The 72,089-nt window shown below is 36.6% G+C and overlaps 1 protein-coding gene across 1 annotated transcript; it reads left to right on the top strand.

Moving 5' to 3' along the window:
* The first annotated feature begins 20,325 nt into the window (after window positions 1-20,325).
* LOC135083755 (muscle segmentation homeobox-like) lies at window positions 20,326-53,655 on the top strand. Its single transcript, XM_063978496.1, has 3 exons — window positions 20,326-20,970; window positions 49,820-50,004; window positions 52,967-53,655. Exons 1-3 carry the CDS (start codon window positions 20,397-20,399, stop codon window positions 53,225-53,227), a joined length of 1,020 nt encoding a protein of 339 aa, XP_063834566.1. The 5' UTR covers window positions 20,326-20,396; the 3' UTR covers window positions 53,228-53,655.
* The last annotated feature ends 18,434 nt before the right edge of the window (window positions 53,656-72,089 follow it).

The raw sequence follows: 72,089 nt of genomic DNA, 5'->3' as shown, positions 1-72,089 counted from the left end.
CCTAAAGTAAAAGCGCTTTTAACATCAAAATCTATTTAGATCAAAGTGAAAGGTCACTGACTGACTCATTCATCACGAAATCTGAGAAACTACAATGTGCTAGGTCAAATTTTCTCTCAAATTTTGCATGGGGGTTCCTTTTAGAACTTAGGTGGTCACTAAGACGGAATTTTGCAAAATTCAACCCCTAAGGGGGTAAAACGGGGATTGGAAGTTTCCACGCGTACGAAGTCGCGGGCGGCCGCTAGTAACGTAAAAAATTCATTTGAACTTTTTGCGTCGGGACCTACACTGAACGTGTATTCTTGTCTTTACACAACGGATTTAAATTCAGTTTTCAGCAGTAAGTAGAGTGATTCAAGAGGAAGGTGACTGACTCACTCATCGCGAAATTTCAGAAACTACATGTGCTAGGCTCTCAAATTTTGCATGGGGGCTCCTTTTATAACGTAGGTGCTCACTAAGACGAGATTTTGCAAAATTCAACGCCTAAGACTTTTTTGTATCAGTTTCTTTAGATTTGACAGTATCAACTTATTACCGAATAATTTTGTGTTTTTCTACTTCCAAAATATCTACGTCCTCAACACGTTAAAATAACCCTTTCTTCTATTTCGTAATGATTCTATAACTTCTATAGCTCTACGACAGCTTTTGTGTTTTATCATTTACCTCTACAGCTCATCTAACGCGATAAGCTTTAATGTAGGCAATTTTAGGGCTATAACGGCTGTATACAAACGTACAGCTTCTAGAATAAAAACGGTCCGTAATACAGCCCGTATACAGCTTAGAGGTGGTAGCAACCAGTATTATAATTTATTAGAAGCGACGCGACTAGGTAAATTATTGCCTAATTGATTGCGAAGTGCGTGTTCATTAGGTGAAATCACATTAGAGGGCGGCCACGCACACTGTGAACTAAAGCTACTAAAATAAATTAGTGTGTCGAAAAAAAACATACATTACATAGGTACAAGTGTGCTATGTTGGTCTTATACAACAAACTAGCTTTTGCCCGCGGCTTCACTCAATTTAGTTTGTCACATATCGTCATAAATTTTATTATAGCCTATAATATGTTATTCCGGGTTATAAACAATAATAGGTACTGTAAAGTTTCATCAAAATCCGATTTTGCGTGAAAGAGTAACAAAATCCACACCAACTTTCGCATTTATATTAATTAGTATGATGATTTTTCATAAAATTCATTTAATTTTTGCAAGTAGGCTTATAAAAAGCATTTTTACACGTCCCCGTATTACTATAATTCTACTAATGCTTTGAGATTATAAATGGGCCAGTGCTGAGAAGAAGCAGCGCAAGAAACTCAGTCACTGCTGTCACCCTCTATTAAATGCACAGACAAAATAACTTAAAAATCTAAGGGTGAGTTGCACCATCTTACTTTAACTTTGACAAACGTCAAAAATCTGTCAAACTCCATACAAAAACACCGGTTATCGTTATAGTTACCGTTAAAGTTAGGTAGTGCGTATCATCCTAAGTCTATGCTAAATCCATGGAAAATAGACCTTTTCGTGAAGTCTTTATGTGGCAAACCGAACCACTTTGTGTTTTATACTTTTTATTTTATTTTTTTAAGAATAATTCTGTTTTGACTGCTGTCTTGTGTAAGCAACGTTACAAAATAAATGCGAAGTTTACTTGGATATTTTCTGATATTTTTCACTCTTTTGCACTCTGATCCCTCACTGTCCTCAACACTTTAGTTAGGCTACGTATGAGGCCGACTGTACCGGGCTTCTCGCCGGGCGCGGGTCAAGCTGTCCCCGGGAACTAATTGCCGTGACTGTGTCAATATTGTAGGTGATCGTAAGAGGCACAGTTAAAATAGAACAGACAGATCAAACTTTAAAATTAATTTAAGAGAAAATCGTAAGGCTAATTGACGATTTCTCAGATTTCTTCCTCGTCATCAAGATAATTTAATTATACCAGTGTAAATGTCCACTGAACTTTTTAACTGCTGTATCGATAATCTGTGTGAGTTGTGAATTTATGAAACTGTTCAAACTGGCTAAATTATCTAGTGCCAGCCAGAGGTAAGCCATCTTCTTAACGGTAGTAAGTAGTACAGTTTTTCTATAATTGTAGCTCTTTTTAATAAAAAGTACTTGAGCTTGAAAGCTTGCTAAAAATGAAAATGCCATTTTGTGGAAGGCCCCAGATTTCACAAGTACAAATAATTTTATTGTTAAATATTAACATTTAATTTTACACTTATAACAAATAAGAATCCAGGAAAATTTTTCACTTCAAAAACTTGTTTCTTCTCGCCAGTTCTGTTATGGAGAAAGAAAAGTGTTCTGGTTGTTGTTTTCTGACTATGTCCAGAACATCAACCGCTGGCCGCCCAAATCCCTTGTATTCCACACACACAATCGGTCCTTTGTCTTTCCGAGTGTCTGCTTCTGGTTTTAAAAATGTAATTGATTATTTGTCTTTCTAATTGACGAATAGCTTATTTCTTGTGACTTGGAATTAAGGAAAATTCTTATGCACAGTTAGGTAGTTAATCTTAGCAGAAATTATAAATAAAATTTATAAACCCTTTGGTAATGAAAAATGTGTTAGTAAATCTCCAATATCACCCTGATATTTATTTTTGGGTCAATGTTGCATCGTTTGGGTCGATAATTAAAAACGAAAAATATCCAAACCCAAATATCTAACTAAACCATAGAGAGGCAAAGTTTGAAGGTAATCTTTAGAACGCAGATTAGTACTCACTGGCGCATCTGCATAGCAAGTCTGCGGTCTATGTCATGACATACGGGGGGAATTGTCTTTCAATCATGGAATCGGTAGGTAACCCCAAAATCGTGGGGGGTACAGGGGGTGCCTTAGGACTTGATCGCCCCGGGTGCCAACCCATGCTACGCCGCCACTGCTTGAACTTATATTCTTTCAGCAGTAGATAGCTAACACAGACTCCAAAATCCACCCGAGTAAAACCGTGGGCGAAAGCTAGTATACCATATTAATAAACTATTTACCTTTATGCTCACCTGGTGGTAACTGGTATCCTGCTTAAGTTTGACAATAATAATTTTGATTTAGGTACTCGGCGTTAGACTTTAACTGACAATGTAAGTGAGGAATGTTTTTGTGTAAATATTGTCTTAAGTCCGCAGTGTGGCCAGTGGCCGTCTGGGTCGGCTAATTACCGTGACCGGGTCAATATTAGATGTCAATTAGAAGATTTAATTAAGTGCCCAACTGGCCACCCCGGCGCTTACTCGTTGTTTGGTAAATTAACGCACTTTCTAATTGTGATTTTAAACTTTACATATTACTACATACGAAAGCATGTATCTACGTGAAAAGAATTAAAAAGATTGTTTCCAAATGGTGGAACATTGATTGAAACAAGATCGTCTAAAAAAACTGCTACATGTTGCCTACAGTAAAAAAATCGGCAAAGTGTCAGTCCATCTCTCAATCGCAAGTGAAGGTGTACGACCACCATCTCACAAGATTAAACTCTATCTATCAATATAAGTTGGTATTTAAGTAACATTCGTAATGCGAATAAGATAGGGTCCTAATTTTTCATAGAATGTTTAGTAGGTAATTAATTGTTGTTATATTTAGTAAAAAAAAATGTACCAAACCTGAATAAATGCATCACACATGACCAGTAGGTAGTGTTAGTTCGAGTTCACCACACTTATGTTAAAACAGTGCTGACCGGCCATATGTTTGCCCGGGCGGGATTAGAGTGCGCGAGCGCCACCGTCCGCAAACATAGTGGTCGGCAATCTTCGGTAGTTTACTTACACCCGTTTTGAAATGAATTTTGTGTATAAAATATAATGGACTTGACAACAGATTTACACTTGCGATCAGAAAATTCTTAATCCTTTTATTTTCGGTAAGTAGGCTTAATTGTAAAGGGCACTTTTATCAAACCCACCACTGCTTTGGGACAATAATGTAGGCAATTTAAGTACTGCTAGAAGCAGTGCAAGAAACTCAAACACTATCAAATCAATCAAAATAAAAAAATAATGGCCGGTAAGAATCTACAATAATTCCTCTCGTATCTATCTGTGCTTGAGTTTCAAGCTTTCAAGCGTATCAGTCCAAAGGTTGACCATCCCTGACCAGTGTAGACGCCGAAATTTGTCAAAGGCGGCGTTTTTGTCGGCGATGACGCCGTGTGAGTCATTTGACGAGCCGGAATCCAATTACCTTGTTTAGAGGCTGCAGTGACCTCCAAGGTCAGGGGCGTTCAGTGTACAGAACAGTGCATATTTAGGCAGGAGCAGGGAAGCACCTGGGTCCTGGATGCGGGCAGTGCAGGACCAGACATGGTGGAAATCTTTAGGGGAGGCCTTTGTCCAGCAAAAGACGTCCGTTTGTCATTTCTTTTTAGATTGCTACTATTAACGTACGTACCTAGTATAGTACCTACATAATATTGCTTGGTAAGTATATAAAATAAGTATAAGCGGCGCACTGTAGCGGACGAGGCAAAGAAGATCGGCAAGACCTGGAGCGAGATCAAGCGAGAAGCTCAAGACCGAACGAGATGGAGGACTGTTGTGGACGCCCTCTGCCCCATCTAGGGGACATAGGACCATAAGTCAAGTAAGTCAAGTATATGAACAATGGATTTGCTTTTTACAGACAGTCAGGTTTTACAGACACTTAGCGTAGTCAGGATCTACAACTGACCGCCAAAGTCAAGGGGGAAAGTTAGACTATTATTGGTCCCACAGCGAAATTCATATTGAACAAAACTAAAAATTAGTAAGAAAACATCAACAATGAACAACAGAACGGTGGTCCAAGACGTCACTACCTTATTTATTGCCTCAGCTTCATTTTATGATCATTACATTCTATAGAAATTAAAAAAATAATGACCCGTGCCCACTTCTTAACAAAACCGACACCTGGCGGGGACAAAAGGCACTAATTTGCCTTTTATTGCATAGATTCTTTGTTGAAGACCACCTTGGAAGTACCTACCACCAAAATATCAGCTATTGTGGTCGCACAATGGAGCTTCAAGATGCTAGCCGTAAATTTTGCGTAAAATACCTTCAAATTGAACTTAATGTTTTGGGTCAATTAAAAGCACCTTTGGTGTGGAAGAAAAAATTGTAAAGGAGCAGTTGCACTTACAATAAGAATAGTTATAGTAATAAGTGTGACATTTTACAAGGTTTGCTGGCAACGTGACGCAAAACTGTAGATTACTTACCTTTAAAATATTCTTCTTCTTTTCGTGTCGACAACAAACCTACACAGTGTCAGCCCAAAACTCCGCCACAAGAGTGGCGTTGTCAACAGCACTCATCAAATCCTCCTGAGTGCAGTTGCTTGGGCACTCAGGGCACGACATCAGGTGCATCATCGACTGGGGAACAAAACCGCACCTGCACTCCATGTTTAAGCCATCCAAGAATCCCCACCTGACCAGATTGTCCTTACTACGGCCAACCTGCGTCCGAAGTCTATTTAAAATACTGTAAGTAGGTAGGTAGTTTTGATTTAAGTATTTATTGTGACATGGTAATCAGAAAAATAGTAATATTTACGAAAATTGCATCTTTTATAAAGTTTTTCGTATCTATTATAATATGAAAACTTTTTCTGCAGTAACTACTTACTACTAGTAAACGGGACTATTTCTACCCTCTCGATCCTACCACTGCAAGTCCTGTGTAGTCAGAGTCTAAAATTTGACCGCCAATAAAAACCCAACCAGTGAAGGTCAAGTTTGTCCCGGGAGAAAGTTAAACTGTACTTATTATAGTAGCCTTATATTATTCTGAACAGAAAATTGTATGTCATACAAAGAACAGCAATTCTTCATCCATTAGCAATAGAAATGAGCGAATAGATCACTGTCATAGTATAAGTGAAAACAGATTCAAGGGCACATTCGGGGCATAATGGGGCATAATGGGGCATTGGGCGTATAATCGGGCCATCTGCGGGGCGTGACGGCCGTTACTCGGCAGGCGCCGTGTGGAGTTTGTCTTGAGCTCTTGACTCTTTAATTTGACCGCTGCTATGTAGAATATGTATGGAGGAGACATAAAACAGTATCTTAGTTTCTTGCACAGCTTCTTTTCAGCAATAGCCCTTGTCCCGAAGCAGTTTAATTTGCAGAATTTTTAATTTTTTTAGGTCATTGAGCTTGTTTTTCGTCATTCATTTCGCATCACAAAGCTGGCAACTACGATAATTGGACGAAAACCAGCGAAATGACCCTACCTAAGTGGGTACTGTAGAGTTCACTTAGAGAAAACTCGGCTACGTGCGAAATTTTTCTCGACTTTTGCGACTCTACGTTTAACTTCAAATTATAGTTTATTGATTACTTTATGAATCGCTCCATCTCCATCGCTCTTGTTCATAGAACGTTTTTTCTCCGTTTTGATTATTTTGTAAATGCCTAGTTTTATCTCATCTACTCGCATATACTACCACTAGCCAACTTTCAAACGTCGAGGTCCGGCGAGACTGAGCGGCGTTTGCGAACTTCAAACGACCGCAAACAAACGTGGGCCCACACAATGGCCGAATTTGTTCTAATGAACTGGCACACGCCCCGCACTTTTTAAATTCGAATTCAGAACAACCGTGGAACATTAGTGAATGAAGTTTCGATTGGTTTTAAATGTTTAAAAAAATTGGACGCACGATTTCTGGCCAGTATAATAGAGCGTTCCAAAAAGTTCTGAATATTCGCTCTGCAGGACTTGCAAATCTGTCTTTCGTAGAGGTCGTGTAGGTAGTATCTTTGAATTTAAACGAGCGTGGAACATTTTTTATAGAATGAAGTTTCGATTGGTTTTTAAATGTGACGCATGAACTGGCCAGTACAATAGAGCGGTCCAAAAAGTTTTGACAGACTTGCAGGTTGTAATAAACCTGACTCTTTGACCACAGACAGCTTACCTGCTGTTACATAAGATGCCATAGTGTTTGATTATGATACTACAGACTCTGTACAGTAAAAAGCGAACGTAAAAGACTAATAGGGAGGTAAACTGAAGGATTTCTTTTGTGTAGCAAAACTTTCTCAATTCGATAAAAGCTGCTGTATGTAAGGGAACAACTTTGATCTTTAAATGTTTATCTTGGAAGGAGGAGTTTGGCCTTCTTTAGTACCAGCTTTTGTAGTAAACTCTAAAATAAGGTCCTATGTGGTGTTGTTAGGTAAAGCGCTCTCATGTGATATTTTACTGTACTACTACTGTACTGTAGGTAGGCTACAGTCGATATGGCAAAGTAGCAAAAAAGAATTCAGTTTTTTTTCGGACACTCAAAGACAAGTTGAATCAGTTCCAAATATGTATAACGCACCTTAAAAATGTTACAGAATCTAAACTTTCAAGCTTAACTTCATCAGAGCTATTTAAACCAATAAAATTAAGTGGCGTGATTATAAAACAATGTAACAACGTTTCTCTCTCTCTCTCGCGTATTAATATTATAACAAATACTATTAAAATACCGCGAAACGAGTCCGTAACTTTTTTCCATCATGGCGGTTCCCTCCATTTTAAGTTTGAAATTTTAATTGGAACGCGACGGCTAGTTCGCGGAAAGAGGTCCACCAAAATAAAAGTTTTTATCTCGCGCCGATTAAGATTCCGTGGCCCGGTTGAACAAATGAGCAGTTTTTGTTGGACCACGCCTGCGTAACACCTCGACCACCAAGATGGCGGACTCACGAATTTGTAGTTTTGCGAACTCATGAATGACTGATTGTTGATCAAATAATGAGGAATGGCAGGTGGTTTCTGCTAATGAGTTTTTTGAGCCCGAATCTGTTTAGTGGTACGAAATTGTGTCACAGGTTCGATACTTGAACAAAAGTAATACGAAAAACACATTACCACTCCTTTGTGTCACTCAGTCGGGTAAAAAGGTTTTTATTCGTTTAGTTCGATCACTGGTCTTCTGTGCGATCACTGTAGGTGATTCTGTTCCCAAATTAACATACGAAAATTAAAAAAATATATAGTCATTTTCGTTTCACCAGCAAAGTCTTCATTTACCATAGACTTTACCATTGTAGGTACTCATTGAAATCAACACCTTCTTAACTTGGTCGAATACCAATCATTGCTTACACCCCACTCTAGATAACAAAAACATGATAAATGTCATACAGTTGAAAGTATCAGTAACACATTCTTGACATGCCATTGCGCACCTGCGCGCTATTAACACTAATGTCAAAATAGAATCGACCACGAAAATATTTCCTTCCAAGTCTAATTAAGCAGACGACTTCACTAAACCGTCAATAAATGACGAAAATTTTAATTTGAACTCTATGTAACTGGTTCGTAGGGTTCGTAGTCGAGTGAAGGGAGCAGTGCTATAGCATATTGGTATGGAATAGGCAAGAGGGCTGAATAGACTCCGCAACCGCATGAAAGCTGTGGTTTGGATTTCTGTCTTTAAGTTAGATTTTGACACCGATGATGGCTATTTATGCAGTATCATACCGGACTTATAACTACCTAATTATCTACCTACAAGAATAAAAAATAAATAACTTTTACTCTCGTGACAGCTCTTGAATGCATGTCCGTTTGTTACCAATACTAAAACTACAGGGCATGCTGTGAAAATCCTATCTTTACATCTTTAGCACCACGCAATGCTATATAAAAGTCGAATGGAAGTTGACATCCATGATCCAAGTTCCTGAAGTTCCTGGAGCTATCTCCATACTTCTTAGGACACTAAAAATGTAAAAAGCAACCACGAAGCTTACGAGTCGCTGTCAATCAGCTGAACCTCACGCTGTTTCCTTTACAAGACGTGTTGACACCACCAATCAACTGGACGTACTTTTTAAAACTGACAAAACGAGACTCTCCCATAGATTTTGTATGGCAATATTGGCAATACAAGCAAGTGACGTCACTATTTTGTCAACTAAAACTACTTTTGTCCATTACAATGCAACCAAAAATCTAAATTTACAGGTAATTTAACATTAATTAAGTTTTTATGAAGTGTCTTTCTAAAAATGTTGTGATTTCGTATTTTTGGTGAATGGTGTCAAATAGTCTATTCAAACAGGCGAAGAAGATGGAAGGGCCGTCTATTGGCTTAATTTGTCTACGCCTTCAAGCAAATCTTAATTACTGCTGAAGTACGGACACATGGGTAAATCTCGGCCCCGTAATAATTACCAGATCGCTTCCCGTATCAGATGTCCTTTGGTACGCTAATGGCATAATTATGGAAATGTGCTCTGTGTGTGTCTAATTATCGATATCTGACGATATAAAAGTGGGCGGTAGTATGTAGAGTTAAGATATAGAACTTGACACTTATCTTGAACGAAATGGTAACGTCATCATCTACCAATATGCTGTATTAATTTGAATAAAATGGTGCTTATTCTGGATGTCATACCTACTAGACAAGCTGAAGTTACGGGATCAAACCCCACTGGATACCTATCTCAAAGACATTCTTTTGTCCATAGATATGTCCACTGCTGGACAAGGGTTTCCTCCAACGATTAGATAGTCTTACGCTGCCCACATCCAGGGGCTTCCCGCGATTTTCGTCAATCTGGTTAGGCCTGGTCCGTGGTCGACATCATCATCATCATCATCATCATTTCAGCCACAGGACGTCCACTGCTGAACATAGGCCTCCCCCAATGACTTCCACATCGCACGGTTGGTAGCGGCCTGCATCCAGCGCCTTCCTGCTACCTTTATTAGGTCGTCGGTCCACCTTGTGGGTGGACGTCCCACGCTGCGTTTTCCGGTACGCGGCCTCCACTCCAGAACCTTGCTGCCCCATCAGCCGTTAGTTCTGCGTACCTACTACGAGTATGTGCCCTGCCCATTGCCACTTCAGTCGTGGTCGACAATCGAGAACAATTCTACAATACATATGTCACTACAATCTCGAGACTTGTTTTTATTCAGTTGCTTAGTCTAGCAAAACTAGACCTTGATCGCAAATCCAAAGACATTTTTGAAAACAAGGATCTTTTTATTTGTTGCCTTATTGGTACCAAATGTAACAAACATCACCTGTAATGTATTTTACGTATTCATGATTAGGTTTTGAAGTAATTGGAACGCATTAGTTCGTTAGTAGTCTATGGTTTGGTTTAAAAAGAATATTTTTTATTATTGACGTTCTTTCTGTGTCACTTACCTTTTTCGAGGAATAAACTGAAATGTATTTTGAACCCGCTTTTCATTAGAAATCCTTCATGGTAGCAGAGCGTACCGTTTACCGTGACTGTTAGAGGATTTCTAGAAAGGCGACAAAAGTGTTAGGGCGCCGGCAAGTCACGGCATTTTACAACAATAGTTTGACAACTCCAATTCTAAATTTTCAAAACGAGCAACGATCATCATGTCTGCATCCAATATGTTCAATATTGAAAAACTAACTGGACGAGAGAACTTTTCAACATGGAAATTCGCCGTAAAAGCATATTTGGAACATGAAGATTTGTGGAAATGTGTGGATCCCGAAGAAACAAAAACCGATCCCGATCTTGACGTAAAAGCCAAGTCAAAACTGATTTTGCTTTTGAGTACACAGAATTACGTGCATGTACAAAACTGCAAAACAGCACGAGAGGTATGGCTGAGTTTACATAAAGCCTTTGACGACAACGGATTGGCTAGACGCGTTGGCTTGCTGAAGGAATTGATTAACACTTCTCTAGAATCAAGTGATGGTATAGAAGATTATGTCAGCAGAATCATGGTTTCTGCGCACAAATTAAGAAATATTGGCTTTGAAGTTAATGAAGAATGGCTTGGGACACTAATGTTAGCTGGGTTACCCGACGAGTATAAACCTATGTTAATGGGACTGGAGAACTCGGGAGCTAAAATTAGTGCAGATTTTGTAAAAACCAAGCTACTACAAGAAGTAAGAACAACTGATGCTAGTAACGCTTTCTATACCAACTCTCGGAGATTCAAGAATGTTCAGGAAAACTCGTACAGTGGTCAGGTCGGAAACAGTAAGGCCAAAGGGTTCAGATGCTTCAATTGCAATAGATATGGCCATATAGCAAAATACTGTCAGAATCCAAAGAAGACACAGAAAGAAGAGAATTCCAATTTTGTTGCAGCTTTCTCAGCTTCCACCAGTTGTAATTCTTCTAAATGGTACATGGATTCTGGTGCCTCCATGCACATGTGTAACAACGTGGAGTGGATGCATGATATTCATGAGCCTTCCGTGAAGACAGTCACAGTGGCCAACAGCGAGCCACTGCCGGTACAGGGTGAAGGAAATGTCAGTATCAACATTTCGAATAACAACAAAATTCTGGTAAGGAATGTACTGTTAGTACCTGGTTTAACAGCAAATCTACTTTCTGTCAGTACTATTGTGAAAAGTGGATTCAGGGCTGTATTTGATGAAAATGTTTGTGAAATCACTGATAAAAATGGAAAACTTGTATGTTCAGCTACATTGTATGACAAACTATATGTTCTTAACATCCATTCTGTCACTGAAACTGTACATCTAACAGAAAAATATGATAATGTGAACCTGTGGCATCTTCGGATGGCACACTTGAATTTTTCAGATGTGAAGAAGTTGCCTACCTGTGCTGAGGGGGTAAATCTGGAGCATGGAGGGGAAACAGAGAGTAATTGCTCCAGCTGTTTTGAAGGTAAACAAGCAAGACTGCCATTTAACCATATTGGGACCAGAGCTACGAAGCCGTTGGAACTAATTCATTCAGATTTATGTGGACCGATGGAATGCTTGTCCTTTGGAGGTATGAAATATTTTGTTTCTTTTATTGATGATTACACTCGGATGGTACATGTATATTTCACTAAAGATAAGTTGAATATACTTGATATATTTAAGGCCTTTAAGGAGAGAGTGGAAAATCAACTTGACTTTAAGATAAAAGCGTTGCGTACCGACAATGGCACTGAGTATTGCAATACAAATTTTGAGACTTTTCTTGCTAAGTGTGGAATAATTCATCAGACGTCCACTCCTCACACTCCTCAGCACAATGGTATGGCAGAAAGAATGAATCGTACTCTTGTAGAGAAAGCGAGATGTATGATGTTTTATGCAAATTTGAATAAACCGTTTTGGGGTGAAGCTATTGCCACAGCCATGTATATTGTGAATAGGTCTCCAGCCAGAGGCCTAGATGGTAGAACGCCTTACGAATTATGGACAGGCAAAAAAACCTAACCTATCCCACATCAGAATATTTGGCTCAGAGGTCATGGTTCACGTCCCAAAGGCGAGCAGACAAAAGTGGGATAAAAAGTCCAATAAAGGGATCTTTGTAGGTTATTGTGACAGTACTAAGGGTTATCGTGTCATGGATCCCAAGACGCATCGAGTTATAAAAAGCAGAGATGTTGCATTCTTTGAAAATGGTTTTATGCGTAATGATATGATTACAGTCCAGCCGAAAACTACAAGTACATCAGCTCAAACCACAGCAAGCCTAGAAAGTAAAATTCAATCAGAAGAGACTTGTACTCAAGGTTCGGTCATTTCTCCTCAGCCAAGGAGAGAGTGTGTGTTGGAAGGAACTGATAGTGACGAGCTCAGTGAGTATGAAACTGATTCAGCTGACCATGATGAATCTTACTGTCCTCCTAGGGGTATGAAGGGTTTGCAGGATCTCCAAAGTGGCATCACATTGAGGCCACGTCACCGAAACGATGACCAGGGATTATTTTGCTTACTCACCAACTTACCAGATCCGAAGACTGTTAAGCAGGCAATGTCATCTCCGAATGCTGATGAATGGAGAAAAGCTATGGATGAGGAATATAACTCACTACTGAGTAACGATACATGGATCTTAACTGATCTTCCAGCAGGAAAAAAGGCTTTACCTTGCAAGTGGGTTTTTAAAACAAAAACTGACCAGAATGGCATTGTGATACGTTTTAAAGCACGATTAGTCGTGAAAGGATGTGCTCAGAGAAGTGGCATAGATTATGGAGAAGTCTATTCACCGGTTGTAAGGTATACTTCCATTCGTTTCTTGTTCGCTTTGGCCGCTAAGTATGACCTTCAGATAGACCAAATGGATGCAGTATCAGCCTTCCTTCAAGGTACAATTGACACTGAGTTATACATGACTCAGCCGGAGATGTATGAGCGTGGAACTCAAGTATGTCTTTTACAAAAATCGCTCTATGGTCTTAAGCAAGCAAGCAGGTTGTGGAATATTAAACTCAGGGATGTACTCAATGAGCTGGGAGTGAAACAGTCCAGAACAGATGGATGTGTTTACTATAATATTGAGAAACAGATCTATATTACAATCTGGGTCGACGATTTGATGCTATTTTATTCTAGGACAGAGGACATATGTGAGTTGAAGGCGAAGCTCAAAGAAAAGTTAAATATGAAAGATTTTGGAAGTGCAAGTCAGTGCGTTGGATTCAACATTACCAAAACTAAAGATAGTGTTATGTTGGATCAAGAAAAATATATTAATGAAATACTGGCGAGGTACAACATGACAGATTGTAAGCCTGTTAAATCACCAGCTGAAGTTGGACTGAAATTTTCAGACAACACAGAAAAGATACCTTATGAATGCCCTTATCAAGAAGCCATTGGTTGTTTGTTGTATCTAGCACAAGGAACCAGACCGGACATATCTTTTATTGTGAATAGATTGAGTAGATTCAACAAGGCACCAACATCTGAGCACTGGGCTGCAATAAAAAGAGTACTTAGATACTTACAAGGTACAAAGAGCTATAAGTTGACATACACTAAGAGTGGTGAGGGTCGCATCGTCGGATTTTGCGATGCGGACTGGGCGAGTGATCTCGAGGATCGGAAATCGTGCACGGGGTACGTTTTCATGTTACAGGGAGGTGCCATTTCGTGGTGTTCACGTAAACAGCAGACTGTGGCGCTGTCCACGGCTGAGGCCGAGTACATGTCCATGTCCACCGCCGCCCAGGAGGGCCTGTGGCTTCTGCAGTTGGAAGAAGAGCTCGGCGAGCAGCGTCATGAGGCGCTTGAGATCTTCAGCGACAACCAGAGCGCGATCATGCTAACTAAGAGTGATTGCTATCTCCCGAGGTCCAAACATATCGATATAAGATATCATTTTCTGCGAGACTATGTCAATCGAAATAAGCTTAAGTTTTCTTTTGTTAAAGGAACCGAAAATGTATCGGATATTTTGACAAAAGGAGTTACGGTAGACAAACTAAAATGGGCATGCGTTCAGGGGGGGCTGAAGTAATTGGAACGCATTAGTTCGTTAGTAGTCTATGGTTTGGTTTAAAAAGAATATTTTTTATTATTGACGTTCTTTCTGTGTCACTTACCTTTTTCGAGGAATAAACTGAAATGTATTTTGAACCCGCTTTTCATTAGAAATCCTTCAGGTTTACATTAATAATTACGACAAGCCTTTTAAAACGCCATTGCATATGCAAACTCATAAACTTTTTATAGCGAAGGCATCCATTGCACTCCGCCACTAATACAACAAGGAAAACGTCAATTAGCAGCGCGTCGGTTTTTGTTTTAAAAAAAAACTTATGATTTATGGTCCCTGTAATGTGAGACTCGTTAGAATGTTACAAATTGTCTATGGTCTTCTAACGTTTAACGCTCGTTGGACAAGCTTGCAAATTAGTTTGAACAGGATGAGAGGGAAATGCAAGATTGTTTTTAAGTAGGCTTTATTGATTTTTATCGATACTTACCAGGTAGTTAGCATTAACTCAAAGGATATTTTATCAGAACTGTAATAAATAGAGAATAGTGTATTATTCAAGGTGAAAACGATAAGTGATCTCACTCGATTATTTCTAAACTACATGTACAAGATATCGAAAAACTGGTAGCTGGAAACATTGAATTTACAGCTGGATATAGGGTTGCCAGATCCAAAAACACAAAAGCCGGACTCTGTGCTTTATTTGGCCGGACATTTTACCCTAAAAGCCGGACATGCGACGGGGGGGGGGGGGGTACTATTAGTGAGCTTGCGAGTGAGTACTATCATCATCGGTTGCCTAACGTCCTGATGCGTGCGTGCCTTATTCTGTGGCTCGACTTTCGCCTGGCGCGGCAGCCAAATAAAAAGCCTAACAAAAGTCGGACAGGCCGGACATCGGTTATTTTGGCCGGACACGCAATCAAAAAGCCTAACTATGTCCGGCTTATCCGGACGCCTGGCAACCCTAGCTGGATAACCTATTTATTGATACCGTTTGATAGAGCTCATGAATCACTTTTAAAAGATCAGTAAGTTTTTCGATTTATAGAAAAATAATCGAGTAAACGAGTGAAGTGAACTTATTCTTTCCACCCTGTATAAGCCTCATAAAAACCATACAGCCACAGAAAATAAAAATTCATAGAAAAGCTTTAAAGCTCGTGGTAGAGCTAAAATGTTAAAAGGACGTAATGAACTCCTTTAGTAAAAAAAATATGTACTTAGGAAAGTACAGTCAATGGTACATCAATGATAAAAGTGCCTAAACCTAAATTTCAAATTATCAGTACACAATATTTTGTACTCGTGCCGAAACCGATTGCAACGCATCTGGCTAAATCATCTGTCCTATAATAGGTACTTTCCGTGTCCTATTTATAACCATTAATGAGCTCATTAGAACTAATGCATGGTATCTCATATTTTGATTTATATCTGCATTTGAAATAATACTTATATTAATTTAATAACCCGTTCTAATGACATCGCTGATAGCTTTATACTTTTATGCGTAAATGCCGTGTAGGTTGTTAGAAAACACGCAAGTTTGATAGATAATATTAATGTTGCTACTTAGAAGGTTGTTATCTTCTTAATTAGTTTCATTAATGAGGATCATGACAATTTATTTAGAAATATTATAAGAGCGAGTATGTGTTGTTGAAGGGCCGGTTTTTGTCTCTAAATAATAAACTTTTCATCAGCTTAAGGTCATTTCAGGGAAGGCGCTGGATCTCAGATCATAGAAAGGGAATTCCCTTCCCTTCTTAATTCCTAATTTCTGATATTTATGTAGGTTTACAATAGTACAACATTTTCAAAACCTTATTCTCTACCATTCTCGTGCGTCTTCCTTCTTTTTTACAAGCAAGAGCTGAAAATCAGTGTTCTGCTCATTTTAGAGCAGTGTCTACACTGAGCTCTCTGCTTTTTTGCATCGCTGCGGCACACTTATACCTTAGCGCGCAGGATTTTCTTTCTTACTATTTATAATGTACTATATCTTTCCTGCTACTCCTGTGTTTATTAATCTTACTTTTTGCTTCTTGTGTGTCAATGTGTTTTGCAAATAAACCATTTATCTATCTATCTATCTATCCCTTCTATGATCTGAGCGCTCGATGCAGGCCGCTACCATCCGGGCGATGCAATGTGGAAATCATTGGGGGAGGTTCAGCAGTGGACGTCCTGTGGCTGAAAAGATGATGATGATGTAGGTCACTGTAGTCTTCACTGTAAGAGCACAATCCTCTCTAATTTACCAGAGGCAAATGGAGGATTTGGCCTATACTTTCAACGCTGGCCAGACGGGTTCACATAAGTGTTACTTAGTCGCCTTCTACGACATCCACGGGAAGAGTAAGAGTGGACCTATTGTACTCTCCCATGTCTTAGTTGATTAAAATTTTGAATGGAAAATGATGTCTAAAAATTAAGTGCCTTTCTACTAGGTGAACCGACGATCTACGAGTAGTGAAGGGTCGCGGGAAGTACCTGGATGCGGGCAGCGCAAGATCGGCCGTTGTGGAAATCCTTGGGGAAGGCCTTTGTCCAGCAGTGGACGTTATTTGACTGAAACGAAGACGATGAACGAAGAATGATTTCTAAAATTAAAAAAAACATAAAATCTAAACATAAGAAAGATGAAGAAGAAAAACAACCCGAGTGCTGCAATTTCAGTGGGTCAAATTAGTCCCAATACACCATAAAAACTTTCCTCAAGCGACACACGCTTTGACAAACGGTTTAGTGCCCCTAAAATTGGAAACCACTGCTAATTATCGGCTTCCTCATTTTTTGCGGAACCCCAAAACATGGTCCTAAATCATAAGTTCGCATTCCATACATATCTTTGGCCGTATTGTGCCATATTTAGACCGTTAGGCAAATTCCTTGTCATTCGCTTAGTGGTGTACATTTTTGAGTGCCATAAAAGGCACTTGGAAATGGAATCTTTCATAGTTTTTATGTCAGGGTAAGGTTTTATCTCTAATGAATAAATGGCATTTTATATTACGAAAGGATTTACCAGTTGACAAAAAAGTAAAATTGATAGCGACTCTATCTCATTTTAACTTCTATGCCTAGCAGACACCGATAGCTGATGAGCCAAGAAGGATTTAATAATTTTTTTTTCTATCTTGTGGGTTTTTTAACAACCAAGATCGTAACCCGTACAGGCTTCATGCCGCTATACCTACCTGTTTGGCATTGCTTACCGAATCCACCAAAGATAAATAAATAAATAAATCTTTGGACAATTTCACACAGCGCCAGCTAGCCCCAAAGTAAGCAACTTAATGCTTGTGTTATGGGTGCAAGATGCTCTCCAATGCGTTCGTAGAGTCATAGATAACGTCGTTATGATACTTGCAATGAATTTTTCTTAATATTAAGTACAAGTGTAATATCTACCTAAAGCCACCATATTACATTAAAAAAAATTTCAATAAGTAACTGAAAAAGAGTCTTCCTAAACATTGTTATTTTTAATCCTAAACTTATTGTCTATGGAATCCGTTAAAAAACCAAAGAGTAATGCAGCCGATACATCACCTTAAAGAGCTCATTCGTATCCCATTAAAACCCTTCGTTTGAACAGATTTAAAATAACTGTATCACTTCACACTCCGGCACACTACCGAAATAGACAGTCGGAAATACGAGGCAAAAATAGAGCCAAGTTCAGTTTACGGGACTATTCCCACCTCTCGTTCCCACCGCTGCAACTCCTGTGTAGCCAGGATTTATAGCTTGGCTGCCAACAAAAACCCATGTTTTCCTAAAGGTTCTTCAAACCTTTTTTATGTCAATTTTCATCCTATTTGAACTGGAGAAAAGTCGAAGCCTAACTTCGAACTCCTAAATACAATCTAAGGTGGTAAATGCCTATTTAGTCCCGTCTTGATGAAGCCTAGATCCTCAGATGAATTTAATGTAAACGACTGTAGTTTTTATTTGTGACAGAATATTTTGTTGCTTTGTATTTAAGAGCTGCAATAATTAACTTTTTAAATCATTTATAATTAAATGATATTAGAGCACATAATTAGAGTTGAACAATTACAAATTTAAAACATTAGATTTAGATACTTAAGCATGTTTTGGAATTTTGCATCGTAAGTTAAACATTACGTATTTCTCGTAAAGTACAATTGCATGTGTAAAACTTGACTCATACCGCTACTGCTATTGACTCTACAATTTTATGTTGAACCCATATTTTTTCTAATTCAAAAACAAATTAATACCAAATGCTTTAAAAATCTCTGACTTTTATTTCGAGCTTGGCTAGCGCACTACCTTACTGGGAGATGTTTGACGCCACCCTAACACTGCCACTGCGACGTGGGGTCCGTTATACCCCAAGTCACAACATCTGTCTCTGTCACGCACACAATAAACCATATACCTGTCTCGCCGCTTAGATAGTGGTACTAAATAGGTATTTAGTATTCGGAAGGGAGCACAGTTAATTATATGGGGTGAGAGAAAAATAGTAAACGTGCTTCTAATAGCTTTATTGTCGCCCTTATGGGTATGATTACAAGGTCGAGTTTTGTTGTGATTTGTGGGCGATTGTTAAGGATCGACTGTTTGGTTTCCTAAATGGTAGGAAGATGTGATATAAATATATTATTAATAATTATGAACGCACCATTGAGCCTGCAATAATGCCGCGAGATTTATTGAGTATTAAATGTGTGAAAGGGATTTTATTCGGGATTATTAGATTTTTTTGAGCGAAAATGATATCGTGGGTAATATTTTTTTGTTGATCTCTTTTATTGAATTGTATGAAATAGGTCATTAAATATGTTTAGTATTAGATGGACGGGGTGGTTTATTTAGAAAATATAGAGAAAGAGTAAATATAGAGGTTCTGCAGATAGGTATTTAATAAATCCGAGTGCTTATAGTTTGTACGTAGGTAATTAAAATCAGTCGCCAATTCGCCATTTTATTTTTATGTAATTAAATACCAGTGCCTTTAGACACAATTTAATACTTTCCATTTTATTAAATGAATTAACCTTATGTAGGGAATCGAGATGTAACAAATCATAGCACATGTTACTAACATTGTCTAAAAGCACAGAGCGTTTAGTTCCCTTAAAACTCTGAAAGTTTTGTAACTCTACAAAATAGAGTTGCTTGAATTGTAATTAGATAAATATGTAACTAAGGCTGAGTTGCACCACCTAACTTTGACCGTAACTATAACGATAATCGGTGTTTTTTTATGGAGTTTAACAGACTTTTGACATTTATCAAAGTTAAAGTAAGATGGTGCAACCCAGACTATGTGTTAGGTACTTGTTCTACAGAAAAAAAGTAATAATTTCAATAATACAAGAATCAATTAATAATCAAGAATAATCAGAATCAGAAATCATTCGAAAAATACGAAAATACTCGTAGAACGAAGCGCTACGAAAAAAGACACCTACGTCGATGACAAAAATCCTATTACAATATTTCCCTATCAGTGAAACTTCTAGTTTAGAATAAATTCGTGTTTACGCCGAAATTTATACACAACATACACGTACTACTTACACAAAGAAAGAACCTTCATTAATTATGATAAACGGTGATATAACGACCCAAAACGCTTTAACGACATAAATCGCATCCGTATCACAATAAATAATTGTTACTACTGTCGCAAATCAGGCCCGCTAATTTGAAACGGATCCTCCAAACTCCCGACACTAATCTCTCAAAGGGCAGCTCCGCTCAAAGGTTTTAACAAGCGACATTCACAACTGCTCATTATATTTTTATACTTTATACCTCAGTGGCGGACATAAACTGCGCGATCATAACGCGCGAACCCCTACAAAAGGTAATTATGTTTTGATTCCTACAAAAAAAAATCGAGTATCACAAAGGAGACTAACGAGATAAGAGCGTGCTAAATCGCTCTCCGACTCTCCCCTCGCCCCCGCTCGGATCAATTCGGGAGAGAACGGTCGATTGGCGGAGCGGGACAGCTTCATTGTGGGCGGGGCTTGTACAGACCACGCCCCGACACGGCAGCAGGGTCCCCTGCCCGCCACAGCCGCCAGTCAACCTCCGACCACGGTCGCATGCGTACACGATCTCAGATCGCGGCTCGAAGTGATGTGCTAATGGGACTGACCGGTCAATGTTAAAGAAACCAAGTTACGAGGACATCGAAGTGAAAAACATGGCGATACAAAGCGTGTCGAGATACCCCAGCAGTCCGGCGGAGGCCACCGAGCCGCCGAAGGCTTCGCGGATCAGCTTCAGCGTGGCTTCCATTCTGGCGGATACGAAGGCTAACCAAGCGGACGAGACGGCGGAGATGATCAGACATCATAGGACGATACCGGAGTCTCCGTTACGGCAGAGTCCGTCAGCGCAGCCCGAGCTCCCAGGGGAATCCCCTAGGGCGTCCAGCCAAACGCCGCCTTTAAATTTAAACGCTTCTGCGACTGTGACTTCATCTGATGACGAATACGAAGATTCTGTTAACCAGGAAGATTCCATAGTTGATGTGGAGGACTTGCAGAATGGGGGGCAAAGCGAGGATGAGGAGAGAACGGGAGATAAGGGGAGATTGGTCAGGCCGACCCCTTTCAGCGCGCTGGCGGCGGCGGCAGTCGCTTACCACGGGTTGGGGTGGCCCGGACCCCCGTCGGTGGTGCCTTCGTTCGGGCCTCTGTTCCAGTCACATTTCCCCGTTGGACATTTAACAGGTTAGATTTTTTTTGTATTTTCGTAGAGTAGTTAGTAGTGTGGTAGAATGTAGAGTCGTAGCGTATATTTACAGGAGTATTTACAGGTTTTCGTTTTAAATACTGATTACAATTTTGTAGTCTTCCCTTTTTTTAATTATACCTATTACTTTTATGTAGAGCCTAATTTTATTGTTGTATGTATGCTTGTTCTAGCTAGTAGACAAATAGTAGAACTTTCGTAGACCGTAGAGCATTCGTAGCATTTGAACAAATTCCTAAAATAGACATTGGTAATCAAGCTTTGTAATTTTAAAAATATATTACATCTCTGCTCTATTTTTGTTATTTTTTCACAGATTTTAAAGTATTTTCCAAATTTTTAAGATAAATAATAGCATAATTAGTCCATGATAATTAATAGGTAGGTATTTAAAAATTTGGTAGCTGTTTAATTAAGCTGAAAATCCGTGTTTACTTTATCTGTTTTGATTTACGCTTACTTGGGTTTAATTACCTTATTTGGTACTTATTAATTACAATAGCTTTAATTAATAAGTAGAGTATGGGTAGCGGCGTAGTTGTTTTATTTATTTTCGATTTATTAATCGGACTTAGTTTATATTTAACTAAGAAGGTTAATTAAATGATGAGTTAGAGATAAAATGTTTCTTCATTCATCTATACTATCTATACTAATATTATAAATGCGAAAGTAACTCTGTATCTCTGTCTGTCTTGCTTAAATCACAGAACCGATTTTGATGAAATTTGGCATAGAGATAGTTTGAGATCCGGGAAAGGACATAGGATAGTTTTTATCCTGGTTTTTGAAACAGGGATGCGCGCGATAAAGTTTTTCTGTGACAGACAAAATTCAACGCGGGCGAAGCCGCGGGCAAAAGCTAGTAATCTATATTTTATTACTCTTTGATGAGCAATCTGAATGTGTACGCAAATGGTTAATAACAATTAATAATAATTGCAGACTTACGCAATCGCTTATTAATTAACAATAATAACAATTACAGTTAAATACTATATGTAATTAAAATTATCGGCTTCAATTTTGGTAATCATCAATTAATTGGATGCCCGAAACTCAACGAGTTTCTTGATTTGTTTTTTTAAGTATAAAAATTAACGATTCAAAAGGTCAAGCGTTATTAATGTGCGTCTGCAATAAGTATGTATGTGTGTACATAATATTTATTTACATAAGTATCTTTGATTTAAACTACATTAATATTATAAAGGAAAGATTTGATTGTTTGTGTTGAATAGGCTCCAAAACTATTGGACCGATTTGAAAAATTCTTTCACCATTAGAGTCCTCCATTACAACTGTCTACAGCATTTTTGCGCACGGGTTATGCATAGCTTATTTTTATTGCTTTAATACCTAGAAATTAGAATAACAACAAAAAAAGTTTCTGAATTTGCTTTTATGTGTAAAAAATAGAAAAATTCATATCAATGAATGTATGAAACATGAAATGTTCATGTTTTTTCATTAGAGATGATTTAATTTGTTTGCAAAAATTTTTTTTTCTTTCTTCCTTTCATTCTTTCTAATTATTAAAACATACCAAACATCCATTTAAGATTCATTCTCACAAGAGAAAATTTAAAATAGAGTCCAAATATTTATTAAAAATGAAAAGTTCTAATTTCCTGTCATGTTCCATAGAAGATTTTTCTCATAAAAATCTAACCCTATCATGCTTTCAGTATACTGGCCTTGGTAACGTCGTCTCTCAGATCCCACTATATTTTGATGAAAGCGTGCCCCTTGTTCTTGCGAATAAGCCCCCATAATTATCTATAAATATATCCCAATGAGAATGTGACGTGCATCTTTAGAGACATTCTACTATGAAGATGCAAAATTCAAATCGCTATAACTCTTTAAAAAGCAAATATTTTCGATTTGTAATCGCACTTTTTTATATTTTGCTTATATAATCAAAATATAAAAAGTAAAATCCATGCGCAAAAAAAAAATTTTTTTTGTTGACCGGTGATTATTTCTGATGAATAGGGGGTACGAAGTTCGCCGAGGTGAACTGTTAGGTAAGATGCGCATAATTTTATTTCGAAGTAAATACACTAGGTACCTACTCTACATCATGGGCTAAATGCAATCCTACTGTTTTAAAGATAATAATTAGTTAATGATCTGTAAACATTTATTGTTAGTCTATATACAGTGTGAGTCACGTTAAAGTGTACATATGAAAATAGATGAAACTAGACCTATTTTTATCGACAAAAAAGAGGTCAAAAATTTTTTGAGATTTTTTTTAAATTTTTTATAGAATTTTTTTTCTTCCAATTACTTATTGTAAAGAAAACGTAATAACTTTTAAACTAAGCGGTATATCCTGATAAAATAAAAACAGTAATAATGCTAAATAACAGGCGATACTAAAAAAATACATAAAATACACAAAAAATGCCAACAAATAATAAAAAATGACACTTTTTGAAAAAAAAAAACTGCTTTTTTTTCGTGTTTTTTTGGTTATTTGATAAATTTCTCCAAAAAATGCCCCTATAACAGGTGATTTTTATTACTTTGTATTATTCTCTATCGTATTATCTTTGTAAAACCAAAAATCGCATGTCTCTATCCCTATCACAACATTTGCTATGACCGTTTGAACAAAGGCCTGCCACAACATTATTCTCCGCTACAGGTAGAGACAATTTTAATTTTAACTAAAATGCTTATTGTACTTCGAAATCTTTTGTTTTTATTTGAAATCTAACTTGTCTTTATCAAAATTACAAATCTGGAGCCATTTTCAGTTTCGTTGTTAATGAAGCGTTGAATGGCGCGCCCGGAGAGGCTTAGTTCAAACGATCATTGCAAACGTTGTGATAGGGATAGAGACATGCAATTTTTGGTTTTACAAAGATAATACGATAGAGAATAATAAAAAGTAATAAAAACCACCTGTTATAGGGGCATTTTTTGGAGAAATTTATCAAATAACCAAAAAAACACGAATTTAAAAGCAGATTTTTTTCATAAAGTATCTTTTTTTATTATTTGTTAGCATTTTTTGCGTATTTTATGTATTTTTTTAGTATCGCCTGTTATTTAGCATTATTACTGTTTTTATTTTATCAGGATATACCGCTTAGTTTAAAAGTTATTACGTTTTCTTTACAATAAGTAATTGGTAGAAAAAAAATTCTATAAAAAATTAAAAAAAAATCTCAAAAAAATTTTGACCTCTTTTTTGTCGATAAAAATAGGTCTATTTTCATTTATTTTCATATGTACACTTTAACGTGACTCACACTGTATATAAAAATGAAACCCGTTTTCCGTTGTCACGACATAACACGAAAACGGCTTGACCGTTTTGGCTGATTTTTTTTTTGTAGTTTTCTAATACTCTGTACAAGGTTTTTACGGAAAAAAATATAAAGAAAATCTCTACGCTAAGGCGGTACGAAGTTCGCCGGGTCAGCTAGTTCCTTATAAAAACTAGGAAACGGTTCGTTTTATTTCGGGAAAAAGGAATCAACAAGTTATTGTACCTACCGGTTAATACTCCAATAAACTTTTCTTTTATTTTCTTCAAAATTTAAAAATACCGGTTGTTATTTCTTAATAACGTACCTATAAAAATCTAAAATAAATACTACTACTAAATTAAATTAAACTCTATTTTTGAAACACAAATATTATTTTGATAATTTTAACTAACTTGTGGTTAATTCCCACCTCATTATAGATTTTACAAACCGTTAGTTACCATTATAATTATTTTGTTATTTACCTCAATTAAGTTTCAGCTGAGTAGTAGGTATCCTCACGCTTTAACTCAATGTAATTTAACCTCTTTATTCGATAAAGGATTTAAAAACTACAAAATTTAAAAAAGTTGCATTCAAATATGGAACGAATTAAAAAAAATTGACTTCCATAAAAAGGTTACGTCATAGAGCTTACAGAATTCACACAATTTGAACATTTAAGTAATACTAAGTAAAGACCAAAAATATAATTAAATTAACTTTATTAATTACAAGTCGATAACGACAATAATGATGAAAGTTTAATTCATTTTGACGTTTGTAGGTATTGATTGTCACATTTAATATTTGAGCATTGATTGAAATGAAACCACAATAAAATTCACTGACTAATATTATTTTACTATGATGTCAACATAACATTTTAATGAAGTCACGTAGGTATTATTACTTTACTATAGTCTTTTCCCGCTAATTCTAGTCCTATAAAGTCAAAATAAATCCTTTTTTACTTTGACTGTGACCAAAAGATCCAATTAGCTAGCTCAACAATAAATCTCGAAGCGATCCCCACAAATCTGTTTCTAAAATATTATAATAAGGCTCGTGTTTCGGAAATCTCCGAAGACACAACTGAATAAAGGCTTAGGAGGAACATAAATACAGGATTTCACGAATGCGAAAACAATAAGGCAAGGATTGGAAGAGGCTCAGGATCAATGGGCACACAACCTCCGCATAAATAGGGACCGCGAAGGTTGGATTCTGAGTTTGAAACTTTTTGCGTTGTTTAAAAATGCTCGAGCGTTTGCGTTTTGAATTTGGAATTCGCTTGGTTTAAAATGAGAACTATGGATATGAATTTCGAATTTACTTATTTCATTTGGTGACACTTTTTTATTGAAAATCCAGATAACAATAGTGATGTTCGTAAAACAAACTTAAAGTAAAAATTGCTATAAATCGATTACATAAAAAATAATGCAGAATACGCTAATCGACCTATTTACTTGTTACATATTAGGCTACTTGGCGGAAAATGAGCCATATTTAAGGGTAACGTTAAAATAGTAATTAAAAATAACTTTAGGCATTTTTCTCTATCTCACATTTCTTTCAACATAAAAAAATACGGAGTTTCTAAATAATTTTAGTAATCAGAACATTCAGAACCTTGCCAAAACCAGTAATTATGAAAGTGCTATTAATAGACTAGGTGTGTAACGGGAAACTTCATGCTATTATTAAGTATGAATGTCAATTCTCCGAATGCATTATTATTGAATTATTAATTTCCTGTCGATATATGAGTATTAATAACCACAATAATACATAATTAACAGGTAAGATTGTACATAATTGGGTTTTAAATCGTATTTCCATGCTATTTATATAAAAACTTCCAATAAGAGGTTTACCAACTTTATCTTATTAGAATTTTCAAATAAGAATTTATATGCGAAATTATTACCATGAATTGAAGTTTCAAAAACGCCAAAAAACATTTAGTAACAAAAAATCTATCAACATTAAGAATCACCTAGTTTCGGCCAATAATTTAATAAATGTAATAATAATACAATTAACACAATCGATTTCACTATTCCAATTAAAATTAATAACAATCGATTAGTTTTATTGCTCGTATTTCATTTGATCGATTCGTAAACAGGAAGTGGGAATCTATTTCACACATTAAACAAAATTAATTAGTATTTTAAACTAATTTAGGATATCCTTCAATAATAAATTTAATTAGAGCATTATTGACGTTAACAATATGTTATTAATTATTTCAATAATGTTTAAGTTTATTTCGATTATTATAACTTTTCAACGGCTAGAAATATTTGTTGTTCAACACGTTATTATTATGTGATTGAGTTTGTCCTTGATTTTGGTTTCACCATTACAATCATTAGTGTTAATATAAAAATGTTAAATTAATTACTACATTAGAATTGAGATCATTAGTTTGGTCTTTTATTTAGAACTATAACTATCTCTCGTTCTCACTACTGCAACTCCTGTATAGCTAGGAACTATAGCTTGGCCTCCGAAGAAACCCAACCAGTGAAGGTTTAATCCTGGGGGGTTACTAACTGTCCTGGAACCTTCATCAAATTCAATCAGTAAGCTAAAAACCATCATCTACACTGTATCTACAGTCGACTTTAAAGACTAATTTACGGACTTATGGAAAAAACACTTGCGCGATGCAAATTTAGCACAACGCCATCTATTGATATCATTTAGTACTTAATTACTTGCTTAAAACTTGTCTTCTTTTCGTCGTCAACGGATGCAGAGTGCAAATTAACCGTGAAACATACCTACTGTACAATTAGTCCATCTTAGTATTAAAGTAATTTGTATTAATTGCCCTAGTTTCGATCTTTTGTTAATACCAGCTAGGGTTAAGCTGTAGCGTGCGAAGCAGACATTATGCGGACCGACGCCCTCAGATTGCGCTACACGGTTATCCTATTAGCCATGCTAATGTCTAGAATCTAGATAGATCCTATAGGCATTTAGAATTTGTTACCGCAACAAATGGAGAATCGTCAAATGCCTAGAATTATTTATCCTCAATGTTATTAGTCCAAGGACACTTCTGAAATATCAATTAATTAAGATAATAAATTTTAGCGACAAATACTGATTCATCAATACGTTCAAACAAGTAATAGGTGGTGATCTTTATTTTACTTTTGCCCGAAAATTGATATTATATTTTTATCTAAAAATCCTCCTGAAATTACTTGGCATGCACTGTCACGAGTTATGCTAAGTCGGGACGTTATTGGCACACTTTTTTTACCTATTATTGTTTTTTTTATTCCAATAAACTCATTCTTTTGTATAAACTTTAAATTTTATCTTACAGCTTATTTTTATTCATTTAAACCTTTATGGATTAGCTCTCTCTCTATTTCTCCCATTGCGTGGTTACAAAGCGTTTGGCGTGCAGAATCTGTCCTCAACATGGCAACACCAATCGCGGGTAAAGCGCATGGATACTAATTACCACCTATTTAGGGTAAATCGAAGTGTTTATCTTAGTAATGACTGTTTGCACTGATTTATTCTAGCTAGGACTCAAGCATTAAAGTTGGAGGGAAACATTACAATGATTTCATTTCATTCTTAAAATAAATGTCGAATTCATTTGTTTTGGATAGAAAAAAAACATTACAATAGAAGACTGCCTAATATTTGTATCATTAGGATTTTAGCATTTGTTGAAGGGAAAATTAGACGGATTTAACTAATTTAAATTTAAAATTTTATTTTGTGATCTTTTTTTTATCTCCAAAGTTTTATAACGTTAGAATAATACCTAATAATTTGCATCATGACTAAATTGTCTTTTAAATTATTTGAGTAATATTTCGTGTTTTTGATACAAAATAATTAATATAAACCTGACTATTTCCTATTTTAATCGCTTATCAAAATTAATATTTTCCTTAAATATCAAAATACTTCAGTTGTTTTAGTTAATAAATTATTTTAAACAAAGTTTTCCGTAACACACAGAATATTTTGTGTATAACAAGGTCATAATAAATTATGTAAAATTCAAAACTTATAGTGCAAAAATTCTTGAAACTTTCTAGTACAATAAGTTTAGTGTCTCGGTTCAATTTTTTTTTAATCCATTAATTTTTTACACGTCCCAGTATCACTTAAACCCTACTACTGCTTCGGGACAATATTTGATTTGCATTTTGATTCTTCAATTTTAATTTAGTCATAGCATAAAAGTATCAACATCTCTTAGGCTGAGTTTCACCATCTTACTTTAACTTAAAACAAACGTAAAAAATGTGTCAAAGTCCATACACAAAGCACCGGTTATTTACGGTTAAAGTTGGTGATGCAACTCAGCCTTAATATCATACAAACATCATATTTTAATCACATGAGTCTAAGACTCGAATCGACCAAACTTTTATCCGAGAGTAATTCCTGGTACAACTGTCACATTGACAGTTTCAGTATGGAAAATATGTCAAAATGTTGAATAACTGACGATTTATTCTGAGATTAAATTTACTCCTGTTTGGTCGAATCCACCCTAAGTGTACATAAATTAGTTTCATGTCCATTGTATGAACTCCATTCGTGCTCACGTGGTTGCGTGAACCATTTACTTTACTTTATTTAGTTCGTGCAAATTATTTGACGGCGTGGTTAATTTTTTTATGGCAACATTCTTCAATGGTTCGTAATTAGCGGCATTTGGAATATTAAAATATTTGTACTTATGCTTATGCGGTTCTTTAATCCGAACTAGAACAATGTGGGTATTTTTGTTTTGAATTAAATGTAGAGCTACATTATGATTGTTTACTGTGGTAGCATTTAGCATCTAATGCTAGTAATATAGGTGTTGTTTCAACAAAAATGTATAATCTGTTGTAATTCATAGATAATGACATAACAAATAAGGTATCTTATTACAGTCGTAATAGGCGCTATTTTGCATCAAAAATATATAATCTTACTAGCTATGCCCGCGACTTAGCACGCGTGAAAAAAGTTTGAATAATATTTTCACCCGTTTTTGCAACATTTTTCCTCCTATTGGTCGTAGCGTGATGTTATACAGATTTCCTTGGTTTTTTTAAATTTCAATCAGTACTACTTAGTTGAAACAAACAATCAAAGCGTCATAATATTAGTATGTGGTTTACTGTACATAATCCCAACTAATATTATAAATGCGAAAGTAACTCTGTCTGTCTGTCTGTCTGTTACGCTTTCCCGCTTAAACCTCGCAACCGATTTTGATGAAATTTGGCATAGAGATAGTTTGAGTCCCGGGAAAGAACATAGGATAGTTTTTATCCCGGTTTTTGAAACAGGGACGCGCGCGATAAAGTTTTTCTGTGACAGACAAAATTCCACTCGGGCGAAGCCGCGGGCGGAAAGCTAGTATAAAATAATACAGCGAGTGCTAAAAGGCTCCGTCTGGGAGCATTCAGAATCAATCTGCGAGCGCTGAAAAACAACCGCGACAGAACCTGTATTTTATCGCACAATGGCTGCCCTGCCGTAGTGCTGCGCTCGGAAGGTTAAACGTCGATTGTTTAATCGATAAAGTTCAATTGGACTTGTAGAGACGATTTTAATGAAAACTAGCAACTATTGTGTGTTTAATTTTTTTTAAACATCGATTTTAGATTTGTAGAATGTACTTGGTAGAATAAATGAATTTAAAGGCGTATTTTATCTCTACTTAGTTATGTGTTCTCTAAGAAGAAAATTAAAAACCAATAGTCTAATTTCACGTCATTTAATGACCAAAACCAATCAATTTCTCTTCACTTTACGGCAATATTGCACTCATTGGGAAATCTTGATTAATTTCCATGATTGATATTTTATCGATTGTAACGCATCACGTCACTACCCCGCGAATGTAATAAGCGCTAACGCCATTATTATCGGCATTTTCCTATTTGTTTACGATCCGACATAATGGTCTATTAAGAAATTTAAATTGCTGAACAGAAAAACGGCTACTCGATTAGTTACATAATCTCAAATTGTGTCTCAAGCGTGGAACGGAACGTTTTTATTAGCAGTTGCACATTTTCTTACAGCTTCCCCTAGCATCGCTATGTAGGCTGCATGCAATGTATATTTTTAAGACGGAAAGGCATAAACAAACATTCAGCCTGCAGATGTTAAAATAATTCTGATAATGGCACGAAAAATTTAAGAAATGAAAAAAGCTGTACTGTCAAATAACTTTTTTATGCTATTTCAGCTTGGCCAGTGTCATAAACCCTACAAAAAAGTATGTTTAGAAAAGTTTCATGCTAATTTTCTTCTAGTGCCTTTAGTTTTTATTAAATTGTTGAAACTGTTGTTAAATAACTTAACTAACGAAATCTAATAAAGCTGTTTCAATTACGTTTCAAATTACTTTTCCCGCGATTGAAAGGTTTTTCTTTCATACTCATTGCCTATACTTATCGTTGTATGCGTCGTAAATGGTATGAATTAGGCACTCTGAATATCAGTGGTTTTATACCAATGAAACTGTTCGCCAAATATGAATATGTAATAATAATGGGTTCCCTACGTTTTATCGAAAGTCGTTTCATCGAAGGTCGTTTCATCGAAGCCGTTTCTTCGATTGGTCATAATCTCGAACGTACGAAATATCGAATGCCGTATCATCGAATGGTCACATTATCGAATGGTCGAGTCATCGAATATCTTAGCGTCGAAAGGTCGTATATTAAAGAGTTACCTAGTGACTAATAAAAGTTAGTAACTCGCTGAACACTTGTTTAAAGTGACGTTTAATATGGAAATGTCACTTTAAACTACTGTTCAACGAGTGTGTAACTTTTTAATAGTAAGGGAGTTGATCATGACATCGATATAAAAAAAATGAGTTTCTAAAGTGAAAATAGCTATTGAATAACATAATAGCGTTCGGCCTCCAGACCTGGCTATATGATGCACTCACGCCTTTGCCTTAATTCCTTATTATAAGCTAAATGGCAATGCCAGATTTTGTATGGAAAGTGGCGTCTTTTTTTTTTCGCGCGTCCATCGACCAAACTTTGTTTTTTGATTACAAAATATTGTAATAAACCAAACTTACTATGGCATGTATACCTCTAAACTCAGTCTGAACTGAGTTACGAGCATTAGAAGTTTGATAATTTTCATACTAGATTTGCTTTTTGTGTGCAAGTTTTGTAAGAAATTGCAACAAAATATTGCGCTATTTTTTTATTGCGCTGATTCTGCTCCATACTGATGTCTGGAGCCTTTAATGGATGGTATTGTTTGTTTACACATACAATCTCACTATTTTGTTGCAATTTCTTACAAAACTTTGCGCGCAAAAAGCAAATCTAGTATGAAAATCATCAAACTTCTAATGCTCGTAACTCAGTTCAGACTGAGTTTAGAGGTATACATGTCATAGTAAGTTTGGTTTATTCTATTTTGTAATCAAAAAACAAAGTTTTGTCGATGGCCGCGCGAAAAAAAAAAGACGCCAATTTCCGGCATTGTCTTTTAAAAAAACATCCATACGGCGAAATCCAACTTTGACATTCTGACAAGTCATTAAACTTGATAGTTGGATATTTTAAGTTACGGAAAAAAAGCTGGGTTTAACCCTCAATTAGGCGCGCCTAAAAAGTTGCATAAGCGCTCGCGTGGGGTGTTTGGCACCCCAGAATTAGGAAATCAAATAAAATACGAAATACATGCAAAATCAGACTTTTATTAATTAGGACATTTGAACTTACATATTAATCAACTTTTAAACGTATTTTTAACAAAATTAACCTTTTTTTTAATATAAAAAATATTTTTTTACTAATTCTAGTTTTTATCATCACAATTTCGACAGACTATATTCATATGGTCATTGCACACATGTTTTTGGCATTTCGAACATTCAGTCTTTGTTTTCCTGTCCTTACTTCTTGGACATACATGACACCTTTTGTATGATTGCGATCGGCCTGCTTCAGAAAGAGATTCTTGGTCCTGAATTCCATGTTGTGTTTTTAGTCGTTTTTGCAGCGGTCGTGGTAGTGTGGGTTTGCTGGCTCTTGATATTTGGTGAGGTTTGACTAAATCAACAGCTAGTCGCTTTAAAAATACTCTTCGGGTATATTAGAGTCAATTTTAGATTTGTATATCACATAGAAATTGATACCTGTGATATTGAAAAGATGAAAAAATATCACCATCGGCCATCTTTTGGTGCGTCTTCCTACATTATAACTGGCGCACATTTGGTCGTTTGTATCAACTCCCCCTTTCGTTTTATTGTAAAAATGAATAATTTCGGGCTTTCTTTTCTCTATTACAATGTTTTAAAACAGAAATAATGAAATTAACATTATCCACTACCTCGAAATTTAGACCACACAAACAGTCACCTGGGGTGTTACGCACCCCAAACACGCTCTCCGAGCCCAACCGTCCACAACAGAGCGCCGCTCGCAACTGAATCGTGTACGTTTTACGTGTTTACGAAGCTACCTAGAAGGCCAGCGCGCTAAATTCAAATTTTAAAAAGTTGTGAGCCTGGAAACCTGCTCTGGGGTGCATGACACCCCACGCGACCAATTAAGGGTTAAACTAACTTAGGCTGAGTTGGATCACCTAACTTTGACCGTATCTATGACGATAAGCGGAGTTTGACAGATTTTTGAAGTTTGTCACAGTTAAAGTAAGATTGTGCAAGTCAGCCTAACGTCACCTCCCATGTTGCCATATTTGATACTTAATAAACAACCTTTCGACACTAAGACATTCGATGATTCGACCATTCGATAATGTGACCATTCGATGATACGGCATTCGATATTTCGTACGTTCGAGATTATTACCAATCGATGAAACGGCTTCGATGAAACGACCTTCGATGAAACGACTTTCGATAAAACGTAGGGAACCCAATAATAATTAGTACTGTATGTAAAGATGTCTATTTTCGGAATTTGGATGTCGATTTTAAGATTAAGGAAAATTACTGATTTTCAATTAATATTTCATTTATCTTTTGTTTCTATGAATGGGACATTATTAGAACTTATAACCGTGTTAACTGGAGTGTGGATGATACGATTAAAATTAATTTATAACTTATATTAACGTGCTAAATGAAGTTGTTAAAGTGCAATTGTGAATAAATTATCTTTTATTAATATAATTAGACGAGCACAACAATAAAGCATGCTATAAAAGTAATAAGATATTAAAACTACGTGATTAGGTAAGTTAATTTTTGCTTGAGGAAAAAATTAATTTGTGTTGAAACAAATAACTAATTAGGTATGTAGCCAATTAAAATGTGTAGTAGAATATAAATCCAGATAAGTACATACATTTTGTTCGTTAAATAGGTACACTGGGAATGGAAATAGGTATCTACTCGTAAATAATAAAGAAAAATTGTATAAAAAAAAACCCAAATGTTTTTGTAGGGTTTTGGAAATAATGAAAAACGATTTTATAAAAAGTAACTACTTATTTTTCATTTCGTCCCATTTGTATTTAATTTTATTTTGTTCCTTAGTAAAATATTTATTGAATGTAACAATAGATGTAAACGAGAAATTAGGTAGTATTAGTAGGAAGTACTCATTATGTGAATTATCTTCTACGATCCATTTCTCACATTAAGCTCAAATCATTTTAATAATTAATTTGAATTAATTTAGACAACTCCAACGACGGAAACAATTTGTTTTCGTTCCAAACATCAGAATCCGGATTTCGCAGAAATCGATAGAATAAGTGAATTATGAATGAATTCCAAAATGGCCGCCAATTAGATATGTTCGCCCACGAATTTGTTTTTCGAACCTTGAATTTGACATAGCACAGCTAATAACAGTATACTAACTTTGAACAAAACTGAATACCTACTTACATTACAAACCTTTCATGGAATAAATGTACTTACTTAATTGAAACTCTTATGCTAATGACTACTCATGCATGCGTTATAGCACCGTCAGAAAGATTAAAAAGCCATCTATATTAAGTTAGTAGTTCTATAAAACGGAATATTAATTAATCCACGCCTTGAATCCCGATATCTGCAGTTCACAATTTGTTTTATCAGAGCAGAATAATTATTCGCTCGGAATTGGACTGGCTGTTTTTATTTTGCTGTGGCTAAACTAATTAGCACTTATAATGACATAACGCTGGCCTAACCGTACAGTAGAGTGCAAATTAATGATAAACGTATCCATATTTGTCTATCAGAGAGACTCGGCTTATCGACGAGAAGTCTCGTTAGGGCCTGTAATCTGAAACTCTGGAACTCAATTTTATTTAACTCTCGACTTTGAGCCCTTAAAAATAAGAGCTAAGTTGTCAAGGACTCAACCAGGTCTTTTTTCGTCCAGTACTCGCACCATTGCCTCTCCTAATTGGCTCGGCGTCTGTTTTAATTCATTTCGCGATAGTTTTACAAGTATTTTATTGACGCGTGGCTCCGCCTGGCGGTGAAACGGAGCGACTAATCGATTCGTTGGCGTACCAGTCCTCCGATCGCTCGATTACTCGAGTTTCGAACATTGGCCCTTTATTATTGGCCAGCATTGTTTTTTCAAGCGCATAATGGCGGTCGCCGAGCATGTAATTTGCAATTCTAATTATGAACGCATAAAATATTATAAAAATTTTACTGTGTGATCGTAATTAGACGCATAGACTCGGCTCCGTTTTATCTGTATGAAATATTGCTTTAAATGAGATAAAACTTTTATGAGAAAAGCGAAGTGATAATTTTAATTGCGTTTATTTGAAACGACACGCTGAATTCTATGGTTATCAACCAACACTAATTATTTACTATTACACTATGGGAGGTCTGCTACACGTCTTGAAAGTTACCTTCCTATAATCTGCTGCGTAAGGTTGAAATTGGCGTCGAATTTATAAAGAAAAAGATAAGTCCAGTAGCGTCGCCAGTGACGCGTGCTGCCATCTCTCGGACGATGACAGTAACTAATAAATCATCCGATAACATCAGAGGCGAAGATTATACGGTACTGGGTTCCCCATCACGCCATCCGTGCTTCCTGCAAGCGCAAATTAGTAAAACACTTACAAACAATACGCGAACAACACACTAACGAGTATTACACCTTACTGCACTCGCAATAAAGCTCCCATTCCAAAGGAAACTACCAAAGTAACAACAGCCAATAATTGCCACTGCAAAACACTGAAATATATTTTTAGTAGTTCGCGGAATCGTGTTGGCTAAAAGTTAACGCCGGTCGAACTGCAAAAGACAATGAACACGGTTTAGTTTAACTGCCCAGTTAACGTATTACCGTCAAAGAGGGAAATTATTATTCCCGGTTAAATAGTTTACATGTTGAACTCGGAAATGTGTGGTTTTTCGGGCCGTGCTTGTACAGTCGGCGTCAAATACGTGACACCCAAAGTAGCCAAAAAGTTCGCAACCGCGTCGTTGTTACAATTGGAATAAGGTTGTGTTATCAACTTTTTGGCCACTTTGGGTGTCACGAACTATTTGACGCTGACTGTACGGTCTCGGCCTCGAACTGTGCGTTGACCAATTAGAAACAGCTATTAAACAGTGGACCGGTCACTTTGCCAAATGCATTCTTTCACGAAAACAAGCCATGCGATTTTATTCATCAATTTGCACCGGACAAAATTGCGACCGGTAGCCCTTTTGAAAAAGGAACGCCTTTTATTTTTTTCTTAATGGCCAAAGGAGGTTTGCCGTGAACATGATCCTAATTAAAAAAGTCAAAATTTTCGGCACGTTCGATGAAGAATTTTGAATATATTCCTTTGCTTGCCCAATTAGCAATACTGGCAATTAAAAAAAATGGTTCAACAGTTTGAAATTTAAATCGAGAATGCTAATGTAGAGTTCGGCGGTAACCAAAACGTTCGGTAGCTTGATTTGAATATTAGACGAAAGAAATGTAGGTTTATGTTATTCGAGTTTCGGCCTTTGGGCCAATAAAATTAATGCTCGCTACTGTTTCCTAAGAAAGATTAAGGCGATATCGTTCATTGCGCTATAAAATTAAAATGTAAATAGATTCAACGTCAATGATGGTTCATTAAAGCTGTGGAGTAAAATGTTAACTCTTTAATAAAAATGTTACTTTTTCTTTTGTGCATATTTTCAAAATTCCTTCTGTAACTTAGCTTGAATGGATACCATTTCAACATGACAATATTTCAACCGTCTGCCCTTCATCTCAATCATAAATAGCCGGTGCCCCAAAAATCGAGCTTCGATATGAAACATTAAAAAACACATTATTTATGTTTTGGATTTTAATTAAAATAACTTAGCAGAACGAATCGGATAATTTGTCATCGGTTGGGATCCATTAGGCTGTATTGTGTTTGGCCCATAACTCATCGCGGACCTTCTTGGAACTATCGGTGGAATATGGTCAAGCACGAGTTAGGCTGCCAAAAGTTCGATTCCGTGGTCTGAAAAAAAAAAGTTAAATAAAAAAAAGGCACTGGCATTTGCCAATTCAAGCCATTATGAAAAAGAAGTAAAACATTATAGATACAAATTCGTGCAAAATTACTATCGATGGAATATAGCTAAGCACAATGATAAGCTGCCAAAAGTTCGATTTCGTGGTTTGAAAAAAATAAACTAAAAGCTTCAAAAATGATGCTGGCTTTTGCCAATGCAAGCCATTAGAAAAAAAAAGTAAAACATTCTAGAAGAACTTCAAATTCGAACAAAATAATTAAAAACCACTACCTACGAATGAAGTTCCGAATACAAAATTCTAAGCAATTGCTACTGCTATTTTTTTTTTCAAATATCTTTTTCTGCACAATGCGTTCGATTGAAATGAAAAAATAAACTCCATCCACGGAATCCTAATCGTTAGACATAAACGGTACACATGTCCGCGGTTTATTAATAAGAATTCAAAATAAATTATGCGGTCAATTTATTAATTACATCCAATTCAGTTAATGTGTACGTGTTGAAATATTTATGCGTGAATTTGCTTATGGAACAGGTTTTTTAATGTTTGAATGGAGCTTGGAACTTTACCACCGGTCTAAGTGGATTTATAAGGCAACGAGTTTCTTTCTCCAAAACGTCTAAATATCTACTAATATTTGGTAGTATAAAAACAAAGCCAAGTAGGTACATAGGTGTGCTTTGAGATAGACCAACCTAATCGAGCTCGTAAACATTTATTTTAGATAAAAAAACTGAAATAAAAGATGTACCTTAACATACAATCATATTCGTTACAATTACTGTCACATAAAAAAGAAACAAAAAAAAGTGAGTTATGAACTCAATCTCACTTTGTATCTCAAAAAAATGGGATAGAGAGACTACATATAGTCAATAATAATTCATATCTCAAATTCTGGATATTTTAATTGCCATCATCAAAGTCCATGTCCCTTCTTGGAATCGAACCTGCAACTTATACAAAAGTAATCCCACTCCAACCACCGGTCCATAGAGCCTGTATCCTGCATTCTTACCTACAGGGCGATGCCGCGTGGGCGACCGGCGTCCCGTCGCGGGCGCACGCACGATATTAACGTGTTCATTTGTTAATGGCCATAGAGTAGGAGGGTGTAGAGAGGTCATAATATTAGATTATGCCTATTAAATTATCATTTGTTTGAAATTTCGGTTATTAAAAAAATGGGCAAATAAGAGTCCATGACTGACTATGACAAATGTCATTCTTGTTTCAGAACACGAGCCTCAAAAAAAATATTAAGATTAAACTCTACCACCAATGGGATTGCTTCCTTTTCATTCATTCATTTTGAATTTGAACTCTAAATCCTACTTATTTAGGCATCCAATAGAACCCAATTTATAAAAAAAAACATCCTTTTATTGAACATTATTTGTGTGTTACAAGACTTTTTTCATCAATAGAGCAATTTTAACGAACTAAAAATATTATCAAACATATTTTGAGCCTAAGCTTACTTCATTTAATTAATTACGTTATCTTGTATTACCGTAGTTATATTTTCATCGACGCGGTCAATTTGTTGTTATAAATAAAAATCAAATTATTGTTAAAATTCGCTATAATTCACCAGTTGAAAGTAATTACCCGTGTAACGTTGTAAACATTCTGATATTTGTTGCACAAGTTGTTCAAAACGATTTCCTTTGTTCCGGCATTAATTATTTATTGTTCTTGTTATTTAATAACTTTAATAATTCATTCATCGTTACGTATATGTGTTAGTAGTAAAACATTGTTAGACAATAAGTGGAGCGTTTTCACAGTGAATGAATATGCTGTAATAGAGATTTAACGTTCTCAATTTTCACTAATATCATTTACGTAACGGGATTACGGGACTACTTATTCCCACCTCTAGTTCTCACCGCTGCTCTACTTCTGTTTAGTCAGGATCTACAGATTATGAACTCAGTTTGAAACTGTCTCATTTTCATTGTGTAGGTAATAACAAAGCGTTCCTTTTGAGATGAGTAAACACTGGACAGTCTGACCCATAATAATCTTTGTTGTATCGATACTTTTATACTAATTTATAAAGCTGAAGAGTTTGTTTGTTTGTTTACTTGAACGCGCTAATCTCAGGAACTACAAGTCCGATTTGAAAAATTCTTTCAGTGTTATATAGCCCACTTATTGACGAAGGCTATAGGCTATACACCATCACGCTACGAGTAATAGGTGCAGAGCAAAAATTAAAAATGTTGCGAAAACGGGTTTTCACGCGTACAAAGTCGCGGGCACAGCTATACGTCAATAAAAGCAAAGAATTCCAGTGAAACCAATACCATTTATCACTGGTTTATTACTTTCATTAAGTTCACAATGTCCAATGATTAACACCGCAGAAGTGACAAACGGTGTATTTGCAGTAAGTGAAAGCTGACGGATTGTTAGCCAACTCGTATATTAATTATCGTTAGCGTTGTTTGTCTGTAACCTTTCAACCGAGGTATTTGTGTTGCCAGTAACAAGGCGTTGTTAGATACTTTTGAAAAAATTTAGCTAATAGGTCTGAGGAAATTGGCACTTCGTTTTTAAACAAGGTACCTACGTGAAAGTTTGTGGATAGTCATTAAAATACTAGAGACATTATTAGTGTTGAGTATCACAAGCAATCGCAGCGATTATCGAATCACTTGAAAAAATTGTTGAGCTCTAATTTATTATGAGTCTTGTCAACAATTTGTAAATGCAATCTGCACAGCACAGTTGACAATATTGCGGCAATAATTTTTTTTTTTTTTTTTAATGGCAACCAAACCTCTCTGGGAGGTTTATTTCTGCCAATGTCGAGTGAAAAATAATTGACAAAGTTATCAATAGAACGTGGGTGTTTCAGTTCTATTGATTTTTCATGGATTCCGTGGAGTTAAGTATGCCCGTAAGCAGGTTTCGAGACGCCACCGGGTCCAAAGCGGGTTGTTCATACGACAACCCACTCGACACTCGATGCGCGCTCAAATTCGAAGTATTTCAATGTTTTTTATAATTTATCACTTCACTGCACTTTAGAACACAAAATAACACCAAATTTGTACACTAAAGTCCATTAAATAATAAATTGAAACCATTAAAACAGATCGACCATGCTTCCCGTTCAACTACCCTCCACGGAATCGCAATAATTATCAATAATCTACATTCTACATTTTCAAAATCTAAATATTGCCGTACGCAATATTGCCAGACAATATTAGAGTCTTCCAGTGACTTGGCTAGAACTTGGTCCACTTTTAACTAGGTCTCTGTATTGAGTTTTCAAATATTGTTTCTTCCAGCAACTGGACCTTTTGTTTTGCTTCTCAGTAGCCATCAACATTCTTACACCACAATATTCCAAATCTGAATATTCCCGAAAATTTCCACAATATTGTCAGACAATATTGCCAATAATCATCTTTGAGTAAACACTTGGTGTTTTATAATAATAATATAATAATTAGGTACATTTTTTTAAAAACTTGTTGTTTATGCTCTATGATAATAATTATACCATCAACAAGCCGCCTCTAGTAGCGGACAGGGCTCGTCCCCCGCTGTGCGCGGCTTGATAAAGCCCTCTCGAGTACAAAACAATCTATTTTATGCCACAGTGCTTATTAAATAATGGGCTAATGCGATGGCAAGTGCAACGCACTGAAATTATGGCTTGCAATGTTGGAGTAATTTATTGAGCACCGTTTAAAAATAAAAAATAAGAGGCCAATATTCTAAGGCTGAGTTGCACCAACTTACTTCGATAATTTTAACAATAACCGGTGCTTTTTGTATGGATTTTTGACGTTTGTTAAAGTAAAATTAGAATGGTGCAACTCAGCCTAATGGTTGTGTAACCATAGAGCAAACCTCACACAGTCAGAGTCAAATACATAGTTCGTGACACCCAAAGTGGCCAAAAAGTTCGTAACACATCTTTGTTACTTGAAATGAGGTTGTGTTGTCAAGTTTTTGGCCACTTTGGGTATCAGGGACTGATTGTACTATCGGCAACAGTGTTAACTGCTCATTGCCGGTCATGTCGTCTCGTTCTATCGCAAAGAATCACCATTTGATGAGAGCGAGAGCAAAAATGGAAATGGATAGTTAACACTGTGGCCGTGTGTACAAGCGTTTTGCCTAAAAATCATATTATGTCATTTTTGTGTTCGACTTTGTCAACTGTCAGAATGTATATTAAGAGAAATTAAGCCAGAGTAGTCTAATTTTAAATGCCTTGCCTTTCTTGGGCTTATTATCCATCTAGGATTTATTAATCTAACACTGACTTGCTTCGTACCTTTAACCGTAACTATAACCGATGTTTTTTGTACGGAGTTTGACAGATTTTTGACGTTTGCTGAAGTTAAAGTAAGATGGTGCAACCCAGCCTTAGGTTGTAACATTATAACATTAACATTTTCTAAAGTTCACATTACTAGATTGAATTATCCAAAGCTCGCCCACACATTCATAATTCTCAGCATAAAATGATTATTGAATTAAAAATTAATACCACACCGATGTCGGCCATAATTATGGATATTATCAATTTATAAACATGTTAAAGTTATGGAGCTATCGGGTTTCGGAATAATGTTCTCGCGTTAATTAATAAATTTAATTATAATATACGAGGCTGCAGACATGAGGAATGATTGCCTTGAATGAAGAATCATATTTAATATTTATCAACATTATAGTGTTTGTGATAAATTAGATCAACATCTTACTAATATTATAAATGCGAAAGTTTGTATGGATGTCTGGATGTTAACACTCTTTCACGCAAAAACTACTGAACGGATTTTGATGAAACTTTACAGTATTATTCTTTATAACCCAGAATATAATTTATGACGATCTGTGACAAACTAAATTTCACGCGGTGGAAGCCGCGGGCAAAAGATAGTAATAATATAATTTTGATAACGTCTAGTCAATCTGTGAAACAAGTAGACTTAATCAGTCTGTAAGATTTTAACAAACGTCAAAAATCTGAAATAGCAGAGAATATTTAACATTATTTTCGAACGATTTTATGGTGCTAGCTAACAGCTCTGTCATCGATTACTCGAACAACATTTTGATCCATGTTGACCAACCAATTTTGCAACAATATCTCGATTCATTTGTTTTATTGAATCAAGACTTGAAAAAGAGATTTCGTTTCATTACAATTCGATCGAAACCTGTTTCCAGAATTTTCTTTTGCAATTTTTTTATTTTATAACTTTTTGAGCGCTTGATTTACCCGACAATTTATAGATGTTCATGTCGAATTCAATTTCATAATTGGAATCCATAAACGATTACTTTTAACGCTGCATTAATTAATTAAGTTCTTAATTAATTTATATTGACAGTAAATTGTATCTATCGTTTACAATTGCATGCTGTGATATACTCGTACCTATTTAAATTTAAGTATGTACATATTTGCATACTTGAAATATCTACATTTGTACAGTCAGGTGAAGTTAAGTTTACTCAATGTTTAAGAATCATTTTATTCATAAAATCTTTTAGTCTTAACAATGATTAGTAGGTATCTGACAGTAAATGATAGAGCATTTACTAACTAAAACGATGTTAATACTTTTTATGATTAGGAAGGTAAAAAATATATACAGGGTGTTAGGTAAATGGGTATATGAGCCGACATTAGCCCATGTTAACATGGTCATATAAATGGTATGGTGAAGTCAGAAAATTGATATCTTATTTTAATTATTTTAATTTTCATACAAATCGGATTTTATAAAATATTTTGTATGAAAATTAAAAAAATTAAAATGATAATATCAAATTTCTGACTTCACCATACCATTTACATGCCCATGTTAACATGGGCTAGTGTCGGCTCATATACCCATTTACCTAACACCCTGTATATTAAGCTTACAATTTCTCTAGTGTATTTTTCAAGAAAATCATGAATCAGAATCATGGATACAGTTAATGGTTAGGTCACACATGTAAAAGGATTGTCAAAATTCTATTCTATGATTTATTTTATTTATTATTTAACAAAATTTTAGCCCAAATTCTAATTGTGTCAACACCGTTTTAGCATTTAGATAAATTCTTTAGCACTATCTGTCATAATCATAATGGTTTCACTTAAAATATATGAGAATACAGTAAAACAGTGTTTTGAACAGGATGTTTTTTTTAATTTTAAGGCTTAAAATGTATTCAAATGGATATCCAGTCCGAGTGTACAGTCAGCAACAAGAGTCACGCTCCTAATTATAGAAGCATTCCCAATCAATTACCGCTTCGAAACAAAACTGTCGCAACTTCATTTGTGGTAGCGTCAGCAAAACAGTTCAACTGTAATAAAAAAATATTTTAAATTAAAGAATTACTTTTAGTACCGATCATGAAAGAAAATCATAGAAGCATAACTTCAAAAGTTGAAGAATGATTCAATTTAATAACACAAATACTAATGTTATTTTTTAATTCATAAAAAAATTTACACTAAAACCATTATAGTGTGCGCGTTTTATATTTTTTCACCACACAATTACAATTTACCGTCCAACTAGCAATTTCAACGGCACTAAAAAAACTAAAATCACAGCAATTTACAAGACACTAAAAAACTAAAATCAAAATTAATCACTCGCCGTTGCGCGAAACTAAACTATTCCACAATAAATCACAGCGCTCAAATGACTTCAAAATCACTATTAAAACATGTCAAAATAGTTCGGAATGTGTTGTTCTCCCTCTCCCTCACTAGTGTTGCGGAACCATCGAAGGTTTCAGTATCGATAGTTGACCTCGAATAATATTCAGAATATCGACAGTGCTATTGGTAGTATCGCCATGTATCGTATCGTATAGTATCGATCCTTTCTAATATATTATTGTGATTTCTTATTCTTCTTTTTCTCAGTTATTACACTCTTTACAGACTGGTTTTGGTCGTCGAGAGTGTGAATTGTTGTGGGTGTATACTGATCGCCATACGAAGTTACGATGACTCGCCATCTTTCCCTGTTGATGATCAGCTCTGTGCTAAGTGCACACACGCAGGGGTTTTCTAATAGCATAAATCAAAAATACTATAGATCGTTTTTGGTTATTTGTGTCTGTTTTGGCAATAATATAGATAGTATCGGATGTAAAACTATGAATAGTATTGCCCTATAGATCGAGTTTATCGATAGTATCGATACTATTACATAATATGTCGATACTAAATCTATCGATACAATTACTTTTGCCTTGCCTATCGACAGTCACACCACTACCCCGCATGTTTAACAAGTAGTCAAACGTTGTCAGTGGCTGGCTCAGCGCCAAGGCACTAATGTTTCACTGAATGGTGCTATTTGTACTGCAGCGGGACACGTATAAGCATTTCTTATTCTCTTAATAGACTATTGGAGGCCATAGAAAAGGCTGGACGAAAGCTTAGAAATTCAGGACTTTTTCGAAAAAAAATACATTTATAACACTTCCTTCTGGCGCAGTCGGGTAAAAAAAAGTTTGATTGTGCTAACCTCTTAGTTGAGAAAACATTTACGTATTAGGTTCTATTCATATATTTTTTTAATTACACTCCAACAAAAACTACCTAACGTAGCAATAGCGAAATCGAATGTCATTTTGTCTAGGTTGGCAAGTGGGATCCTGTATTGAATCGACCTTTTGCATAATGACTGTCGAAAACCATATTTATTGAATGAAGGCATGCTCTTTTCTAACCCAACTGGAAACTAAGTACAGACTGGCTTTTAGCAAAGTGTGTCTCACTTAAGTCTCTAGCTCAGAACCTCCTAAGCAAAAGAACTTTAGCCACTGATCACGAAGGCCAATCATGACGTTGACCGGATGACATTTGTTCAACAATAAAAACATAACAAAACCATATTCATAGCTCTTTAATGGGACCATCAATGATCTTAATACCGATACCAATCTTGTGCCATTATTATCTTAGCTTAGATCTTTAAGGCCGACCTTATAAGCCCGCACCCATTATGTTGTTTCGATATCATCTTTTTTATTGAAAACGTTTGAATAAACCTCTTTTAAAGACATCTTTGGACTACCAAAACAATAAGAACTATCTGCATAATAAAATAGTCTTAACATCTTCCGCGTTTTCTATGGCCCCAATTTAAAGAGCGATCCAGTTGTTGATGAATGGTAAAGTAAAGACGTCTTTGATCATCTGATAAATATGGCCCCGGTGAACGAAAAAAGTGCTATTAGCTCCATTTGAATTTAACCTATTAGGGTTCTCAAAACTAAACTGAGTGATTGAAGTCACCCAGAAATGTACTGCAATGCGCATAGATACCTTAAATGCAGTAGGTACAAAATATTTATAAACAAAATTGGCGGTATCATTGTGAAGAGCAACCTTTCATTAAACACAATATTGTTAGCATTAAAACAATCTTTATTGCGTTTTCTATGCACTATAATTCTATGCCAAAATAGACGCTTAAGCTAAAAATCATAATTCAGGAAACGGGCGTAAATAAAAAATACTGTACAGTACAAGTCTCAATTTTACAAAGTAAGCCTACTTGATTCACAATAAAAATAGGAAGAGCGAGAAATAGAGTCTATCATTCTTCTACGATTCGTTCGTTCACAGTCTCAAAGAATCCTGTAAATATTGCAAAGGAATTCGAGAAGATTTTGTGGGTAGTTCTTTGTTAACTATTTATTTACAGCCTGTAGCGACTTTGATGTATTTTGTTTTGTGGAAGATATTTAAATGTGCATTCTGGGGTAGAGTTTGACAATTTATTGTCGAAATGATTTAGATAATCGTTCGTTTAGTGAAATTTTTGGTTGACGACGTGAAAGCTTAGCTTGCTTAAGTTAGTTTAAATGGGCCAGGTTGGCTATTAGCCCTAGTTTAATTTTAACGGTTTTTGTTATATTTGGCACCACCTTAATATAACCGTAACTATAGCCATAAGCGGTGTTTTTGCATGGAGTTTGACAGATTTTTGACATTTTAAAGTAAGATGGTGTAACCCAGCCTTAGCCTTAGTGTTGAGCACAAGAATTTAAACCCAAAGTCAGAATCTGACAGATAGTGTTAACGTACCTGCCTAATAATGACAGCCTAATAAAAAGCTCCAAAGAAGACGTCTTTCAATTTTTTCAGGCACGTCTTAGACTACTTGCTACAAGACAATCACTATAATTATTTACGTCTAATTAGATGCAAGAAAACATTAAAGTAACTCTCCTAACAAACCATCTGGTTAAGAACCCAGACAAACCTTAATTACCATTGTAACTAGATACTAGAAATAACTATTAGTTAGCAGTATAAGGCAACATGTGCTCATGTAAACTTCTTGTAGCGTCCACTAAATGCTACTTAAACACATTTACAGTGAAAAAGGCTGACGTATAATTAAACATAATTTGAATAAACACACCGCGATAGACATATCACATTCTTTCTACCTGATTTGCATTTGCCTCGCAATTTGCGGGCAAAAATGACGGCCGTTTTTAACTTTAATCTAATTTTAACTATAAGAATGCCACGTCCCATTCGCACTTTATGAGAACCGATCTCACTACATTAGCAGAATAATGCCGTTTTAATATGGAAATCCGAAGTAAAAGGAAACATGTTGGAACAGCCCCCGAGACGCGTGGAATGCCCGCCTCTCTTGTACGGACAACAAAAACGTCAAGCACACAGTGACCGTTTAAAATATTGGAATGAATGACATACCACGCCTCGCAGGATTAATGGTGCAATGCACACAAAAAGCAAACACTCATTAATATATCAACTGTCTTTTTAGCAGTCCGACCATTAGGTACCGTCAGCAAAAACACAGATTTTAATTCCAATTTTAAAAACACCCCAACTTTTCATAATTCATTCTCGCGTTCCTTTTTTAAACGCTACAATGGATGCTTAAGTGAGTTAAAACGACTCATATTTCTCTCGTCGCTGGCGAGTCACAACATAACTCCGTTCTAACATCTGCAGTCGATATCTCTTTAGACAATTAACAAGAAAACGAAATCCGACAGCTCCATATAAGTATTTTAAAGGTAATTTAACAGCTCCCGCGTATTAGGCCGTTGACACATTAACGACGCGAGTTACAGACTCCGCTCTTTAAGTTACACACCGCTGTGTAATATGATATTGATGATGACCATTTGGCTTGTTATTGCTACCAAAAGCGGAGTTTATTCACATTAATATTAATTGATCATTAATAAATTAGTAAATTATGTTTTTGATATTATCTAAAGATTTATCTTTGATATCGACTTTCTTCAACCACGTCGACTATTTTTTAAATAAAAAATGGGTATTTAGTTTACTCAAAATCATAAGGGCGCTTTTAAAGCCTTAAACTAGTTGTAGCATCCGTGTGCGCCTGCTCTAAGTTTTATTTCGGTCGCTCGCGCTCGTCGGCGCTTTGACGTTCGCCAAACACGACATTAATACACTTTAACTTTTTTCCCCTGTCACATAATTTACGTCTTTTTTCACCCGACTTTTTTGGACCATTAGCTATTAAGCGACGTCGCTTACGCCCTTTATTCGACTGCAGGCGCCGTGATTATTAATTTCAAAGTTTATTAATGCGAGTGCTACCTGTCAAAGTATATTAACATGTTTTCGGAGTTATGGACGGCAATAAATTTTGCGTATAAATAAATTTATTAACATAATTAGGCGGTACACGGATTCGCGTGTTTCTCGAGGTGATGTTTGACAGATGTTTTGAATAAATGAGTTATTGCTCCACTTTAATTTGAGTGTTATCATAAAAATGTACTGTAATTGTACTATTTAAGTACGCTATTAACGTTTCGATTAACGCAGAGGGAACTGGTAGTATATTTATTCACATCACTTGAAAATTTTAATCATGTTTGTTGCAAAACAGCACCTATTACAATCAAATAAGATTCAATGGTGTTAAATAAGCTCTTAATAAGTCCAAAATATAATTAGGTGCCTCCTTTATGGCCAGATAAAAAAACAGTAATCGATATAGCGTAATTAGTGAACCATAACTATTTTATGGTCGCGTTCGTTAGCTCTCAGATAGAAAAGTAGACGACGCACATTAAGGTATACATTTTTGTTGGAAAATAACCGTTATTACCATTACATAAGATGACACAGTATTCAGCTTGAAGTGCCCCTGTTATCTAGCAATAAACTCTCAACACGTGCTCCCCAATCCATCATCAGTCAAAAACGTTAATTAGTACTTAAACAGCAATTAGTTGATAGCTAATTATGTGGGCTACAGTCTATTAAAACGGTTCATTCAGGTCTGTAATCAATTGTGTACGTCTCAGTCGATCAGTGTTAGATAACAGTGATTCATATGAATTAGGACACAGCGAAGTCTCAATCAGTAGGCTGAGTGTGAGTTTGCAAAATTTGGCAAATTAAATACATATTTGAATTTAAGATTTAGTAATATTTAGCGGACCGCGAACGGTTAACGGAACGATTAGTAATTTGTACAATATTCTTTAAAAAAAGATATCGATGCTGGCGTCAAGCCATTGTAATATTTTAAACAGTACCTAATTTTACTTTTTATTTGAACTCTTAGGCGTCCTGGATTACAATAATAAAATATCCCGCATACATAATAATAATCATGTTTTTCTTTGATCATCTAAAAAAACTTAATAAATACGTAATTCTTCAAGTTCTTCACCTTCTTACATAGTTTTGCGTGCGAACATACTTGACTCTATATTTATTGTGGAATAAATTTCGTAGTATGTAATTGAAATTGGTTTATAATTGATAATATTTACGATGAAAACAAGTGTGGGAAGGTTATAATTAACGGAATTTATGTCGATTAGAAACAACATTAATTAATTTTGCTATTACTTAACATTGGTAATTTAAGAATTAAATAATATTATGTACATTATTGTTTATTGATAGAATAACATTTTCAACTTTAGCAAGTTCGAGTTTAACCGACTGAATGAAGATCTTTGAAATTATCAGTCTCCTGGCAAGCAAAGGGTCGTAGGTTCCATTCTCACCTGAGGCAATCAATTTGTTCAAACTCCAATATTAGTTCAGCATCTTATTGTGCAAAAATCCTAATAACCTTGAATTTAGGACAAACATCTGTATTGGTTTAGATAAAAATACCAGAGACAAAACAGAAGATAACAATCAAAAGTTGCGCCACCGAACGGCACAATTAAAATCGAGTTTCCAAATATCTCGATATAATACGATTCTGACGAAATGTTATCTCAATTCGCATCGGACAAAACCGCGCGTGGGCGTTTAAATCAAAATTTTCTACGTCACCGCTATATCACCGCTATTAAACTAAACGATTAGCTTACTAATACTTGTTTTCATCGCTAAATAAGTTAAAAATTACCTCTTTTTAGATTTTATCGGGAATGGCGCGCGGTTGCTTCCTGCGTCTCTTATTTTATATGAGTTTTATTATGCGATTTATTAGCGAATGAATGAAGCGGCATTCTTGGGTTGGATTGTTTCGTTTTATTGAGATGTGGATGGATTTGGGCATGCTAAATGGGGACGGGGGATACATTTCTAATGTTTCGAATACTTACCACATTGTTCAAAAGTATAAACGCCCGTATTCACAAACATTACTATGAGGTCTCACAGTGCGCGTGGACGCACTGGGTGACACACGAATCAAACACACGAATCAATCACAGAGCTCTATTCAACGCTATGTGTTCGATTTTCTGCTTCACTTAAGTATCGTTTGTGAATACGGGTGTTAATGTACTAAGTATCTGCTAAAGATTTATTTGTGAACTCAATATAATCTTCTTTTGCTCTTTCAATAAATTAAGCAAGTATGTATTGTTAAATAAAGTTTAAAATGGTAATCATTTTAGATTCTTTTCGTTATTATTCCAGTTGTTAGTTGAATACTTTCGATTTGACAATTTGTGATTTATGAACCATTAAATTCTTTTTCTTCAATAGACGCGAACGGCGAGACTGCTTTTGAGAGGGTCTTGCTCCTACAGTGGAGACTAAATGATCTGATTATCATAACTAACCGCTTCTTCTTCAACAGACGCCAACGGCGAGCCGGCCAAGCTGAAGTGCAACCTGCGCAAGCACAAGCCCAACCGCAAGCCTCGAACGCCCTTCACCGCACAGCAGCTGCGAGCGCTTGAAAGCAAGTTCGTGGAGAAGCAGTACCTTAGCATCGCTGAGAGAGCAGAGTTCTCCTCATCGCTTGGATTATCCGAAACTCAGGTATGTCAGCGATCTATCATTCGCTCAATCGTTTCAGCCAAATTGCCTCCACTGGAGAAAGGTCTTCCCCCATCTTCTAAACAACCAGTCCTGCGCTACTAGTATCCAGGTACTGTCCGTGACCTTCACCAAATAGTTGGTCCACCTAGTGTCTCACAACAAGTCTTCCAGCCCGTGGTCTCCTCATCACTCGGACTATCTGAAACACAGGTACGTTAGCTACGTTTGTATTTTATCTGCTGTCAAGTTCGTGAAGTACCTCAGCCAGCATCGCCAAAAGAACAGTATATTCCCCAAAACACAGGTATACTTCCTCTAACCTTCGCGTCACTTGTACTGTTACATCTGGAGTCACAAGTCCAACCGCAAGCCTCGTACGCCCTTCACCGCACAGCAGCTGCGAGCGCTTGAAAGCAAGTTCGTGGAGAAGCAGTATCTTAGCATCGCTGAGAGAGCAGAATTCTCTTCGTCACTTGGACTGTCGGAAACTCAGGTATGTCAGCGCTCCATCATTCGCTCTATCGTTTCAGCTAAATTGCCTCCACTGGAGAAAGGTCTTCCCCCATGATCTTGTAAACAACCAGTCCTGCGCTACTCACATCCAGGTACTGCCCATAACCTTCACCAGACAGTCAGTCCGCCTAGTGAAAAGCTTGCCCACACTGCGTCTTCCAGCCCGTGGTCTCTTCATCATTCGGACTATCTGAAACACAGGTACGTTAGCTACGTTTGTATTTTATCTGCTGCCAACTTCGTGAAGCTCAAGTACCTCAGCATCGTCGAAAGAACAGGATTCTCCCCAAAACACTGGTATACTTCCTCTAACCTTCGCGTCACTCGTGCTGTTACATCTGGAGTCGCAAGCCTCGTACGCTCTTCACCGCACAGCAGCTGCGAGCGCTTGAAAGCAAGTTCGTGGAGAAGCAGTACCTTAGCATCGCTGAGAGAGCAGAATTCTCTTCGTCACTTGGACTGTCGGAAACTCAGGTATGTCAGCGATCCATTATTCGCTCAATCGTTTCAGTCAAATTGCCTCCACTGGAGAAAGGTCTTCCCCAATTATCTTCACAACGACCAGTCCTGCCAGATCGTGATCTCCTCATCACTCGGGACTATCTGAAACACAGGTACGTTAGCGTCCTACGTTTGTATTTATTTGCTGCCAAGTTCGTGAAGTACCTCAGCATCGCCAAAAGAACAGGATTCTCCTCAAAACACTGGTATACTTCCTCTAACCTTCGCGTCACTCGTGCTGTTACATCTGGAGTCACAAGCCCAACCGCAAGCCTCGTACGCCCTTCACCGCGCAGCAGCTGCGCGCGCTTGAAAGCAAGTTCGTGGAGAAGCAGTACCTTAGCATCGCTGAGAGAGCAGAGTTCTCTTCGTCACTTGGACTGTCTGAAACTCAGGTATGTCAGTCGTTCGATTGTTTCAGCCAAATTGCCTCCATTGGAGAAAGGTCTTCTCCAATTATCTTTACGACGATCAGTCCTGCCAGATCATGGTCTTCTCAGCACTTGGACTATCTGAAACACAGGTATGTTAGCTTTCTACGTTTGTATTTATTTGCTGCCAAGTTCATGAAGTTCAAGTACCTCAGCGTCGTCGAAAGAACAGGATTCTCCCCAAAACACTGGTATGCTTCCTCTAACCTTCGCGTCACTCGTACATCACGAGGCACAAGCCCAACCGCAAGCCTCGTATGCCCTTCACCGCACAGCAGCTGCGAGCGCTTGAAAGCAAGTTCGTGGAGAAGCAGTACCTTAGCATCGCGGAGAGAGCAGAATTCTCTTCGTCACCTGGACTGTCTGAAACTCAGGTATGTCAGCGATTCGCTCAATCGTTTCAGCTAAATTGCCTCCACTGGAGAAAGGTCTTCCCCAATGATCTTCACAACGACCAGTCTTGCGCTACTCGCATCCAGGTATACCCCATGACCTTCACCAGATAGTCCGCCTTGTGGAAGCTTGGCCACACTAAGCCTTCTAGCCGTCACTCGGTATATCTGAAACACAGGTACGTTATTCGGGACTGCTACTTTTCCCCACCAGTGAATTCTTATGCAGCCAGGATCTACAGCTTTACCGCCAAGAATAACCCAACCAGTGAAGGTCAAGTTTGTCCCAGTACGTTAGTGTTCTATATGTAAACGTATATAAATTCACTGATGATGACAATTGTGTTGTTACAACTTAGATCATAACTGTCACAACTTTTATTTTATTATAACAGGTATTTATTATTCTGATCAAAATACAGGCTTTTCAGTGATACCTTTAGCAATTTTATTACAATTTTTATTTCATTTTTTTTGTTTCATCAAAATCAACATGATTGTGAATAGGAGCCTTCAAATAAACAATACCTATTCACGTTATTTGTTAACTATAAACATTGAGGCGAGAAAATTAAAACGTTTGAAACTTGGTCAGCTATTTGGAATTGGACTTTCTATTCGCAAAATTATGCGATAAGTGATCTGTGATTTTATACTCGCGCCTATCGTAAAATTAAATGGCCCAATACTCTAAGCATTATAATTAAAGCGAAATTTTTTATGGTCGCATTTTGTTAATAAATAAACATACAAATTAATTGCTCAGTTTAGAGATCTAACTAATAATAATACCTGTTATAAAACTAGTACTAATTTTGCTTACACTCCATTTCATTTAGCATCATCATTATCATTACCTACTTATCTACATTATGTAGGTACATACGAGTATATCCCATATTGTCTGATACGACCAAGGACTCCTATCGTACTAAGTACTGCTTACGCTGTACTTACATAAATATCTAAATTTTACATAGAATAAGCTTTAAATCACTTAAAAATATATTATCTGTACAATGAATAGTTGTCTCTAGGTTCTGTTGACCGCTTGACTCAGCAAATTAGTCAGGATGGGTCCAATCATTGAAAAACAAACTAACATCAAATCTCTTTTGCCAACAGGTAAAAATCTGGTTCCAAAACCGGCGGGCGAAAGCGAAGCGTGTACAAGAGGCGGAGATCGAGAAACTTAAAATGGCGCAATTTTCCCGACACCCCCACCACTTGTACCCCCACCCGGCGCTCCAGCAGTACTTTCACCCCCACCCCTTAATGGGGGGCGGGCGTCCGCTACCCCCCATGGCCATGCCGCCGCATCTAGCCATGGTTCAACCACCTGTCTCTAGTTCCCCATCGCCAAACGCGCCGAGTGCACCGCAGTGAATTAAAAAATAAAATGACATTCTATTTTCGATATTTGAAATTTTAAAACACTGTCAACATGGAATAATAGACTAATGTAGCCATTTGTTGAGTAAAAAATATAATTTCGAAGACGAGAAAATTGTAAGTTATTCCATTTTTAAAATTCGAAATGATTTTCATCGGCCATGTTTTAGAAAAATTATAAACTTAATTTTTGTCTTTTTTGCTGACGGCACGAACAAAGGAGTATTAATTGTACATTTTGTAAATATTAATTTAAGTATAGTTTTAAGTGCACTATAAGATGTTTGTATTAATTTAAAGAGATATTATTTAGTTTTATTTAGATAGGTAAAGTTTTACCTTTTACCAAAAGTATAGTTATATTAATGTCAGTACAAGATTTATTTGGATTTTTTCATGTTTGGGATGTGTAAAGTATTGTTGTAAATATATTTCAATTTGTACATTGTTATGTCTATCTATATTGTAAATATATTATTTCTTTCATAATGAAACGCTTGTTTTACTTACTTATGGTAATGCAGTTCTCTTGACATCAGGATTTTTGGATCATCTCTTTTGAATTAACCTTATTCTCTAACAGAGTGATTATCCGTCTCGACTATACATTAGCATCAAGGTTGTGTGGTATCTTTTGCATAGTTCTTGCAACTCACGAAAGCGAGTGAGCTTTACTTGTGTGTGTACGTATACATGCACATAACGATAGTGTAGTGTCTATCAAAACTTTTGAAAAGCGTTCAAGACTCACGTAAGACAGTAGGTACATTTTTTCCGAGTGAAAACTTTGTCAATCTGTGTTAAACTAAGATTGATGATTATAAAGTTATTATCTATAAACAGGGTGTTAGGTAAATGGGTATATGAGCCGACACTAGCCCATGTCAACATGGGCATATAAATGGTATGATGAAGTCAGAAAATTGATATCTTCATTTAAATTATTTTAATTTTCATATAAATCGGATTTTATAAAATTTATTTTGTATGAAAATTAAAAAAATTAAAATGGTGATATCAAATTTCTGACTTCACCATACCATTTATATGCCCATGTTAACATGGGCTAGTGTCGGCTCATATACCCATTTACCAAACACCCTGTATATAAAAGAAAGTCGTGTTAGTTACACCATTTATAACTCAAGAACGGCTGAACCGATTTAGCTGAAAATTGTCAGGGAGGTAGTTTAGAGCCAGGAGAAGGACATAGGATACTTTTTATCCCGTTCGAAATTAAAAAAAAAGTCTGCTTATTTATTGCCATTAAGGCGGAACAAATTTCGCCGGGTCAGCTAGTTTGCTATAAGTCTAGCCTTAACTCAGTTAATGCCTGAGGAATGAGTGTGGCACGGGAATCAAAAACACCCTTTTTTGGGACGTCAAACGTCAGCTAGACTTCAAAATTAAATGTGCTTCAGTGGGTCTAGACAAAGTGCAAATTATAATCGCAAACCAGTCGAAAAGTGGTCGAAAAGCCCCTTTTTTGTATGGAGTTTTGACGGATTCGATTTTCGATTCGATCAAAAAGTGCGTTTTGTCTAAGGGGGCTGTGGGTCTAGACAAAGTGCAAATTATAATCGCAAACCAGTCGAAAAGTGGTCGAAAAGCCCCTTTTTTGTATGGAGTTTTGACGGATTCGATTTTCGATTCGATCAAAAAGTGCGTTTTGTCTAGGGGGGCAGCCCCCCTAGACAAAACGCATTTTGCGATTATAATATAGTTTGCGATTATAATTTGCACTTTGTCTAGACCCACAGATTTGTGTGCTTTGTCACGTCATAATATGTCAATGTCACCCCTCCCGCGCCGTTCCCATGCGTAATTAGGTTAATGTCGAAAACACTTACCTACTTGTTGGTGTGGGTATCTGAAACAAAAGATTACCGCTATTATTTTTAATTATTATGCTCGTGTTTACATTCGAGATTAAGTTAAAAACATAAACTTTAGACGTTGGTAAATTCAAAACATCACGTAGTCTACGCAGATAAGTATGTACAACTTTTTTCATTGCGAAATAGCCCCAATGGCAAGCACATAAGATGCCTAATTATTTAGTTTGGTGTGCCGTCGTTGTATTGATAGAGGGTCAACCCTGAAAAGTATTTTCGACACATTGAATTTTCCGTCATTGCATGAGGAAGGGAGATGGATAGAGTCAAGTATTACTATAGACTTTCGCAGTAGGACCCCATAGTTTTTCGGGTATTATCAGTGCAGATAGTAATGTTGTCAATTGAGTGTGGAGCACTAATTTAAATATATCCATTAAAGTTAATTGTCAGATAGCGGGGTCAGGTCTAGAGATATGCATTGATAAGATACGTACAGGATGATTTTTCTTTGTGGAAGGTTTGTATTTAAGAAATAAAATAATAAGAAAGATTAATAAAGAAAATGTTTAGACAATAAAAAGGAAAAGTATTGAATGATTTTGGAAGACTGACCTTAATAGAAAAACAAAGTAAGCATTTGTAAATGCGTCCCACTGTTGGGCATAGGCTTAACCCTAACTATGGGGTACTTCAACCAGGTGGAAGGATTGTAATAAGGTGAGTGGCCAAACATAAGTAGGTTATTCACATCATGCTAAAGGTAGAGTCACATTGTTAAGAAACCACCCTAACCTAGCAAGTGATAAATATTAGCCAGGATCAACTTTTAACGTGTTTTCTGAATAAGTCCTAACTTGTGTCTATTCTGCAATTTAAGGTTACCCATCCTCTCACCACTTTGCCACATAGATTTACCACCAAAATGCAGTCACTGAGCTGTGTTTGTCAACGCCATAAAAAGATCAACCTGTATATCCAAATTTGCTGATGAATCCGAAAACAATTTTTATCACTTATCACTTATAATTTATGGCTAACGATTTACCTACAGCGAAGATTTGTTTGCTCTACATACGATGACTCGGAGTCATCAAGCGATCAGCTGCTGCGGTAGGTATTACATAAGTTTGGGTGATTACAGTAAGTATATAAGTGGTTAATTGTGTACAAAGTGCGCAATTATAATATTACTAGCGGTCGCCCGCAACATCGTACGCGTGGATCCCGTTTTACCCCCTTAGGGGTGGAGTTTCGTAAAATCCTTTCTTAGCGGATGCCTACGTCATAACATCTACCTGCATGCCAAATTTTAGTCATCCCGATCCGTCCAGTGGTTTGGGCTGTGCGTTGATAGATCACTATGTCAGTCAGTCAGTCAGTCACCTTTGAGTTATATATATTTAGACTAGCTGTGTCCGCGACTTCGTACGCGTGAAAACAGGACTTTCATAAGTACAAATTTCCAACCCCCGTTTTACTCTCTTAGGGGTGGAGTTTTGTAAAATCCGTTCTTAGCGGGTGTCTACATCCTGTAAGGAACCTACCTACTTGCCAATCAAGTTTGTAGGTGTTATAGTTTCTGAGGTTTCGCTTTTATAACTAGCAACCCGCCCCTGCTTCGCACAGGTACAAATTATACTTAAAAACCTTCCTCTCAAGTGCTATTGAAAAAAAAAACGGCATCAAATCCGTAGCGTTTAAAGATCTAAGCATACATAGAGACAGACAGACAGGAAAGCAACTTTGTTTTATAAAATCCCACCAAAAACATAAATGTAGTAGGTAAAGGAGAGCCAAGTTCAATACAAAGATTATGCTTGGCTGTGGGATTCGCCGAAAAAAGACTTAAGATCTAAATGAGTGCCAAGTTTTATGCAAAATCCAAATGTATGTATAATTATGAGATCTTTTAAAGGAGGTTAGATTAGCACCGGCTGATATGCTGTCCCAAAGTGGCCTAAATAATTGAACTATAGAAATAGAAATAGATGATATATTACTAATAAATAATGTGAATTTGATAGATTTATTGAATTTAATCATTTTCATGAGATTAGATCATAAATACATCAACGTTTATTAACATGGGTTATCACATCATAACTATAGTCTTTCTCAAAGTGGGCGATTATGCCCCATTTTGGTCGCTGGAGGCATAGAAGGAGCGGTAAGAAGCCCAGAAAAGTGTTATAGTTATTTAGGGGGTTATTTTTAATTTTATCTTAGGTTTAGCGCTAACTCAGTCAGTGCGAAGTATGGGAGCGGCACGGAAGGGGTGACGTTGACATATTTTGACGTGATAGAGCATACTACGTCTAAGGCTGAGTTGCACCACCTAACTTTGACCGTAAATTTAACGATAACCGATGGTTTTTGTATGGAGTTTGACAGATTTTTGACGTTTGTCAAAGTTGAAGTAAGATGGTGCAACCCAGCCTAAGTCTAAGTCTCTACTGTACCGCTCCCATACCCCAGGCACTGACTGACTTAAACGCTAGAACCTCTACTATACTCAATATTGTAAAATTTACTGAAATTAACCGCCTCTGTGGTCTAGTGGTAAGACCACCTGCTTCAGACGCAGAGGTCCCGGGTTCCATTCCCAGTGGGGGCAGATTTTTCTGTTCGGTTTGGTTGGTGGTAGGGCTTGTTCTAAGTCCGCCTGGCTAGCTACCACCATCTTACCTAAGTCTATCGCCATAACAACAATGTTAACAGCATTGTTGTGTTCCGGCAGTTAGAGGTAAATATAGCCAGTTCCTCCGTGGTTGAGGATTCCGGGTGAAGCTCGCTTCCACCTTCGGCCTGATCGTCACTTACCATCAGGTGAGATACAGGCCAAGAGCTTCCTCGTTGTGGATAAAAAAAAATTAAAATAATTCGGGGTCGAAAAAAAATTGGATTCAAAGTCGACGCTAGACGAGATTAGTTTGAGAAACTGTATTAACCTTTAACTACTGACGTGGGGGCCTCTCAGGCCTTCAAAAAGTCAAATTGTAGAATTTCTCCTCTCCCACGTGCACGACACACGCGAATCTTTTAGTACCTTCGAGTTTCATTGCGTCGAGGCTGTCAACAACTGTGCACCTGATTGCACGCGCAATTTCAGTAGGTAAATTAATTTTAAAGTTTCTTGTGGGCCTCTCAGGCCCCCACCTCAGTATTGGCGTAACTTTTTTTGTTTATAGCTTTCATTTAGTTGTCGTCTGTTCTTAAAATAATTTGAAAAAATCTATAATATGGAGCCCACAGTACATCGTCCGAGAGAAAGCGGTATCTCGGAAGTAAAAATAACCAGCATTTAACGAAAAATAGAAGAGCAGTAGTTTTTGGCACGTATGTTAGGAAATGATATGCCTGTACCTGTCTATCAAGATTTAAACAATGAAACTAAGTCCCATACATGTCTTTTGAAGATTCAAGTGAAATCTACATTTTAAAAACATGTATGGCTTCCTTCACTGAGCAAAACAAGTTTATCCAGACTGTGTTTAATTCGCACTATTTGATGTGTGTAATTTTTTTCCCCCTTTTTCATATTAGGATTAATGATATATCATTAGCTAAAAAGATTATTGAAAATTAAGATTCTAAGTTGATTTGTTGAATTTATTAATATTTTTCATGATAACTTTGTGAATCATGATTTCATGAGATTTTTGCCAAAAAATGCTACATGTTTTCTAAATATTGAAATAATACGTACTTATTAACAAATAATTTACATAAAAATCGTTTAAATGTATTTAAATATAACCACTATTAATAATTATTAAACATAAAACCCTAAAAAGATTATATATTTTTAAATATAAGCACACATATGTACGGGCCTCTCAGGCCCCCACGTCAGTATTTACGTGAAATTAAATCCACCTCAGTACCTAAAGGTTAAAATGACTGAACGCAACTATACCTTTCAACGGCCAAACAAAAGCAAACCAATTTGAAATTAGAATAGCATCGAACTGGCAACATGACAGATCGAATTCCCGCCCGAGAATTGCGCGGGAGATTTGCTCCCAATGAGCGTGGCCAATGCTGCCAACACACAGGCAGCCCCTGTGGCCTGAAAATTAACAGGCACGGTACATTACATGTGATTAATTTAGGCAATTAAAGCGAAGAGCCGTGGCACAGCTTAAATAAATGAGCAAGGAGTTTGAAAAGCTTAAGGAAGCTTTGAATTTAGAAAACTGTTTTTTATGCATAACTAGCTTTCCGCCCGTGGCTTCGCCCGCGTGGAATTTTGTCTGTCACAGAAAGACTTTTACGCTTGCGTCCCTGTTTCAAAAACCGGGATAAAACTATCCTATGTCTTTTCCTGGGACTCAAACTATCTCTATGCCAAAATTTCATCAAAATCGGTTAAGTGGTTTAGGCGTGAAAGGAAGACAGACAGACAGAGTTACTTTGTTAATATGCATTCTAGGATGGTATATGTGGCCTATGAGTGCGTATTCACTCACAATCACGGGTCTAAACGTGTCATTTTTATGAAGACCATTGAGTACTGACGTTTCGACTAATATGCTGCTACAACAGTGGGGGCAAGCAGTTTTATGATGTTTAGATTATGAAGTCTTCAAGGTTGATGTTTTCTTGTTCTATTTCATTATTTCCTATTTCCTTCCATCAACACTTAGTTAGGTACCTTATCTTAAAAAGTTGTAGTTTTATATGTAGATAGACTTAACTTCCATTGATAATTAAGGAAATAATGTTCATATTTGGTATAAACTGGTCAAAATCGAAATCATTCACAACATAAAATAATATTTCATATTATCTAAAGCATGTAACACGCGACGAGTCGCGACTCTCTCTGAATTATTTATTTATTTTCATAATATTGACGAACTAGCGGCCGCCCGTGACTATGTACGCGTAGATCCCGTTTTACCCCCTTAGGGGTGGTTTCGTAAAATCCTTTCTTAGCGGATGCCTACGTGAAACATCTACCTGCATGCCAAATTTCAGCCCGATCCGTCTAGTGGTTTGGGCTGTGCGTTGATAAATCACTATGTCAGTCAGTCAGTAACCTTTGAGTTATTTAAATTTAGATATATGTCTTAATATCGTTCACAGGTTTAGTCCATAAGATAAGACTTATTTTTTGTAAAAGAATGGCCTGGCTGATCTCCCCCGCCCACATCCTTGAGCTTACTAAATGAATAAGTTATTTTTAATTACAGAGTAATTGCGAACACACGATGCTCGCTGCAGATTAATTTGCTCCAAATGATGCGGCAAGCTCGATGAGCCCGCGAAATGGGACGTGACAGGGAATTAGTACTAAATTAGTTTGTACAAACCACTACTTACGGTTTAATGGGAATTGTGAGTACATACCGTGTTAACGACCGAAATAAAGTTCGTTATTACGTTTTTTGGTCGTGAATCCGTCGCTTTGTTGGCAAAAAAATGCTGAAACTTTAACACTTTAGGGCTGGGTTCCACCATCCCTCTTTAACTTTAACAAACGTCAAAAATCTGTCAAATTCCATACAAAAACACCAGTTATAGTTACGGTTAAATTTAGGTGATGCAACTCAGCCTTAGCCTCAGTTGCACCACCTTAACTCTAACCGTAACCATGACTTGTGTTTTTGTATGGAATTTGACTTTTGAAGTTTGTTATAGTTCAAGTAAGATGGTGCAACCCAGGGTTAATGTCCAGAAACGAGACACAATAATAGTAAATGACAAGATTAGTTTTCCCCTGGAACTTAGAGACGTATCTGACGAAAGTTCGGCGAACAACAGCGAAAGAACGCGAGCAATTTGAACTGTTCGCGTGTGAGCATTGATAATATAATTTAACAACTATACCTACTATAGTGAAAATTCACATTGTATTTAAACTTATTTCATTTCATGAAAGAAATAAAATACATTTATTTGGCACATCAGCAAATTACAGAATTTAAAAATTGTATGAAGACCATATTACTTCCATTTCTATCTCCAATAAAATATCAAAGATAATAAATCCATGTTATTCAGAAAAAATACGTTTAACGAAATAACAAAATTAATCATTAGTTGTTTTCGTAGAAAAAACATTATAGACACTGACCTGATTGTTATTTATTGTAACGGAAATCATTGCAATTAATTTAAATTAGACGTTTTCCTCTTAATAGTGAGACATGAACTGACAAACATATACATTTATACAAATTACGCGTATTGTTATTCCATTCACTACAAATATACAGTAAAAGTAGGCAGTAGTACCCCACGTGGTACTACTAAAACACTCTGATTACCTTATGTGACGCTAAGAGTGTGATTTTGCAGCAAAAACATCACCTGATTTGTCCTTGTTGTCCTTATTACATTTTCAGGACTGAAAAAGGTCGTAAGCAAGCCTCCTACTCGGTGGACCGACAATCTTCTTCTACACTATAAATAGGTATAGATCCTGGCTACACAGAAGTTGCAGCGGTGGGAACAAGAGGCGGGAATAGTCCCGTACACTAATATTATAAAGAGGACAGATATTACATTGTTTGTTTGTAATTTGTATTGAATAGGCTCCGTAACAACTGGACCGATTTAAGAAAATCTTTCACTATTAGAATCCTACATTGCCCCTGATGAACATGGTCATAGAATAGAACTTTTATTGGCGGTACGAAGTTCGCCAGGCCAACCAGCTTGAAATAAAGCTGCGCACTTCGCTGAAATGCGACTCTTCCTTATTCACCAGAGCGTCGATGTGACGTCAAGGCTGACGGGTGCGCAATTAAGACTGGATTGCACCATCTTACTTTAACTTTGACAAACGTCAAAAATCTGTCAAAATCCATATAAAAAGCAACGGTTATCGTCAAAGTTACGGTCAAAGATAGGTTGTGCAACTGAGCCTTACACAACCGGATTGTAGAGGTCTTATTACATTTACTTCCACTGTGGCAATAATCTGAAAGACATTAAAGTCTTTATCGTCAGACGCATTTCTCAATCATTAATAATTAATGTGACACTGTAATTTATTGATCCGACCATTATAATTATATTGTAACAATTATTGCTCCGTAAAGGGACGTTAAGATAAAAGAGTCACAGAGTCAAGAGACAGTGATAGTGAAGAGGATTTTCAGTCTGAAAGTAATTTAGAAGATTCCTACTTAAAATTCCTATCTTAGACTGGATTGCGCTATTTTATTATAACCGTAACAATAACAATAACTGGTGCTTTTTGTATGGAGTGTGACAGATTTTTGACGTTGTCAAAGTTAAAGTAAGATGGCGCAACTCAGCCTTAAAGTACCAGAGGTCAGCTTGCAATGAAAACTATTACACATTACGCCCGTATTCACAAACATTACTATGAGGTCGCACACACAGTGCGCGTGGGCGCACAGGAAGACACACGAATCAATCACAGAGCTCTATTCAACGCTGTGCGTTCGATTTCCTACTTCACTTATACAAGTATCGTTTGTGAATACGGGCGTTAGAATAACAAGAAAGGAGTTCGAAACGAATGAAGATCAGAAATCAAAATATTCAGAAGAAAAATAACACCCGCATTCACAAACGATGCTTGCTTATGTGAAGTTGCAAATTGAACGCACAGCGTTGAACTCTGTGATTGGTTTGTGTGTGGCCCTGTGCGTCGCGCACTATGAGACCTCATTGTAATGTTTGTGAATACGTAAGACGCTTTAGCTAATAGAATTAGAAGTTCGAAGCATTCAATCCTAAATTGCCTACACATCAACCGATTCATTCATAATGATATGAAGAACTTAATCATCAATAACAGCGTTTCAAAACCGTAAGTGTGTACTCAATACACGCCTATATTCAGGCTTTATAAGTTCTAGGGAAAGTTGTAAACTAACGGACGAATATTAACTGTTACATAATGAAGAGTGATGCAGTAAGCCCTTCTCAAAAATCTATAAACTGGCATGCATCGCCACAGATCACTGAAACTAAAGGAAGATGTGACAAGGGGGCGGGGCCGTGTCGCAGCAATATGCCCAAATATAGAACACATTGCTCGAGACAGCAATGATGACAGCAGCGACGTCATAATGTAAACAGATTACATTGCTTGCGTAGTACTAAACATTATTCGAACGTTGAGTACTGATACCGCAGTGGATAATGAGCACATATTTTGATTACTTTGTGTGTGTGAATTTCTAATGCGACACTGAGTTTCGAACTCAGCGCATTAGATGGCATCTCTCTATATCTCTATGCTGACAATAGTGAGAGAGCTGATCTTTCCTGCCCTTTTATCCCTACGTCTGAGAGTCCACTAACACGAGCTCCCTTGGCTTACCAGGAAGTCTTTGAATAGACTTCGGACGCAGGTCGGCTGTAGTAAGGACAATCTGTTCAGGTGGGGATTCTTGGATGGCTCAAACTTAGAGTGCAAGTGTGGTTTTGTTCCCCAGTCGACGAGCCCATGATGTCGTGCCCTGCGTGCCCAAACAACTGCACGCAGGAAGATTTAATGAAGGCTACTGACAACGCCACTCTTGTAGCGGAGTTTTGGGCTAACACTGTGTAGGTTTGTTGTCGACACGACAAGAAGAAGATTGTGCGTATCAAGTCTACCGCATAGACTTCCATAGCCTACATCGTTTCCCTCGGATGTGGGTGTTAATGGTCCAATCAATCGTTATTTATTACCGCAAACAAATATCGGATTCGTTTAAAATAATTAGACATAACTTAGCGAATTACCTGCCATTGTTTTTGCTGGTAAAGAATTAGGTAACGAGGCAACTGGTAATTGCTGGTAGTGTTATTGTAATTTATTGGTTGTAATGTTTTCGTACTGTTAACAGGGCATTAGTTGTAATTATGGCAATATTTATTGCAGTTTCTAGCTGTAATTTTTGTCATTACAATTGCATTAAAAAACCAAGTAGGCCTGTCTTCATAACTATTTGTTGCTGTTTCATAAACACATTACTGGGTTTGGTTTCCTTTCACGTTGATATTAAAATTTTCTAGTAGGTATATGGAGGTTACCGTTGTCATTAATCAAATAATTAACACTTAAAATAATAAGCACTATGTATGTTTTATGCAGTTGCTGATTGCTGAGCCGCAGACTACTAACTTTTTGTCAGCCGATGGTTGGGTCGGGCTGTTGATCAGTATGGAGATGTATGAAAGTGTGCACATTACACCGATTTGGTATCGGCCGATTCATCATACTAATTGGAATCGGGCCCAACTATCGGCCTACTAAAAATTGATGGTCTGCATCTAGCTAGGCTAGTAAGTTATCGTGTTTGCAACTAAAATCTCTATTGTGCTATCGACTGTACTTACTGGTAGACTGTTTAGTCCACTGCTGGACATAAGCTCCTGAAGGAGCGCTAAAGAGCATCTTGCGCCTGAGTCTTCATGAGGTCGTCGGTCAATCGGGCCTTGCTATATTACTACTTTTTTATTTTTGCAAGTAGGCTTTAAAACGCACTTTTATACCTCCCAGTATTAACCCTACCAGTACCACTGTTTCGGGACATTAATCTCCTTGTCCATTTTCTTAATTTGGCAATAAGTAAGGTAAGTGTAGATAAATTCACGGAGTGACGTGACCATGGCGATGACGCGATCTTGCAACAGTGCCGAAATAACTATCGGAAACTCAAAATTAAGGTACATGGTAGCAGTCCCGTCAGTAATAATAATTATGTTAGTGACCATGAAAGTTTAAAACAATATGTACTGTAGTTAACTTTGGATATAAATAATACAGAATATTCTCCGCTCAACAATTCCTCAACATCGATTGTCATTTATCTGGCATGCATTAAATATAGCGCAATTAACACCGTCATTCATACCTCTCTTTCATTCATGGCCTGAAATAGCCCGTTATCGGCGCCCGCGCATCGCAGGAAGCCATAAAACACTTGCCGGTCAATCGCTCGTTGGCATGTGTCAGACACTTCTAGTGTCAGTATTGTGTTTATTTGTGAAATTGGGACACAGTATACAGAGGGCTGAGTGTGAGTTTACATTAAACGACGTCACTAGTGAGCGCGTTAGAAAAATGTGTGAAAATTTTAGTTTTTGAACGTTTCCGCTAGGGGCGCTGTACAATCCTTCATACATTTTAATGTCAGTTTTCAACGCGCTCACTAGTGAGGACGTTTTGATGTAAACTCACACTAATCAATCTAGCAGTCTTCCTAAATGATACTTTGGTTGCCTTTTCAATGCAAGATCGGGACGCATAGGTATATAGGTAGGCTCTTTTTAAAGTTGTTAAGTAAGTATACGAGTACATAACTTACTGAAAACTGCTGAAAATTTGACAGAAGAAACTCAGTCACCCTTCCTTTTATTTATTACAGGAAATGTTCATCATCATCATCATTTCATCCACAGGACGTCCACTGCTGAACATTGGCCTCCCCCAATGACTTCCACATCACACGGTTTGTAGCGGCCTGCATCCAGCACCTTCCTGCTACCTTTATCAGGTCGTCGGTCCACCTACAGGAAATGTTACTTTTTACAAAGTAGGACAAGTGAGTGCTAGTGCAGGTGAAGTCCATGCACTCTTATCTTATTGTTAAATAATCGGTTACTTTATGTTATCCTATTTTCGTAAGGATTTATTTTAAATCCGTAGTTGATTAGTAACATGTAAGCTCTCAAATCAGTGTGTTTTTTTTAGAAGAAGTAAATTAATATGAAAAAATCTCACTTAACATTTACTACCAATACTAATATTTTGATAACGCGCATTCAAACCCATTAAAATATAACACCATATTTACATCCATAAGTATGTTTGGAATACAACATGATTGGACAATAATGTATGCGGCGCAGCCTTAATAATGACGTTAGAATGTTGCTCCGAGATTTATCCCGCCGTTAAGATTTGATAACACTTAAGGGTCGTACGTAATACCAATTTGTAGATAGTAAAAATGCTTAAAACGTAACACTCTATAAAGTTTTCATTTTCAATTTGTCCATCAAAGCTTAAGTAAACAAAAAACAAAGTAAAAGAACAATATCTAGGGAAACTGTTATCGTTATTATACAAGAACTATTGTATAACCGTAAAGTATTTAAAAGTATTTTTTTTCCTTACGCATGTGACTATGTGAGAGGTAAGAGAGCACGCGGTCGATCGCCAACCCGCTGGCGTCTACGCCATCACAAAGGCCACTGAGTCCACCATGATGAATGGTCCAGTGTACTTGCGACGCCTCTAACCGTCAGAAATGGAAGAACATCGCCAGGAGAGCTGCCCTCGGATATGACATCACCCCACCATGTACCTCGGCAGCGCAACCACGACCAAAGAAGAGTGTCTGAAAAGAGTGCCCGACTAAGAAGAGAAGATGTGACGATAGGGTGCCTATTTTGACTAAGGTGTAGAGTTTGTGAAGTTAGGGCGTGTAGGTAGAGTTAGAAGCTTGGCTCCACATGAGATCCGAAAACTTTTAGACAGTGCTGGCCATAAAGGAACAGAATATCTTGACAACTTTTTACATGAAATTTTTGTGGGATGTGTTTTTACTTCACCTTCCTACAATTTTTTTTCCAAACGAAAACTCCTTGGAGATTTTCCTGTAAATGACATGTGTTTAAGTTTCCCATCAATAGCTTTGGTTTTGATTTTGAAAATGTTGTTAATTCCGTCAAAGTAAAATAAAACAACGTTATTTATACTTTAAAGTTAAAAAATGATATTTTTTAATATTTTCTGATAGAGTCCCATACGTGAGACTTTGAAGCTCTGATAAGTGTTTAAACGTCGGTAGTCGCTCGATTTCCCGACTATTAAACTTTACGGTTCACATTTAAACCCTTGACACGTTCTAACACGTATTGATATGTGCGCGGCCTCCTTTGTGGCGAGCGGCGGGATAGGACAGGGTGGGGCCTCAGTGTCAGCGAGGACAGTTCACAGGAACAGCCTATTTGATTAAGAAATTCATTTGAGGCAACTAGAGATAAAAACCTGAGCTGTTTTTCTCGGAGCTTAACCGCTCCGGTATACCAATTAACAGGCGAAGAATAAAGAATAAATACGCGGTTTTTGACCTATTTTGAAATGTAAAAGGTTATTTTAATTAAAGTGTCGAGAAGCTACAAGCAATGACCAAAGTACTGAAGTAGAAACGCCTATCATAGTAATCGAGAGTTCCAAATGCATTGCAGTCAATGAAAGTGTTCATTCATTAGACGCTATAGTAATTTATCTATGTATTTCCCTAATAAACTTTGGCAATTTTTCAGATAATTTTAACGTTGACACTACGTAAACTTATTTTCGAATGCAAAGTGAAGGAATTAAAATACATAATACTCATACCTTTTACGATGAAGTGATCAGTGTCAGACAAACATCTTTCTTAAAACATAAACGCTTTATTATTACGCAAAAATCCTAAACCATAAGCTTCCTCTTACAATCCTATATCACGCCATCACTAGCACCCCACCTCAACCAGTCAATACCGCAGCAATCAAATACCTCTACGGAGGGCAGACCCGATATTGGGCCTCAAACAAACATAAAAACTGACAGTAAAAGTTTACGAGGTGCTTTAGTGGTCGCGGTGACTTTGGTAATCTTTGGAAACTAAGTTTTATGGTGGTAGCTATGGTGATAGGAATGGCGATGGGGCAAGGCTGTGGTGAATACTATGGGACCATAAAATCTGAAAGTAAATAGGATATAGAAACCTTTTTACAGAAGGACCTCTAACTTTCGTCAAGTAACATTTGTGACAGATTCAATTTCAAATTGAACAAAATACTGTTACAGTCAGAGTCAAATAGTTCGTGACATCCAAAGTGGTAAGTTGATAGCACAATCATAATCCAATGAGGGCTATCATTTTTATACTTAACAGTTGGCACCCCTGGCGATTGACAGGACCTTACTCTACAGTGGCGCCATCTTGATGAGTGCAAATGCGATGGTCCTCCTACCACTTTAGCGCTCACCAGTTGGTGCCACTGTCTTCGCTACTAGCAAGTGACAGGACCTTACTCTACAGTGGCGCTAACTGGTGAGCGCTAAAACGATAGCCCTCATTGTGACAGTGACGTGTTGCGAACTTTTTGGCTACTTTGGATGTCACGAACTCTCTGACGCTGACTGCTGAGTTAAAGGTACTCAATTTTTCACAATAGCTTTACGGAGTGAAGTAGTTAACATACAAAATAATATGGAAGCTGGATATGTACAGACGACAGCATATAAATCTTAACGACATTATTATGCAAAATGTAGAGACTGAATTAGTGTTCCCGAGGCCTATAGGCTTTTAGGCTTTTTTTTAAGGCTAGCCTATGAATTAGGGGCTACAGCGGGAAAAAAGTCTAAAAAGTCTTTTAGGCCTTTAGGCTAGGCCTTTTTCATAGCCTTTTTTTTGTCCACCCGATTACTATAGGCTTTTAGCCTTTTTGTAGGCTAGGCGCATATTTAAAAGGCTTGAAAGGCTAAAAAACCTATAAAGGTTTTTAGTCCTTTAGGCTAGGTCTATTTTATTTATTTTTAACTGACTTCAAAAAAGGAAGAGGTTATATTCGACTGTGTGTATTTTTTTTCTATGTATGTTGACCGATTACTCCGTCAATTTTGTGGACCGATTTTCAAAATTCTTTTTTTGTTCGGTAGGGTACACTTCTGAGGTGGTCCCATTGTCACCAAGTCAGGATCTGATGATGGGATCCTAGGGAAATTGAGGGCAACCCTCATATTTTATAGGCACGTATATCGTTTTTCAAACTTTTTAAGTTATTCAAGTATTCGCTCCTGGAAATCATCATCTCATATTGATGAGCTGATGATAGAAGGTAAAACTACTTAATGCTTAGGAGTTGGAGGATAATTCTTATAGGTACAATAAATTATAGGTACAAATAGACCAATAGTTGTATTCTTTCATGTTTTTAAGGTGGGCTGACGGTTTAAGGTCTTTTTAGGTTGCCGATATGTTAACCTGTATTTTGTAGGGAATATTATTTTACACTAGATATGAAGAATATGGTCTTAATGTACTGCCTACCTTCGGTGGTAACATCAAGGTAATAATTAGTTAACTAAAAAGCAAGAAATAAGTTAAATTTTATAAAAAAAATACATAAAAAAAGAAATTATATATTTTGGAAACAATGTATAACGTTTTTATATTTAATTTGAAAATAAATGCAATACAAAAATACTTGTTTAATTCATACTAAGCCATAACCTGAATAATGGCTATAGCCCTATAATAAGCCTACAACTTAAAAAAAGACTTTAGTCGGAAATAAAGCCTAAAAGGCTATTTAGGCCTATAGGTCTTTTTTTAAACCTATAGGCTTTTTATAATGAGTAGCCTTTTAAAAGCCTAGTAGTCTATCATGGCCAAAAAAAGAACTAAATAGGCTTAATTTTAGGCCTAAAAGCCTATAGGCCCCGGGAACACTAGACTGAATAGGTGTTTCTATACAAATAAATTTCATCACAGCATTATCTAGTTCCTAACTTATTCTACGGGAGTCAGAAAACGATTTAATCATACTTATTAGTACTCTTAGATTAATAAAACCTAGATAGATAGTCAGTGCACGAAAGGTGAGGCAGATTTTAGTAAGCCAGAATGGCTTACTCGTAAACGTCACATGAACTGTCAAAGTGAAAAATTGGTAAACACGTCCGACGACTTTTAATTAATTAAGACGGTTTGTGCTGTGAAAGGGTGTCTTAATACATCAGAAAAACTAAAGAAAGTGACTAGTGTTACATTTCATAAGTAAGTACTACGATTCGACGCGTATTTTGCTTGAATTTGGCTTTCAAAAATTAAATACGGGAATGATACCAGTAACAAGAAAATTTATTTCCCAATTGTTCGCCGTACAAATACACTTCCTTTTTTTATGAAATCGAGACTTTTCAGTCGATTTATCTTATTGTAATTAGGTAGGTACTTTGAATTCAATAAATAAGTAAGTACATGATGCGTTTTGTTTTTGTTAGTTATAAAATAATTAAAAACGTATTAAAAATTTCCCTACTTTCGGGAAAATCGCCTTCACTGTCTACACTCCCCAACAAAATTGACACTAATGACATAAGATTTTTGCCTCACTCTTGACGAAGCGTTTGTATGAAGACTATCCATCTAGGTTTTATTAATCTAAGTTAGTACTAGTATTTTTTAAAAATATCTATATCAAACACAGAAGAAACTAATTATGTTAATGCACAACTGTAGTTTGCATTGTACCATTCGGGCATCAAACCAGCGGCCTCTATGTTCCCAATCAGTCAATCTCCGCAGCCTCCGGTATGCGCAGTGCCACCCATATCAGCGGTTCTCGGAGCCGTATACCAATTAACGGCGAAGGGACGTATTCCCGAAAATACGTTATCTTGACGCGGTTAAGGGGCAGCCTCTTGGAAATAAAGAAATTGGGTGTTAATTTAAGTGCTTAATGCCCGTTTTTACCATTAACCCCCAATTTTAAGTGACCCCTATGGTAACACATAATATGAATTTGGATTTCATAAGGGTCACTTAAAAATTAGGGATTTTTGGTGAAAGGTATAAATAAGGATTTGATAGCTAGGTTAGGGCGATGAACTGCTAAAACAAACAGTGGATAGTTGGTTGAAAATGAGAAACTACAAAACAGTCCCGTACCTACCTATCGCTACTTTGACATCTTTTCATCGCAGTGTAGTGACGGAAAGAGGCAAAACGTGAAATACTTACATCATAAGTATTTTTATAGGTTTTTGGACGTTGATAAGTAAAATACACTTTTAATATAAAACACTTTGTGCTAGCTTTGTATGAAAATTCAATCATCGTTGCTGATTGCGCATTATTTTGAGTGGTCCTCAGTAAATTACATCGTAGACAGATCAAATCGATAACATTAAGGTTTCCGAAACGTTACTACTTCAAAGTCAATAAGTAGAGCAACGTATATCTTCATAAAACCGACTCTATCTCAACATGCTTGCAAATTTTATATCCAACATTTCCGCGGCTTTCTTTAAAAAATTCGCATCGGAAATTTTCAAAGCACCACAATTATGTTAACATAATTATTCTCCTAATCTTAACATCCTGCTTAAGACAAGTAGCCGGTCAATTATTAAGACTATAATGAAGAGTTTAAAACTTCCTCTTAACTGACTACAAAGTGTCGCGCCTCTTTATTCGGAATAAACCTTTATCAGCCAATCTACATATATATTTATTTTTATGTCTTTATTCGGCTCTTTCCGGTAGCTGTTAATAGTTTAAAACCATTAAAGTTAATTATAAATTCACTATTTTATCTCGCATTAGTTTTACGACCAATAAAACCGCGCTCGGTTCAATTTGTAAGAAACCTGAACGCAGTTTAAGCATTATTTACGATTATGTCGATATTCGAGCCGACTTTGTTGATGTCGCGAAAACTGGATGTTATATTGTTAGGAACGAGATTGCTGATATTAGGGTTCTGTTGAAAAAAAAATAAGGGCCTCCTTATACTCGTATTAATGTGTATACGAAAGTGTTTATTAAATAGAATAAACGTAGCACATCCGACAATACATTTTTATTTAAAAAAGTACTGTAGCGGACAGCCGCTCGGGCGTGCGGAAATAAGAAAATATCTTCGGTTTAAAATAAAGATGTACTCGTATTTCTGCGTTAAATTCCCAGACGGCTATCAAAAACATTTATACTTCAAAACTAAAAACAAAAGGTATCAAAAAGAGTAAAAAAAGTATAAAAACATAGACAAAAATATCAAAAGAGGTTGGTCCACCTACCGGTTTCCAACAAGTACCTAGGTACATACGTGTCTACAGCTTTTTCTTTTACTACGATCTTGACTGTATTTCACTGAATGGAAAGTGATGATCAGGCTGAAGGTTCACCGGAATCTTAACAATAAAGTGGCTACAACTGCTGAAAACAATATTGTTAATTTTAATAAATAAGAAAAAAAAACCTGCACAGGTAATCGAATCCGACACTTGCAGAATGTCAAATGTCGACCGTATGTCT

The sequence above is a fragment of the Ostrinia nubilalis genome, chromosome 24 (genome assembly GCF_963855985.1).
Source record: "Ostrinia nubilalis chromosome 24, ilOstNubi1.1, whole genome shotgun sequence".
NCBI classification, from domain to species: domain Eukaryota; kingdom Metazoa; phylum Arthropoda; class Insecta; order Lepidoptera; family Crambidae; genus Ostrinia; species Ostrinia nubilalis.
This window is presented reverse-complemented; position numbering and strand designations above follow the sequence as displayed.

Excerpts from the sequence above, each read along its gene's own strand:
- LOC135083755 (XM_063978496.1), top strand. The coding sequence starts at position 20,397 with ATGTTAAAGAAACCAAGTTACGAGGACATCGAAGTGAAAAACATGGCG. Across the intron at positions 20,971-49,819 it reads CCCCGTTGGACATTTAACAG|ACGCCAACGGCGAGCCGGCC; the intron begins GTTAGATTTTTT and ends CTTCTTCAACAG. Across the intron at positions 50,005-52,966 it reads TTGGATTATCCGAAACTCAG|GTAAAAATCTGGTTCCAAAA; the intron begins GTATGTCAGCGA and ends TTTTGCCAACAG.